We start from the raw sequence: 72089 nt of genomic DNA on the forward strand, positions 1-72089 counted from the left end.
ACATGTTTTTAAAATAAAACCATGATGACTATTTATATCAAAAGGTTATTTAATGATGAAACTGTGTACACATATCACATGTCTTTAAAATGCATAACAGCCTCTTCATTTTTATGCTTAATATATTCCTTTTTGCCACATGTTGGCATAAAACAGCTGTGAAGATTTAGGAACTCATGAATAATAATTGGCCTCAACCAAATAAATTTAACTAAAAGGCATCTTGTCATTTAATGATAAAAGTAATGCAACCATTTTTTTTCCAGTTAAACACCATATACGTTGTATTATAGCTCTACGGCACACAGTACCATTTATAACAGCAGGGTATAACTTGAAAACAACAGAAATCTAAGTAGCTGAAAGTAGCATAACTGATTTGTGAACATTCTTGCTGAGAAATTCTAACGTAAGGTTACAGAAGAATATGTCCACTATACACTGTAGATGTTTTTATGGTAGTGAATATTACACTTACAATATCTCTATTTTTCTTGATTTTATTTTTGTACCTGCTAGGTTTATCTTCAGAATTTGTTAACACCAACACCCATGGTCTTTCGAATCTATCAAACATCTGAAATGTCCTTGGGATGTTTTCAGTTTATTGCCTTAAAAGAAAGTATTCTGATATATGTTTTTTTTTTTTTTTTTTTTTAAACAAACAAGATTTAGGACATGGTTGTCAGCTGTGCCTAGGAAGAATTAGCAAGGCTATGCTGAATGAGAATGTGGTGCTATAAGGAGTGTGAAAGACTCCAGGTGGGTGTTCAATGACAACACAGCATCTGTGACTGCCCTTTTAAAGAGATATGTATATGCTGTTGTTATAAAAGCAGGATTGGCGACATTTCACTGAAATATGTACTGTTGTCATGCCAGCTTATTGATTTAATTTCTTGAGATTGTTTGTTCTAATAGAAGCTTAAATGCCTGCAGGCAGGGAGTTGCAATATCAGGTTACATTAGTTTAGAATGGACTAGCTTTATTACTTTACTGTGTTAAATGAGGAGTACAGTATATGCTCAGATCTACTATAATAAGTTGAAAAGTGAAAATGTGTTGATGCTTTAATTCATTAATGCTACATCACATTTAGTTATACATTATTAATAGAAGCTTGAAGACAGGTCAGTGTTGTATAGCCTATTCCTTTTTTTTTTTTTCCCATTCCTTATGTTGCACCCTCTGCCTCGTCACTTCCACCTCTCAGCTTCCCTCTTATCCTCACCTTTTGTTCTTCACAGGTCCTCTGCTCTGGAGATTGTGTTTCTAATTGGTGTCTGGCTGTGACAGTGCGTGTACCATGAGAGGTACTATAGCTGACCCAGAGGTGGAAGGTAAAAACCCTGCCTTTAAACTCATTACTGTGGCTGTGGGGATGGACCATGCTCCCACTTGTCTCACTAGTAAGGTTGGTGTAAGGCTAGATCTGGTAGGCTTGATATCTGCTTTACTGTAATGCTATTTGATCTCAACTGGTATGAGACCATGCTTACTTCTGAGGCTGTGATGCAGTGTCTTTGTTGTTCTAAGATTAATATTATGTGGTTTCACTTTTGTAGTTTGTCTTGTCTCTGCTGGAACATATCAATGAAATGTATCAAAATAAAAAGGCAAAACATTTAGTTTAGCTAAAAACTGCATTACAGATTAAATATGCATTGTATTGAACAGTTACAATACATTTATTTAGCTGGGGGAGACACAACAAACACAACCATAATTAACTCCTTGTGCCAGTTTTACTTAAAAGACACACACTCCTGGTTCCTGACTGGTCATTTCCAAAGCACCAGGGGTGACTATTCCCATTGATATCCCAGATCCTTAGGTGACAAATCAGCAAAAGCAGCCTAAGTATCCCAAAAGACAACAACACTAATGGCCCAAAACAGCATTGACAATCGTGTATTAATGTCCAGTTATTTTGTTTGAATGTATTCATCTTTGCATCCAAGCATATTTTATGCTTTTGTAATAAGTTACTGTAAAACAGTTTTGTCTTTTGTCAAGATACCAGTTTGATGAGTACGTAGCTGGTGGAAACACTGTTTATTTAATTTGTTTTGTTTTGCTTATTTCAAATAATTGTTCACTGCTACAATGTCAAATTATTAAAAAATAATTCAATTAACTCATTTTTTTCTCAAACCATGTTGAACTTCTATCTCTTAATTCATGTGAACTCTGACAAAAGCCAGACAATGTAAATCATACCCAGGGACAAATAAGCAGGGTCCCACAGATCCAGAGAATCTGGATTTAAATGTGGCCTGGCCCTCGTTGTGAGAAAGAAATATTAAACATTTCTTCATTCTACAGTTTCAGACATAAAAGGATATTAAACCCACATGGTTTAAAAGAAAAAAGGGCACATCTGTCTTATATTTTGTACAGTATCTGTGAAGCTGAAGTGAAATACAGTCTAATTTTGCATCTGTTAGTTAACCGCTGATGTTTCTAGAACTGGCCAAAAATATGACATATCTCACATAATTAGATGCAAAGTCATAAGGCTGCTAGGAGATAACATTCTTATGATGTAGAAAGAAAGTCCATATTGAGTCTATATAGAAAAACACAAGAATAATTAAATGATTCACATAAAGTTTGATCCTTTATTGTCACAGTCATTTTTTCTACTTGTGCAATTAATATTTTTCCTTAATCAATCTTTATTTTATATAGCGCCTTTCATAGTGGACCACCATCACAAAGCGCTTTACAAGATGTAATAACAACAAGGAAATTCACAATATTTAAAATACAAAAAAATGCATAATACTTGATATACAGTAAAAAACAATGCATAATACATTAAATACAGTGAAAAGTACATAATACATGATAGTATCATCATACGTGAAATAGTTGCAGCAGCTAATAGCAGATATCAGGCTTAAAGAGCACGGAAAGCAAGAGAGAACAGGTGGGTCTTGAGAGTTGATTTAAATCGACTGATGGTGGAAGCATCACGCACCAAAGCTGGGAGAGAGTTCCATAGAGTCAGAGCCATGAAGCTAAATGAGCGTTGTCCAAGTGTGGTGCACTTTTCCTTGGGGATAGCAAGCTGGCCAAAGTTGGAGGACCTCAGCTTGTGGGCTGAGACATAGAGAATCAGCAGGTTGAGGAGGTACTCGGGACCTGTGTGATGAAGGGCATTATAGGTGAGCAGGAGAGTTTGAACATAATCCTGAACTTTACAGGTAGCCAGTGCAGCTGGGCAAAACGGGAGGTGATGTGATCACGTTTTTTACATCTGGTAAGGATCCTGGCAGAAATATTCTGAACTAGTTGCAGTCGGTTTATAATGCGGGCAGGGATACCACCATATGGAAAGTTGCTGTAGTCGAGTCGAGAGGAGAAAAATGCGTGGCAAAGTTTCTCCGCATCTGGGAGGGAAAGGTAGGGATGGACTTTGGAGATGTTTTGAAGATGGTAGAAGGAAGATTTGACACGGAGGAGATGTGGGCATCAAAGGAGAGGTTGCTGTCAAGAAGAACATCGAGGCTTCGTACTGTGGGGGAAGGCAGCAGCAGACAGTTTCCGAGGTTCAGGGCAGCTACATTGAGATTCTTAAGTTGAGTGTTAGATCCTACTAGAAGGAGTTCAGATTTGTTAGTGTTCAGCTGAAGAAAATTGGCAGACATCCAGGCCTTGATGTCTTGAATGGAAGCAGAGAGCCGGACCATTGCAGGGTGTCGTCAGCATTGGAGTGAAACATGAGGCTGTTTTGGCGGATGAGGTGACCCAAGGGAAGCATGTAGATATTGAAGAGACGGGGCCCAAGAACAGATCCTTGGGGGACACCACACGTGACTAGGTTTGCAACACTACTGCGTCCAGCATATATTTTGTCATGTTTTTATATCTAGGTAGACAACTGTAGACAATTCCACTTACAAGCTTAATAATTTACCATATAGCTATCTAATTTGCACTTTAGCAAACAGTTTTCTATGTAAAATCCCATAAACTGAATATTGTGTGCAACTCCTATATAACTACATTTAGATAAATATAGATGCCAGGCTAAAATTGGGCTCAAACACAAAATGTTTTTTGTAAGAATATTACATTCTCATAATACACATCACTCAACCCCCCTCAATGAATTCAGGGCCCCTACAGAACACCAGAGTCACACATAACCCTCTGTGGAAGGTAGCATGACACAATACCATCTGGAGAAATAGGAAGGTCACTGTAAACTTGCATGCTTCTATTGAATATTTTAGTAGCAAATACACAAAAACACCCAGTAAAGGTTTCTGTTAATTCAGCTTAAACAAAAGTAAATAATGTTTTCAACACGGCGCTTTAACAGACTAAAGCATTTACAAATAAAGGCTATTTTCTGAATATGCTGTACAGAGTCATTATTATTATTATTATTATTATTATTATTATTATTATTATTATTATTATTATTATTATTATTATTATTATAACAACAGGACAGACTATTTCAGAAGGCCTTGGAAAAATATCCCCTGTGATGGTAAGGTCAAGTTTTACTGAAGATGGACAACATCTAAACTACAGGGCTAATACTAAAATATGAAGATTGAAATTCTAAAAGGTTTAACTTTTTGGCAAATGTTACCCTACATAGCTTGAGATATGTATATGCCCTATTGAAATACTCCTCAACCATGTTAATGCTGGAATGTCTTCTTACATTGGTGACCTTGGGACATTTGCGAGTATTTTTGTGTCTTGTTCTTCCTTAACGACTTTTACAACAATCAGGGAAGTCTGCTCACTTCAAATTGTTGTTCATTTTAAACAATGTTTCTTGTTTCGTGAAAAACAAATATCTTAAAACATCTGGACAATTTTGGAGCTGGGCCATGCCTTCTACCATTGGCAAGTTCAGGCAGTGAATTGTCAGTTTGTTCATTTTGCAGATGATCAGAACTGTATGCTGTGGAGGATGGTTTTTGGAGGCAGTTTTATAGAATTAAAAGTTATAATGCATTCCAGTTATTTTGTTCAACAGCCATACAATGTCTGCTTTGACAAAGCTTGTTTTATCTTCATATTTTGAAGTTCAGAAATTACAACTATTCTCAAGATCTACAGTATCTATCTATGTGGACTTCTGTCTCTTAATACGCAACATGGCAGAAGAAAGAAAACAAAGCTGAGAAATTCAGATGCACTCAAGTATATATATATATACACACACACACACACATATATATATATATATATATATATATATATATATATATATATATATATATATATATATATATATATATATATATATATATGTATATATATATATATATATATATACAGTGCCTTGCAAAAGTATTCAGACCCTCTCAAAGTTTTCACATTTTGTTGATTTAAAGCTTGCAGTCATGACACTTTGAAGTAGGAATTAATATGTGTTATATACGCAACCTACTCCATACATTCAAAGCAAAAACAAAAAGAAAGAAGTACATAGATGAATAATATGAAATAAAAATGGAAAAGTCATGATTGCATAAGTATTCAAACCCTTTGCTGTGACAAACCTAAATTAATTCAGGTGCACAAAATGACCCTAACAGTTCTCATGATTTCAGAATAAACACACCTGTCTCTGTGAATTTCCTTGGTCAGGTAGTGAATTTCAAGCAAAGACTCAACAATGAAGACCAAGCAGCTTTCCAAGTTAGTCAGGGATAAAGTCATTGAAAAACACAGATCAGGAGAAGGGTACAAAAAATATCAAAGTCTCCATCCCTCTGAGCACAGTCTACTCAATCATCAAGAAATGGAAGGTGCATGGTACCAACCAGACACTGCCTAGATCAGGCCATCCCTCCAAATTGGAATTTTTTGGTGTAAATGCCAAGCGTTACTTTTGGCGCAGACCCAACACAGCACATCTCCCAGTCGACATCACCCCTTCAATCAAACATGGTGGCGGCAGCATCATGTAATGGGGATGCTTCTCCTCAGCGGGGACTGGAAAGCTTGTTAGGATTGAAGGAAAAATGGATGGAGCGAAGTACAGGCAAATACTAGAGGAAAACCTGTTTGTCTGCTAAAGACTTAAAATTGGGGCGAAAATTCACCTTTCAGCAGGACAATGATCCAAAGTACAAGGCTAAAACTACATTAGAGTGGCTTAAGAAAAAGAACGTGAATGTCCTTGAGTGGCCCAGTCAAAGTCCTGACTTGAATCCTATTGAGAATCTGTGGAAAGACTTGAAAACGACTGTCCATAAGCAAACCCAAGCAACTTGAGAGAGCTGGAGCAAATCTGCCAAGAAGAATGGGCACAAATTGCACCAAGCCGATTTGCACAGTTGGTAGAGACTTACCCAAAAAATTGCTGCCAAAGGTGCTTCCACCAAATATTAAGTTGACGGGTCTGAATACTTATGCAAGCAACATATTTCAGTTTCTCTCTCTCTCTCTCTCTCTCTCTCTCTCTCTCCTTATATATATATATATATATATAAAATACTAGTGATGAATATCTTTAATGATGATAAGCTGATAATTAATAAAATGGTGCTGAACTGGGATTTAAGGCTAACATCCCTAGTGTCCACTGTCTGTCTGCTATGTAGCACCTCTGCTCCTGTCAAATTCTGAAAGGTTGACCATAAAACAACCTACTAAACCACTCTATCAAATGAAAAAAAGTGAAATATTTATGTTGGAAATATGGAAAGGGTAATGTTACAGCAATATTTATGCTTCCACGTTTTTCATATGTTTTTACTCATGACCTTCTTTCACTGCTACCATTCTGTCAGCCCTGTCTTCTCTCACATACACTCTAGCAGGTGATCCAAATTGCATATGACTAATACTTGTTTGTCAGTCCCCTAACTGTCTATGAAACACAAATGAAAACCACAGTTATGACAACTCACCAGACTTTAAAGGACTTTTAACAAACAGACAGCATTTTGAAATTAACATATATTCAACTGCATAAATAAACATGATTATTCTTGTTTTGTTGTAGTTATTTTAGTTTCTAAAAAAAAAAAAAGAAATGAAAATGTAGTACTGAAAAATCTCAAATGTATTTCAATATGTGTGATTTGCCTTATGTATGTTTCTTTTTAATAATTTTGGTGGTGAAAATGAAAGATGCTGGATTTGGAGAAATGAAGGACAATATGTAACTAGTAAAGAGCTGATAACTAGGGGTCTATGAAACCCTATGCACATTTACCAACATTTCACTTGTCTTTTGAATTTGATCTGCCAGGTACCAGAAGATGAAACAATGGCAAATGGAAAATGCCTCAAACCTTTTTCATCATTATTTAAATTAATAAATGACACATGCTGCACGAAAGGCATTTAAAGAAAGTCTAGCTCAATCCATCATGTCAAATATCACACTGGTTATCATATACTTCCAACTCTATATTGTGTTGTGAGTTTCCTCTCCAGTATTATTTAGCACTGTATTATTGTTGTACAACCTGTCAACAGCTTCTGTATCAGTCTGTGTATTACTGGAACCGATTCACTTACCCTGGGGCCATAAAGCAGACATGATGATAAAAGTTTGTTCATTTTTGTTTTGTTACCATCAACGTCCTAACTCCTGCTTGTTTTCCATGTGCACTAGTTTTTGCAGTTCATGCTGTTGGCTTGTTAATTGTTATTCTACCATTGTAGCAGTTGCCAGATGCCTCTCCACCATTGGCTCTTACAGTGTCGCCTCGGCTTTTCAACCTCCGTGCCTCCTGTTAAGCACACATGGCTTGTTAACTTGCGTCCTTTGTTGTCATGGCAACTACAGATATTGCACAGCCATTGGTCCTACAAGCACTGCTGCTCCGGATGGCCAGCATTTCAAGCTCCATTCCCTGTTGTATTTAAAAAGTCAATTCACTTTGTTCAGACAGCGACCATGTTATATTTAAAAATGAGGCTTGGTGTGCAAGCTTCTGTCATGGCCGCTGCAGCCACAGATACTCTTATAAAGCAGGAAGAACTCGATAACTGGGCGAATAATGATGTGCAAATTCCTAAAAACACTCATCAGAAAAGGTACAGCAACTGGATCAAGGGTTACAGTCATGAAATTGAAGATAATTTAGGAATCGTCTTATCTGGCGATCGGAAAATGAATAGTGTACTGTGCTGTGTTAATGTATATCCTCAAAGTGTTTATCTGTCAGTTTTAGTTTGAGAACGTTTAACTTAAGTAATATATACTGTGTTGATATTAAGGACTGTTTGTGTATGGTTTCTATGTGTATCGGTATTAAATCACGTGTTTTTACATGGTTTCCTAAATACATTTAAGAGGCAGGAGAATGGATGTAGCATTAGGGCTAAAGGCCTGCACACACCAGACGCGATACAATTTTTACTGGGGCGACACGACAAATTCCCTGCGAAAACACAGTGCACACCAGAAGTGATCATAGAAATGAAGCGACAGCTGGAAAACTTCTTTCAGAAAGTATGATTATTAACAAACGCAATAGAAAATGGCTTATTATTACACTATGTAACACAATTTTTGTTCCTGGGTAGTAAGTGTTATTTCCTAATAATTGCTTATGCCGCAAAAATATAAAAAATGGATATTATTCCCCACAAACTTTGCTTTTGTGACCAGGACAGTGATATTTTGAAATTTACCTATTTCCAATGAGAAAACAGGTGAATTTGTGTCTTTTCGTTCACATAAAGTCAGAAAAAAACAACATATGAATCCAAATTAACATGTATTTATACTAAAGTAATACAAAAACAACTACGAAAGATTTAGAAGTGAGTAGTTTTTCGAGATTTACGATTATACTGCAAATACAGTATAATCGTAAATCTCACAAAACAAAGTTGTGGGGAATAAAAGCCATTTTCTATACTTTTGAGGCATAAGCAATTAGGAAATAACACTTACTACCCAGGAACAAAAAAAAAAAAATAATAATTTGTTTGTGACAGGGTCTTCCTCGGGTCACACGTGTGGGTCGCCGCTGTTCAAGCATACAGAGAGACATAGGTGGTGTTGAAACGCCGGCACAGGCGCGCAGGATTTATTAACAACAAACAGAAAACGAAAGTAAAATAAAGGCGGTCATGTGACGTTACCAGCGATGGTAACGCACAGAGGACAAATACAGCAAACTGTACAAAAAGTGCAAAATAAAACATAATGCCCCAAACTATAACTCAAAAGGCGCCGTGAAAACGGCAGGCCTTGCAGCAGCCCGCAGATGTTTTTAAACTGACGGACACTCGGTCGAGACCAGCCCATGTGCTGATTGAGGACCAGCACAGCCAATCACTTGCTGCCCTTCCCTCAACCAAGCATAGCAGGCAGCAAGTCTCAATCGAGCGCCCGTCTGTAAACAATAATACAATCAAACTAATCAAGTCCCAAAACGACATAAAATAAACCCATTCCCACATATAAACCACACCAACACTAATTTACCACTGTGCAGGGCAATCGCACTGCCACAGTTACACAGGGAAATTAGGTACTGGAAATATGGGAGTTGTCCACCTGTATAAAAGGGCACTCTAGCCAAAGTGAAACAAACACTAACAATTCTAAAGTATATTTTAGCAATTGTTTCTCTATTAATTTAGACTCATGTCTCTCCTCTGACACTCTTCTCCTGGAGCACAGAAAGCTGCAGGTGTGTATACAGATGACCATCTTTGTTCACTGGTCACCTTTTGGACAAGTATTTTAAATAAATAAACAAAACACAAACGCACGGCTTTTCGCCGTCATCTTAAATAATAAATAATCATGTTGGACGGCCTTCATCCATCTGCACATAAACACAATAGATTATTATTATTATTATTATTATTATTATTATTATTATTATTATTATTATTATTATTATTAATTATTATTAATAACTATTAATGAATATCCACATAAAAAAATAAAATACACCCAAGGGGTGGGCACCCTGTCACTAAGTGAAAAAAGGCTTGATTTCAAACCACATGACATGAAGCTGTTCTCTGATTGGTCAGTTGTGTATTTGTCGCTTGAAGAATTTGCAGTAATAGGATCAGTTTCTATTTTTTTTCATCACTCGCGTTGGAATTTGTGTCGCGGTGATGACACTTGTATTGTCTTTGGTGTGAAGGGTGCTATTAAAAAGCATAGGTTTTATTGATTTTCTCTTGTTGCTTTGTCGTGTCATTCATCGCGTTGTGTCTGGTGTGTAAGGGCCTTAAGGCATTCCGGTCAATGAGAAAGAATGAGTCTCCTTGCAGGGTTCAGGTAGCACCATCTCTGAAACCTAAAAGCTTGGTTTGTTCCTCCAAGTTCATGTTCAGTTTTATTCTATTGCATATGTAATACACAGCTGTCAAATATACATTTTTAATTGATAATCCATTTATTGTTACATCAGTGGATGCACCATATATGTTGAGCACATTTATTTTTCCAATAACTTGTGTAATTTACAAAATATAATTGTATAATTTACTGTATATACATTATGTATTTAGATTTATTTATAAAACATTACGCATTTATAAAAAAATGTGTTAAACTACATAGCGTCCTGCCCCTATTGGAGCTCCTATCTGGGTCTCGACCATAACTCAGGATGTGGGTTGACACACTTTGACCTGGGTCGAGCGTGACAAAATGCATAATGGGCATTCGGAAGTGGACTAAGTAACAAACAGCCATGTCTGCGTGAAGGTTTCACTTCTGCAATTAACTTCCAAGACATTTCTGTTTAGCCATATTTCTGTTGAACCAGATTGTTGCAGGGATTGAATGGAGCGATGGTTTGCTCAAATCTACATTTTCTTGTAGGCCCTCTTGTACCTCAGAGGCACTACACACATTTAATACAATTTGTACGATTTTGAAAAAAGAGAATATTGATTTTATTTCTTTATTTGAGCATTACACTATCCATATCTGTGCAGAAACAGCACTGCAGAACTGATGACACCAATGACTTTTTTTTTGTTAGAACTAAATATTGTAGTAAATTAGGTAGTTCCGTCTGTGCAGTTTGGAATAACAGTGCAACTAAGGGCATATTCTCTAAGTCACAAAAGCCATTAGCAATGCACATGCATATACGTTGAGCATCCCTTAAGCATTACACATTGAGATTCAGGTATGCAAGGCTCCATGAAACAAAGAACTAAAGGGGAGAGATATCCCAGTTATAAACTTTCCCCAGAGCCTTCTCTAGTAAAGGAACTGCCCTGTAGAGTTCAGGGTGTGTCTTGAGTTGGGAGGTTATTCCAGTTCTGTGTGAGTTGCTGATCTTGGCTGGGGCCTATATGGAGTGCTACATTGGACATTCAAGAAGGTGTGGGTGGGGGAGGGTGTGACTGGGGTTGGTTCTCCTCATCACTCCACAGTCATCCTTAAAGATCCAGTATTAATTAATGGGATTCATCAGCACCTCTCAGGTTACTTCTTTCTAAACTAATGTTCTGCTCATTTGTAATAATCTCATCATCTCTCTGGCAAATAACAAATTAAAATGACAAATTAAAGTTAACTTTGTAGCACACAAATACGCAAGCCTTATTTTTAACCCAATACCCAAGAAAACACAAAGTCTGAATGCTCTGAACTAAAAACACCAGTTTGTCAGCATGGCTTCTAAGAAGCTTGAATTAGAACATGTTGACAGGTCAGTAAACAAAGAGGTCCCTTCTGTCATAGCCCTGTCTTGAATATGACCTTTATACAAATGTTGGAAAGGCAGCAAAAATTATGTGATATTTTGATTTCTAGTATATCAGTCCCAGACCTGTCATGCATTTTAAATCTATACTGTCACACACGGTTTCAGGGCTTCTCATAATGTCATAGATTGATTAGTATCATCTTATTTATAGTTGGCATTTACATTCTGCACATGTTTTTGGAATGCAACAAAAAGTATGCAGTATCTCTATGGATTATATTTCAGAAATAAATACCTATGAAACAGATTAAAGTATATTTGTACTCAAAGTTAAATGTAGAACTGAGGAATTAGTTGAAGACTTACTGTAACATCTTCTCTAACTTTGTTTCTAGTGAAAGTCCATATTGCTGAAAGGCCTGATATCAGCATCTTTACATTTATTGCCGCCTGTATTTGTCTACATAGATCCATTTAATATGGGCAATATAAATGAGATTTCATTGCCTTTTTAGTTTTTACTTTTAAAATGTTCTTAATTTCCTGATTGTGAATACTTAATTTACATCTCTAGTCTATATGAATCCTAAACATCAGTATGCATGATATACAATTATGTAACCTGTACTGTATGTGGTGTGTAAAAAAATAAATAAAAGAATAACAATTTCAGTGTTAACTGTAGGAACACGTTTTGGTAATTGCGGTGTTTACAGTTTTTTTTTTTTTTTTTTTTTTTTTTCACAGCTCAGAAGTACTTCAAAATATGTTATTTTCAATAACGAGCATGTTTCCAGTATGTGCAAACAGCCATCTAATGGGTTATTTAACACAAAACACAACATTGTTCTTTGTTGAACTAATCAACTTGAACTAATGATAAGGGAGGCTGTGAAAATCTTTTTGAAATCTTTAGCAACACAAGTTCAACTTGGCAATTAATGCCCATTAATATGACACATTAGAAGTATTGGTATAATTAAGAAGTAGGTCACCATGACCTTCACCCACAGCATGTAGAACATATCTCAGTAAATGCCTATGCAAAGTTTAATCAAATTCATGCAAGCAATTCCGATGTATAGCCTTCAATAGCTCTGCCTATCAAATGTCAAAGCTGAAAAGGTTTAGCACTGTGAGCTACATTCAAAGTATGTGGAATATATTGCTATAATAAAAGTGAATGCAAAGTTTATTCACATTGGTGTAAGCTGTTCCCAAAATACAGGTTTCAATATCTCAGCCAATCATGTGTCAGTAGTGTGAAAAAGTATGTCAGCATGAGCTACACTCATACAGTGCACGTAGTAACTTCTTTAACAAGTGTCCATGCAAAGCTGAATTTGATTTGGGCAAATGGTTCTGTAGCCTTTATTAATGAATGGCCACGCCAAATATCATCGCAAGCGAGTGATCGGTTCGCTATAGTTAAAACAAGCATATGAGTGACTCCCCCGTATCCCTGTTGCCCTAGAAAAATGTAAATGTTACTAAAGGTAATAAGTAATAATGCATTTTACTTACATGGGATGTCTAGTTTTCCTAACTATTACATTAGATGGGGGGTGGCGGGGCTGGGGAGAAGATGGACATGCTAGACAATAAACTGGCAGATGCCAATGATTTCAGGTAAAATGGAAGTTAATATTTGTTAGTTTAAAATGCATAATGTTGAAAGCAATTTACATATACATTGATATTACTTAAACTTTAAAGAGTGAATCAGGATAATGTTGTATATTTAAGTACAGAAAGAAACAACTTGTTCTAAAAATTGTGGCCTATAGTGTTTCACGAGTCACAAGCAATAAGCATTATGCCAGGTAGCTTGTACTGTGGAATTTCTACCTGAGGCTGTAAGCTAGTGTGATGGGCCCAACAGTTTCACCAGTCTGCTGTCTTAGCTGCCTGCTTGGCTTTTGTGCCCCACTAGTGGCCTGTCTGCTCACTGTGCCAGCGGGTTCATTTCTCTGCCTATCTATTTAATGTCTCAGCCTGCAGTCTACTTGGTGATCTGCTGCTGGGCGAGCTTGTCTTTCTGTCTCTATGGCTTAACATCCCTTCTTTCTTCTCTTGCTTGCCTATGACTTTAGTGTTTTTTGTTTGTTTGATTAGAACGTAAAACAGGAAACACTAGCTATGTTTTTCATGAAAAGTTTTACTCATTGGTAAAATAAAAACGGATACACAAGTGTAAATTACTTCCTGACAGAAATAATTGTTTTGTTTTTGTTTTTGATTTTCATCTAGGGGATTGCATCTTTATTTTCAAGGCAGGATTGAAGGGGAAAAACCCCAGTAACAGCCTTTGTCACTCATATCTCTTTTTAATATCTGGCCTTTACATTTTAATGGCATCACTCAAAATTAGAGACACAAATTAGGTTGAACCTTTGATCCCTGCAGCACTATTGTATAAAGGTGTCGCAGACAATGAATTGAAAATAGTCTACCAGAAATGGGGAAAGGCAAAAGTCTAACAGCATTTGAAAAGGAATGATAGAAGGTGCATGTTGAGCAGGTACCACAACAGTCATGTTGGTAGACATAGAGGTCTTTTTTCAGTCTTTGTGCTTGATTGTCCTGGCCAAATGTATTGAATGTTTGAATGGGCATTTATGAACCGTGCTTTGGTTGTAATACAAACACTTGTAATTTCTTATGGGCATTTATGCTTGGTGGTGTACACATATACCTTGTTATTGCACAATTCAACTTGTATAGGTATTAAAATACATACATGTCATTGTTAATGTATTGTTTCTAGGGTTTCAATAGATTTTTTTTTTTTTTAAACAATAGTAATATGTAAAAATTGAAAGAATCCAAAAGTACTGGCAAAGCACATCACACCCCAGCATTGGCCAGCTTCACCCAGTAACAACAATAATAGCAGTAAGAATCATTTGCGTTGTTGCTATTAAGAATCTTTGCGTTTGTTTTATTTTGCACCTAGCGTACTTCAAATTAGTACATTGTTTCCCAAGCTGCAGTCCTGCTGTAGATAATTGCTCAGGGTTTCATGATCATCCCTCACACTCTCCCTGTGACAGACAGCTCATTTAATCAATTACATTCAAACTTATCTCCAAGGCTGAAATACTGTTTAAAATGTGGAACTGTGACAGTCCGAGTGACAAGCGGGTTATGTAAGGTGGGAGATTTAAGATTCAAGAGAAATGCTATTGCCTGCCTAGTTTAAGGGTATGCAAAGGAAGCTTAACTGTAAAGACACTTTCAAGCTTTTAAAAAGAAGGCACTGACCTACCAACACTGGCATTTAAAGATTAAAGGGACATAAGTACTGGGACATGAAAAGCAAGGTATAGTGTTTTCTGTCATAATGAAACAGCATGACTCACTCTATGTATTATTCATATTTAATTAAATGTTTGGAGTACAAGGGATTTGTTAGAATAGAAGCAGGAAACAACACAAATCAAACTAGTAATGAAGAAACTACAATATGTAGACTGAATATCCCTAGACTTAATGGATGCAATAATTGTGAACACTGCAGTGGATGTGTAAGTACTGGAGTAGATGTACCTTGCAAGATATTGATAAAATCCATGAGACAAACATTATTTATACTAGTAATATTACAGCAAGCTTGAGGGGTGGGGTATGAATGTAAGAGGAGGTTACCCAGCATTAAAAGAAACTAAACAGCTTCGGTTTGGATGTGCTAGTCCCTGTTTTAGTCACTCATTTGCAGTTAAGGGTAAACTGCCTGTACAGCTGTCATTCACTGTCATACAGATCATTGTGCCTATGCCTCAGGTGCACAGCACTGGCTAGCGGGCAAGGTTTGTATTTTTTTTTTTTTTTTTTTTTTTTTATAGATGTACATAGTACATAGAATGCCCAGCTGTGACGGGTCCGACTTTTTCACTCACATTTTTCTAGTTTAAAAGCAAAATATCTTATTTGGAAGCAGTCTGTTACTGTTTGCAACCATGATGCGTGGTATGTGCTGTTAACACACCATACATAAAAAAAATTAAAAAAAACTTGTATTTTTTGTTTTTTTAACCCGTCATAAATGTCAGTCTTTTTATATATTATATATATATATATATATAGTATATATATATATATATATATATAATATATATATATATATATATATATATATAGTTTGTAATGACAAACACTACTGTATTTTGACTCTCTTGGAATTTAATTTCATTAGACCTAACATTTAGTAAAAGTTATTTTTTTACAATATACCATTATTGATATTCAGGACAAACTCCCTTCAGTCACAACATGAAGGGGACAGTGCAATCCAACGTAAACAAAAAGCACTTTGCCCTTGTGTTTGTGTTTCTTCAAAATCAAGCTCTGTATATCTTAGACCAGCTGTGTAGAGCAAATTGCATCCCTCTTTTCTATACTTGAGTAAATGAAGAGTGGATTGTGTGGATGGTTTGCTATGAAAAACAAAAATATTCCTGTAATTTCTACTGTAATTTATATCAATTGAGTGCTTTCTCTTTAAGCAGCATCCCTCAGTCTTTGAGTATTTTTTGTGAAATAAATACCTGTTAAACTGTAGCAACATAGTGCAATTACTTAGTTCCACTGCTCTCCATAATTTACCAAGCTGTGCATGTTTCTTTAAGTACAATATCCCTTTAGAGTGCATTGTAAGATTAACATGATTGTATGAAAATACATTGTATGTAAAAATGTGCCAAAAACTATATGGATTGAAAATTAAAGCAAATACCTTTTTAAAATTATTTTTCTTTCTTTTTTGTTACACAAGGTTATTTTTTTCATTACATGTAAACAGTTTACTAATGCAAATATTTAAGTATATTATTGGTGTAGCAGCATACTTAAATTATCATTGATATAACAAACTTAACAAGATATAAATGTTTTCAGAGGCATAGATACAACGTGGTTCCCAGAATGCACACCTGGAAGAGGGGCACGACATGACAAAGTTCTATTTTGATATAAAAATAGTTTTGTTAGAAACACACTCAGTCTAGAAATCTCGCCACTCTATTCATAATGGGTATGGTTGTTGTTCATTATTATTTATTTATTAATGTATTTATTTATCATAATTGGTGTATTGCGACACATTAAGAAGCGTCTGTGAGTATAAGCAACCTTTTTTTTTCTGTCACCAAGTTATTGTAATTGATAACTATAATGCAAGAGGAACCAAAAATGTATAATATATATGATATGAAAAGAATGTTTATACATGTTAAAGAGTAATTAGCGGGGTTCTGAATACGTCCTCCTGTTTCAAAGCTCTTTTAACAATGTCTGCTCTAGTGCACTGGGGTTTAAAATCTGTCCTCTAAATTACTGCAGGAAGAGCTATTTAAAAAGACAAAAAAAAAAAAAACCAAAACATAATAACAAGTTCTCTCGCTCTTCTTTTCTGTACAACATCATGGATCGTTATTGCTGTGTTACCTGTTTGACAATGTATGCAATGATCTTTACACTATCAGTGCACTAGAGCGGACATTTTGAAAAGAGCTTTGAAACAGACTAACGTTATAAGTGTAAAAAGTTGACAGGTACTTAATAATGAAAAGAAAAAATACAGGTAAGTTATGAAAACTGTTGTAGCAACACGTGGGGACCCCACTACTTACTCTTTAAAACTGATTTAAACTGAGCATTGTAAATCTTAGGTGTAGATTCTGTCTACAGTTTTTATACACAATGCCTTTTTATTCCCAAAGTTGTGCTTGTATTCACTGAACTCGACTGATTAATAAGCTACTGCTCTGTACCTTCACAACAGGGAGCAAGTCCAGTACTTAGCAGCACATTAAAGAAATCATTTGCTTACACACTTCTATTAAACTGGGGCCCTGCTCTGTAATTTTATTTATTTATTTATTTATTTATTTATTTATTTATTTTGACGTGGCTGGTAGCCATCTTGACTCAGTTGTGGAGGAAAATCCTGGAGCCAAGATGGCCACCTTTGCACAGCCACATGGTTTTAATTGGGTTACTTGGAAGTGTGGAATGTGGCCAGGTGGCAATTGATGTATTGATTGTTTATTAACCTCTGGCCTCTCCATGTTTGTTTGCAGCGGTGAGTTTGATGAGGGAAGTGAAGCCTGAGAGCAGCAGGTTGTGCTGGATAAGGCACCAACATAACTGTAGCTTGGCTGCTGTTTTGAAGTGTTTTTGTTTAAATGATTTACAACCATTTATTTGTTTGGAAAATACAAGTGTATGGAAGTGCTGAAGTGCTGAATTGCAGTTTTGCGTCTGGGTTGCTAGCTTGCCTCTGACCAGCCAAGCCCTTGGGACTATATATAATATGATTGAGTGTATGTTCCAAATGTTAAAAGGGGGCTATAGGACCCTGAAGTTAAGGAACATATACTCCATATGCTGCGCGCACCTTGGTGCTACAAGGAAACAGTGTGCTCTCTGCATGTCTCCTTCCAGGTCAGCCTGAAACAGTTGGCAGATGATTGTTTGTCTGTAAAGGCAAAACTGCTGCATACATTGTGTGTCAGACAGGCTCAGAAAAGACTTTTAAATATTTGGGGACATCTCCTCCACTCTTTGTCTGGCTACGTAGAAATTATTATTATTATTTATTTTTTAGCAGATGCCTTTATCCAGGATGACTTACAACTGTTACAAAATCACAGTACAAAGCATCCCATTATACAATATCACATTAATCCAGTGCACACTCCATATTTATTTTATTTATCTTTTTTCTCTCTTCATTTAGACCTGGTTTTCACACACTGTTGATGATTTGCTAAATCTCTACATTTGTATTTAAAAGAGGTCACTCCCCAAGTTCAGCCCATGTCAAGCACTGACACTAACTTGCAGAGTGGGCACAAAAACAAGTGTTGCTAAATTACATCGGTGGGCAAAGTCTGTTTGCCCACATGTGCACCTGATTCTGGTGCACTAACTGTCTACAAAAGTGCTTGGCGATTGCCTTAGGGGTTTGAGAACGTTGCTAAATAGGGCGCAATGTATTTAAGGGAAGATGATAATATATATTTCAAATCACATGATTTTGGTCTGTCCCTTTTTTCCCTTAGACCAGAAAATGAGTCAACAGAATAAAAAAGGATCAAAGCCTGAGGCAAAGAGGAATTATAGTAGAGGACAAAATGTTATGATTCAGTAAGCTATACAATTTGCAATAGTCAATCTTTCACATAACGAACTCACAAAGAATTGTTATGTGTGTTATACCTAGACAATTACTGACTGAATAAATGAGAAGCAACAACTAAAAAAAAAAACTTTGCTCGACTAAAGAGATTTAAATATTCTGCAGAAATATATTTCTGAATAACAGTGGTATTCTAAGGTGACTTTAAAGTCATTTAACCTCCACAATGTATTGCACTTAGACTGGTGTAACACGTTTATTCTGTCCTAGTTTTTCTGCTTGAGTAGTGTGCATTATTAACTAACCAAAATTAAGTGCAGCAATGTGAGTGTAAAGCTTAGATGTGTTGATCCAAAAAGTGGTGGCAGGATAAATGAACTACACCAGATTCAAGCAAAATTATCCCCGAAACTGTAAAGATATAAAGCAAACTGAAAGGAGTCTTGAAAATGTATAGAATAGTAAAATGTTTTAGTAAACACTTTATAATGCAGAACTTGGCATATGGAATATAATGTATATGTTATGGACCATTGACAAAATCTGACAGTTGCCGTAATGCCCGGCCAGTTGGCAAAGTGCCCAGCTGCAGCGGGCAGATGCCGAATTAGCTTCAAATTTTATGTAATTTTGGCAACTGCCCACAGCTACCCGGGCTGATGGTGAAGAAAGACTTTAGTGTGATCTGTTGCTAATGGAAAGTAACACAGTAGTGTTCATCCTCTGAGTATCTACTGCAGTTCTCAATAATAGTTTGTCAGTCAAATAACTTTATTTAATCATTAGACCAACTGAATTGTTTAAATGTATTTGTATTTATTTTAATGAAATGTTGAGGCAAATGTCTAATTATCTAACTAATGTTAGACATGAAATAATATTGTTTGAATGTGTAAAAGATTATTTTATTTCTTCTACAGAACTAAAACTCAACTTTTTATAAGAAAACGTTTTCTTCTGAGCCAAATTGTTGTTCATGTTTCTAAAAAAACGTGCATTGATATTTTGTATAGTTCCATTGCTATAGCGTTGTCAGAAAGTATTTAAGTTATTTAAATAAACATTGCAATGGGTGGCTTGGTGGTGGTTCGCTTTTGCACTTAAAGGCAACAAAGGTAATTCATTTTCTATTTGTATTATGCTGCGTCTGTGTGGCAATGTTGCCCCGCCCGTGTGTATTTCGGTGTTGTATGTTACGTGTAGTGTGTTAATGTTGGTGTATAGTCATTGGTACACAGGATATAAATTGGTCTATGTTACAAGGGGAATTGCACTTTATTAATTCACGTGCAGTTGTACTGAGACTCCAGTGATGATTAGAAATCGAGTGAATGATTAGCAATCGAGTCTTGGCACAGCTGCATAAAAGCTGCATGTTTTCACTCACTTTGGGTTGTGTGTTTTGGAGAATGTGATCAGAGACGGAGGTAACAATAATAAGAATAGTTAAAATATCAGCTCATTGAGTTTGTCTGTGTAGTCCGTTTTTGTTTGACTCTTTATTTTGGCTAAAGTGCTGTGTCCTGTGTTTTTTGTTTGTCTTTACAACCTTTTATTTTCTGTATGTTCAATTATTAAATGCTGAGTGAAAACAATCGCTCAGCTTCACCAAACTCCACCTCTCTGTTGTTTACTTGTTGGTTCCTGGTCCTGGTCTGATATCACCCACTACAGCCGTCTTTGTGACAATCTGTTAAAAATCTTTCTTCGCCATCAGCCCAGGTGGCTGTGGGCAGTTGATGAACTGCCCTGCCAGATGCCGAAATGACATAAAATTCGAATCTAATTCGGCATCTGCCCACTGCAGCTGGGCACTTTGCCAACTGCCCGATTTCAGCAACAGTCCATAACATATATACTCATTTAAGTTTTCCCTCAGATTTTGCATGGGTCCAGTTATACCACAGGTCTAGTTCAGACTGTAATTGTATACGTATATTTTCACATGTCAAGTGCACATTCTCTAAAAATGAACAATACACATGTCTTAGTGCTATCTTTGTGTTTATGTGGAACTTGTATTCACTGAAGGCCAAAATATGGCCATACTCTTTCATAACTCCTCCCAACAAAATTGTTTAGACAGCTTTAGCATGGTTAATACTACTTTGTTTAATTAGATGAAGAGACAGATAGAAACATTTGGAGATAATGTATGGACAGCTAAAGCAATTTCTCAAGGCTTAGAGTGATGATTCATCAATTTTTTTTTTTTTTAAAGCATATCTGCATATATTGTCAGTTTTGTTTAGCTCTTATGCAAAAATGGATTTTACTTTTTTTTTTCTCAGAAATTATAGCCACCTGCATATTAAATTAACAAACACCCTTCTTTAAACTGGTCAGAAGCTGTTCATTTTTACAAGTGATTAGATTTGACCAGGGAGTGGACAACAATGAAAATCGAGAGGCCGCAAGTATTGTGTGTGAAAAAGTGACTTTATTTTTATTTTGATTTTATTGACAGCTTGACATATTGTGTTTTTATTTCTGTAGCCCCTTGTGTGTTGGACCACTGATTTCATTAAGATATGCGTTGTAATGATTGATAACGAATATTTTCTAAAATCAGTTTGAATTATAATCCTCAGTTATTTTCCCCACCTGTGCTTAAAATATTTAATAGTACTGGTATAAGGGAAAGTAAAGATAATGTTGTAGCTTTAACAAATTATATTGTGTATTGATTAGCTGTATCTCCAATTTAAAACAGAGATAATCAGTTTTAAATTTGCCATGAAAAGTAGACACAGTTCTAAACAAACATGCCTATGAAATGAACATTCTTTATGAATATCATGTTATCTAAGACATGTATAAGAAATATCATGTTAAACCTACCATACTTTAACGTGATATTTTCACATTAGTTAAGTTAATATGCATTTTGTGAAGCTAAACAACATTTGCCATTTAGGAAACTAAATTTGACATATGTATATTTTTGTTTACATTTCATTACCTCTGAAACACTTAACTGCTCATGCTCTCAAGCTAGTGGATGAACTCTGCCATCCTGATTCAATGAATGGATTTTGACTGCTGCCAGAAATATTAGTACTTGGTTGGTTAATAATGATAAATCCCCCCTTAGCATACCTTATCAAACCATGAAAAGGTCACAATCACAGAAACTACTTAACTTCCGGGCACTTGAAACTACTTGACACAGGAGAACTGCGACTCATTTTAAGATCCCTTCCAGCAAAAACAAATATAACCATCTTAAAAAGCTTGAACAAGACAGCTAAGCCAGTGCTGTTACTGTCTCGGTGATAAACGGCTGTAGGTGCATAATGGAAAGGACAGAAAATAATTAACATGTAACATCACAATGTTTTTTTTTAATGTTTTATTTTTCATTTTTAACCAATAGGGGTTTTAATTTACCATGGCAACACAGCAAGTGTCAGGCAGATATCAACATATGCAGTGACCCAACTTTGTGCCAGGCCCCAAAATACATCTTTTACAGTTACCAGCTAATCTGCTCCAGAACCACATTCCATATGTTATGTTGAGAGTGTAACATTTGATAAGATGCTTTTGTAAGGATTTTTAGTCATAATAAGTAACCTTGCATTGTGTGTATAAGTTGATTAAAAAAAAAAAAAAATGGTTTAAAGTTCTGTTTCAGTTTACTTATTATATTTAAGAAAGGAGAGAGAGAAAGTAGAAAGAAGTTGTGCCAGGATAGGAGCAATAAAAAATAGACTAAAAGTGGGTGTTAAAAAACTTCTATTCATGGAGGATTTGCTTCATATACCAGACCCAATCATTGTGACATCCCTGCCTCTGACAGCTGGCATTTGAAAAAACAAAAAAATGTAATGCACCTTGAGACCCTCTGATAATACCACAGTAGTCACTGTGGATGCATTTCTACTGTGATACAAGATCAATATCATCTCTTAAAAAACATGGATGAATAACCGCCAATGTAAGAATGACGTGCTTTAAAAATACCTGTAAAAGAGTAATGCAAATCATTGAGAAAGTCTTTCAAAACACGTAGATGAGTGGAGACAACTAAAATGATAACTGGAATTAAAAAAAAAAAAAAATCACCCAAGCAACAGCTAGAACACATGAGAAATCTTATAATCGTATTATCTTGAGTACAGTAAATTAATACTATTAAAATGATATTCAACCTATTTAAGCATAACAATTAGCAGACTGCACTGAAACATAGGGCTCCAAGTTCACCCACATTGAAAATGTATATTTCCTAAGAACTAAATTTGTATCAGTGATATACAGTATGCCCCCATCTTTCTGAATATTGATTGCGAAAATACTTCTTAAGGGGGTCCCCAGTGACTCATCTCCAAAAAGCTCTGTCATGGTGGAGTGTGTTGGATTTGCTGGTTCAAATCCTGGTGGTGACGGGTTGATGGACTTGCCTTGGGACGCTCAGTAGTGCTGCATCAGCCTATATGCTCTAACATGCTAGGGAGGAACATCACCTGGGATTGGTTTGCCTCAATGAGTCACAGTGACCCCTACAGAAATAGCCAGTTGGAAACTTTGCCTTATTTCATAAAACATGGCAGATATGGAACACAAAATGTATCAGATAAAAAAGATAACAATATTGTTATTACTATTCTAGAAGGGACGCTTGCCCCAATAGCTCAAATATTAGGACTGTTCATCTATTTCACTGTGTTGTTTCCTTGACCCTTCACCCTTTCATTTCCCTTTCAGGTTGATTGGATTTTTAAGGCTGAAAATTGAGATCTGTTATAAATAAATGATTCCAATACTGGTACTATAATGCCTGTGCCTTATGTGCTTTTTTATGTTCACTGTTTGTATTATTAATGGGAATTTGATTTGTTTTGGAGAAACTGTTCTGTCACATCATGGTTTTCATTCATCTACTCTGCATTTATATCGACAGAGAGAGGAGGTGAGAGGCACAGCTGAATGGTTAAGTAGGGGCATTCTTAGCATATAAGCAGATTGTTTAGCTGAAAACAATTTATGCTAAACTCATTTAAAACAGGGTATTTTTTTCATTAAGTGTAAAAGCTGGATAGATGAGAAATGTTCCAGCTGTACCTAACCCTGTATGTAACTTTCTTTTTTTTCCCATACAATAAGCATTGCAAAGAAGTTGAAAAGTGTGAGTTCCATACAATTGGCAAAACATACAGCATGCAAGAGAAGCTTTTTTTTTGAGTTGAGGCAATATAAATATTGAATATCAAAATAAATTCTATAGCATTATACTTGTAAAGCAGTTGTCCTGAATTTAAATGCATTTATAGATGTAACTGAATATTTACCCCTGCTGCTCTAATATGATATTACTGTATTCATAAGTATATGAAGTGGAGTGTACTCATTGAACAGTACTCATCAGACACTATTTCCAAAACAGTTTGATAGTCAGTAAACTGGATTACACAAAGTAGGGGAACCTTGTTCCATGATCCTACTTAAAGGGAGATATCAACCTCCATCCTTCACATCGAATATCACCCATTACCCCTTTTCCCAAATTTTAAGATGATTCCACTAATTTTTAGTAAGGTTGGGCCACACAGTTGTCATTGTGTGCCTTATTCATGTTATCATTTCAATAAAGAATCTAATTAATTTTAACTGATGACTTTGTATTTAATGAATACATACCTAGATGTAAGATGTGTACATTTAATTAGGGTCAACTCCACAAATAACTTATTATAAAGTTTTAAACCCTAAGGACAACATTAAGGTCAGGTGCTCATTATTTTGAGTTGTCTTTCATTTGGTAATAATAGTCACAAATACACTAATGTACCCTTTCAAGTGGTTAATCATCCACATACAAACAACTTTTATGCTACTTCATTTAATGACTTCTCAACCACAACAGAATTCTAAATTTTTCATTTGATATTCTTTGCATTTGTTTATGTGTTTCATATCCCTCACCTGCATTCAGTTTAATAAAATTATATACCAGAAAATATTTAATTATTAAATATTGTTACTGCCTTCTGTTTGCTACATATTGTAGCAAATAAGGGGTGTTCATTTTGACGTTACTTTTAATTGACATCCTCAGAGAATGCGAACAACTATAACCTTGATGTTTAAAAGACATCTGTTTCAGTAAATGCTTCATAATTTTAAAATTGATTAAATAAGTTTAAAGAAAGTGCTGACTTAGTTTTTCTTTAATTTCTAAATATGTTATATGAATCAACAGTAATCAATTAAAGCTAACTTGTGTGATAGTAAAACACCCATTGGCACATGCATTTTTAAACAATTCTGTGATAAACATTGCATAGGAGTTTATTCCTGAAACAGTAGCAACATAGTTTAAAATGAGCTGACAACTAATGTTCATGGTATTTTTATATCAGAACATTTCATATTTTGTCTGTCTATTTTGAGTAACCCCTTCACAAATACTACATGATTTCATTAAATACCCAAATGTGTTATACAACACTAGAAAAAGAAGAAAAAAACAGCAAAACTGCTGACCTCGATTAATTAAAAACTGAGGGAACAGATCCCAGTTCTCTAATACCATAAACCTCTAATACCATGAATATATGAATTTCTGTTGCTTATTGTGATGGGAGTGGTGAGTGACTAATGTATTAACCGTGTTGGACCACATGAAGCAGATTACAATTATGGATGCTGTATTTAATATAATTAATTGTCTAGTTATTTGTGATTGTTTGGGTGTTTATTGTGATGGGGAAGTGTTTGTGTACAGTACACAGCAAGGTATGATGAGATCAGTTAGGTAAGATGAGATCTATTAGAGAAGACAACACATCTGCAAGAATTATCATTTGTTTCTGCTTGAGTGGTGATGCTAAGGGGCCTTTAGAAGTTATTGGAAAGCCATATTGCCAATGGATATAGCCATATTCACTTCCTGCGAATACCAGGTTTTTAAATTGCAGGAGCCAAGCACACATAACCTCACAGTGAATCAAGATATTACCACGGAATGAATGTTATTTTATTCTAGTGACACTGCTGCATTGTGAAATGTGTCAGTTACCACAGTACCAGTTAACGGAACAGTGTTAATACATTCAAAAGGTCATTATGCTGTCATTCCGAGATGATGTCTGCTGTCTTTCCAGCAAAACCCTGGCAAAAATAAAAGAGAAAAGTCTGCAGTTCTCTTGTCAAGCAGTTTTTTACTTAAATATTAGTGTTTACAGGTATGATAAGACCATAAATAGATGTATAATAGATCTGAGTATAAACCAGACAAATTAAACCAAATAGAACAGACAAGTAAAAATAGGGATGTGAAATAGTTGCAGTTAGAAACATACTAGATTAGCAATAAATGCAAAACAAAAGTTAGAGAGAGCAGCTGGACCCCCATCACTCAGAGCCCCAGGCAGTCTGAGTGTGGCTCGTAGCTGCAGGAGAATGGGTAACGGAATCCAATGCAGTGGTAATTACATTACAAGTGTTATTACAGATCTCTTTGTTGTGTTTACTTAGCTCATCTTCAAGCTCAAGACAAATCCAGATGGTTTGCTTATTAGGCTCCCAATGATGCCCTAATTGGATTTGTTTTGCACTTCAGGACTACTGTACCTGATTTCCCATCAGATATAAAAGTGAGATTATTTTATCCACGGAAGATGCATGGCTTCATGACTCCATCTGTCTCCCTTCTGTTTCTTTACACAATGCAGGTAACATATCAGCCACTGTCATAAAGGCAGCACCTGATTTGTGTCCTTTTAATAGAACACGTGTAGCAGCTCTTAACTCAGTGAGTTATGATAAATAAATCCCAGCATTCCAGTTCTGAAGATATCAGTACATTCCCTTACTAAAAGACCAAGGCATGGTAAGTCTAATAAACCATAGTTAAATCATGGTAATACAGATGTTTGGTTGAGCATACTAAACTACCAATGTACCAGGTTAATGTTCTATATTTGTTGCTGTTCTGTGAATGCTATTTACAGGCTAAAAGGGTTTTACGATGTGAACGGTATTTTTTTTAGTAGTGATGGGTTTAGTTGGTACGACCCTACATGAACCAAATTAAGCAAAGGTTCATTTGAACCATTATACGTGTGGCCTTTTAGGAATCCTTTGACATTTCATATATTGACAATAAAAAACTGTAATAAATGTACCTATGTCCAATTTGCTAGCACAGAGCTCTGTTTCAGTCAAGTCAAAAATAACAGTTTTTGCAATATTTGTATACACACAATTATAACGGAAGCCTGAAATGATGTCTCCCTCACAATCAATATTAATTTGACATGTACTTCTATTAGTAAACATTGCGTATCTTCCCATTTAGTAAAGGGGTAGATTGTAACCTGCTTTAGAAATAGTACCACTTTAAAGTGAGCAAATACGGTTCAGTTCCCTATTTATTATTGTGAAAACTATTTCTTAAGTTCATGTAGAGCAGAAAAACATTACAATTATAATATTTACCTCCAAACAAATACAAGAACCAAACGTGACATTGTAAAATCTAGGGTTCAGCCACAGTTTCAAAGAGAAATATTATTTTATTGGCAGGATCAAGTTTTCACCAAATCAAAAGATAGAATGAACAAACAAGTCTTCCTTACAGCTTGATGAGCTAGGCAAGGGAAACACACACAAACAAAATCAAACTCACTCACTCACCCACCTACCTCCTACATACTGTAATACCAGTCACTTCTGTGAAATACTTCCCCCTTTGCCTCTCTCACAGCTTTTATACCACGACCGAACAGTCCAGCTAGTTACACCCAAACAAGAAACTAGTGCTGTCTGTGCAAACTTACCAATCATTTAATCAAGTCCCCTGAAGACCTAATCCTTGTAATTTTAGCATGGAAGCTTTTTTTAAAGTGAATAATTATATATATATATATATATATATATATATATATATATATATATATATATATATATATATATATATATATATATATATATATATATATATATATTTTTTTTTTTTTTTTTTTTTAGTTATTTTCCCCCAATTTGGAACGTCGAATGATGTTTTCTTTGTTCTCACCGCAGCGGGTCCCCACACAGCACAGACGTTCTGAGGGCGTCTGAGCGTCGTCCGTTCTCACAAGCCTAAAGACACAATTGCTTTTATGCCGAGCAATCCAGAGCAGAGATGGGCGGGCTACCGATCCCGAAGAACAGAGTGTGCTCTGTGTCTGGCCAGTAGGGTTCACTGTTGCGCGATGAGGAGAAACAATCTCTGACGGTTTCCCATTCCTCACCCCAGCAAAGTTTGCACAGGCATGAAGACGTCCAAGCTGTATGACTCATCCTGTGCTTGCAGTGGCAGTGCTTTAACTGGATGAGCCACGCAGGGACTTAGCATGGACCTTAAAATTCTCATGGCAGGACTCCTGCATTAGGCCTCTGGGATTATTAAGCTAATTAAGCCCCAAAAGCGTGCAGAGGGACAAAGGGAAAAGCAACAGAAATTAGCACTATGCATACAAATAGTATTGGTATGGACCAGGTCAGGGGACAGGGTCCTTTTACCTTGTCACAGTACAAAACCAAACTTTTTCATTGTATCAAATTGACTGAATTAATTATCAGCATTCCAAACGTAGAGAAACATTCATCACAAATTATTCATCAGTAAATTCTCTGCATTTTTCAAAAATGCATTAAAAGCCATCAGGGTTAAAATAGAGACCTCAGTAAATAATAGGATAGAAACCTCAGTAGATGTGTCAGTCTAATTATAATTCATTAGATAAAAGATAAATCAGGATGAAAAGGTTTAAACTTATACATTGGGTACATTTTTAAACAGGGATACAAATACCATTTTAACCTTTGATATTCAGGTATCACAGACCCTAATTAGTATGTGGAAATACATTACCTTATGTAAGATGGCCTAAGATTTGTTCTGTCAGGGACTGGGAACCTAAATATTTCATTTTTGGTCTTATGTTAAACTTAACACCATTTACCAATTAATTTTTTGACATACCCATCCTGTATAACATACAATATAAAATAGCTTAAAAGAACAAGAACATTTTAAAATGTATCAAGGCTGGTAAATTAGATTAGCCACAGTTAAAAAAAAAAAAAAAAATTGGCTAATTTAATGTTTACATAAACTTTTATCTGTAGCTTTGTACATATGTGACAAAAGCTGTAATTGTATCAAGCCTCTGTTCAACTTTTACAATTGTACTCATTTATGTCTACATTAAAAACACACACGTGAGAAATCTTGGAAATGCAGGACAAAAAACTAAGTTTATTATTTTTCTTTTATGACCGACTAACAGCACTGTAAAACAGCATAAGCAAAGGAGGGCCTTTTACCAAAGACACTGCTCAGCTGAGCCATGAAGGAGAACAAAGATATGCTTGTGTTTTCAGACTGTGGAGCTAATTCTGAAAAGGATGCATGCATGCAAGCCCAAAGTGTTTCAATAAGCTAAGCTCTCCTCTAGGCATCACTGAAAATCAAGCCCAACTCAAGGCTTGAACACTGTTAGGCATCCACCAAAGAAGTCACATTTAGAAGTGACTTACCCACTCCGGTATCTCATGTACTGTGTCAAGGACGCTTTCATAACATCCTAGCAGTTAATAAATTAAGTGAAAAAAAAAAAAAACAAATAAAAGTATTTTGCACTCCCTTGTGAATCTGTATATTTCCTGGAAGGGTGTAACCGCCGAGAGCCTTAGAGAAACCGGGTAGCCAAAAAATGTGCACCCAGAGATATCGAATCTACTGGGGCATGGCATGCAGAGATAGCCGCTAAATACACCTTCAATGTGGAAGGTGACCTACCAGCATCAAGCAGTTAGTTCAAGATAACTGGCATTGGGCAAGAAACGGGGTCATGATCTCTAGTCAGACATCAATTCTGAAAATATTTCCATTTATAGACTTACACCGACCTAGTGGAGTCTGCCACAGCGCTCTGCAGAGTACCCACAACTGTGTCTGATAGCCCATAGGCTGTCCAGTGGTCCCGTTCAGGGGCCAGACCCTTAACTGGAACCTGCCCAGTTCCGGATGCCAGAGAGTGCCTCTCGTCTGACTGAGGTGATCCAGGCGAAGAGGGATCTCCCAGGGCTGGCCTTGTATGAGCTGGCATAGGGCCAAGAACCATATTCTCCTGGGCCACTGAGGAGCCACTAGGAGAACTGCCGCTTTCTCCAACTGGACCTTCTACAAGAAGGCCAGGAGTAACGGTACTGGCGGGAACAAGTAAAGGAGCGTCCTGGGTCACTCGAGGGCTAGATAGTCGACGCTGAGTGGACTGCCTAAGAGGTGGAGGGAATACCACAGGGGACAATGCGTTGTCCGTTGGCTTAGCCTCGCCAGATGCTGAGTCGCAATCGTTGTGTGGGCCACTGCTCAGTCTCGCAACTGAGCGCAAAATCAGCCAGTCATTGAGACAGTTGAGTACTCTGATCCTCTGCAACTGTAGGGGGGCCAGGATAGCGACCACGCACTTTGAAAACATAAGAGGGGCTAGGGAGAGGCCAAACAGCAGCATGGAGAACTCTTAAATGCATTTCTGAAAGGCGAAGCGGAGGTACTCTCTGTGCACAGGATGAATGGGAACGTGAAAATACGAGTCCCGTAAGTCCACGTGGTAAACCAGTCACCCAGCTGGACTGACTGAAGAATGTGACGGTGAGTCAGCATTTGAAGCCTCCTCTCTTTCAAAAACTTATTGAGGAATCTCAGGTCTAGGATGGGGCGAAAGCTGCTGTACCTCCTGGGTACCTGAAAATATCTCAAGTAGAAAGCAGCCACTTCCTTCTGGAGTATCGAGACCTGAAGAGGGTCCGACATGGTTGTGTGTGACTCCTCTGAAGGGGGGGGGTACCAAACGGAACTGCAGCGCATAATCATATGAGCACCCAGATGTCCGAGGTGCAAGCATGCCAGTATTGCAGCTGTTGTGTGGTGAAAGGATAGGTCTGAGGCCACAAGCCTTCAAGGACCCTGCTGGGGCTTCTGAGGTTGGGGTGGCTACCTAGGGCGATGACCCTGGAATTGCCTCCTGGAACGCTGTTGCGTTCACAACATGTCCTGCATTCCCTTTACTTTGTGGAGCGGCTCGGTTGCCCATCGCTGCTGTGGCCTGTAGGCAATGCCTCGGGTCACCCAGCAGGGCCGTAGGCACCAGGACTGTTCTTGTGACGATACGTACCTGGGGGTCCTGCCAATGGCTCAACCTACCCTGCACTGGATCACGGGGAGGGAGTAGTGCGACCACCTGTCAAGATGCTTCATGCTCTGATAGAGAGTGCTGTAAAATCTCCTCCACAGATGGCCTGAATGTATGTTCCAAGGGATATCGGCGCAACCAGCAATGCCACCTTATCCGTATCGGACAACCTTGCCTGCGACAGCCACAGCTGTCTGCGAGCCATCATCAGGCTTGCCAGACTCCGGCATGCCCTTGAACACCGGAGATCTGGAGCAGTGTACTTGAAATTAGACGAAGCTCAGTGGCCACTGGCTCTGGGAGCGGGGTTCCTGTGAGTGCACCATCCAAGTATCAGCCATGCGTGCGTGCAGGTTGCTGAGGAAAGATAGAAGAAAAAGGCTGAATCAGGAATCACTGATTCCGTAAAAGCGGCAAGCCAGCTTTAAGCCTAAAAAGCAAGGGAACTGAAGAAGACTCAAAGCTCTTTTTCAGAAAATGCTCAGATACCAACACAGAGAGTCTTACCTTACCATCTTGAGAGGCAAAAAGAGAAATGGCTTCTGTGGAATGATGGTTTTAACTCCTAGGTAGGTGGGACCTATCAGCAGCATAGTAGCAATACAGACCATCCTGCAATAAAACCTCTGAAACAACACCCTACATTGCTATACCTTATTCCCCCTAGCTGCTTGACCAAATTATTCAGTTGAATTGTATTCCGTGCATGTCTTGTTCAATCAGCATCACGATAACAATTAATGACTGGCGACAAATTGCTGGCAACAAGCCAAATAAACTGACATAGTAAATGTTCACATTTACACTGCCATTTCAACTGACTGTTTCTGTCAACTTGAGAGGGTACAATAAATTGTGGTTCTGTTAAAAGCGTGAGAAGAATTATACAATATGTTAATATTTAAAGTGATGTGTAACAGCTGCAAGGAGCCAGCTGGATAAGTCTTGCTCAGAGAGAGTGGAAATGTCTCATTATACTTTCTGCTTGAGGTGCACACTTCTGTTAACTTTCCATTTATAATTTTTTAGCTATTATGTTATATGTTGCTGACTGCCGAGTCTGAGCTAGAATTGTTCCAAAGTGAAAAGCTTGAATCATTGTTCTTTTCATGCTTATTCAGCTTGAATTTAGTTTTACTGCCAAGAAAATGTGCAATACTTGGAAGAAACATTGCTTACATATGGTAGACATATGTAACCAGCAAAAGACAAGAAAGAAAAACTACAATAATTAACAGCCTACTTAAAAGGTGAGAATTAAAATAGAGGTAGTCGAATATGTCAAATTATGGATAAGGCCAAGAGGAACTTTAGTCCAATAACTCAAATATAGCTCCTGTTTTCAAAGGTTGAGTGATACTGTGAGTGATTCAGCCTCTTTTTAAAGGAAGATGACCAAGGTTAATTGACTGTCAATTCTTCAATTGACACCTGGCCACTTGCTGCATATTCATTCATTCAGTTAGGCAGGGAGGAAAGTCTCACCCCCAAGCTCTGTCATATTTGTAAAATCAAAGCAAACCCCATATTTTACAGGGGCAGGCCTCAACAGTGCTACATATGTACACCTCTGTCTAGATGTTTGATCCATAGTTTGGTCTATTTGCAAAGAAAACTGTGAACAGGTCCATTGCATGCAATGTACCAGATGCCTGAATATATGCAACATATAATTCAAAATATCAAATCTTTGTGCCCACACTCTTTATTTGCTGTTTGATGAAATTGCTTTTCATTTGATACCTCACATGACCAATTTTGCAGAGGAATTACAAGGTACATCAACCCTAATATAGTATTTAAATATTGGTCCTGATTCCACTCACTGAGCCCTCAAAGTCCTTTACCTTTGACATCATGTTCCACCACCTGGGAACCTTAAGACTAGCTGATTCAAACAATACAAGAGGTACTCCTTTCAGAAATGGTATTCAGACACTTGGTCAGTTCCACTAATTAAATAACCCCTAGCTCTGGACTAAATTGTTCATGCCATTGTGGCGATCAAGAAATCCAAATTGCACACTGTGCACCGGCATAACAGGTCTTTAGTTTTACAGGAATAATATGTGGGGATATTTTATCGTATTTGTTTTTTTTTTCTCATGATCCATTTGAGATACAGGTTCCCAGATGGTGGAACATGATGTCAAATGGAGAATTTAAAAAGACTGCACAGAAAAAGCTTTCTTTAACATCAAAAGCAACTTGAGCTATATCTTACCTTTGTTAAGATAAAAAGCCCCCTCCTCTTTAAAAAGCAATAGGATACTGTTTTATGTATAATTAAACAGTAGGTTCTTTGAGTGCAAAAAAAAAAAAAAAAAATACACACACAAAATAAATGTTGACTACATCAGAGACATCTTACAACAAAGTACTATAGACACTGCAAGAAAAAAATGCCTATTTTTTAAAATATCCTACCTTAGGATAAAAGCACTCTCCCCTTACAGGAGGGACAATACATAATGCTTTGCTTTCAGCAAAATGCATTGAAAGCATGCAGTAATAGTAAGTATTTACCCCTTATCTAATCAAAGACAGAGAAATATTAATTCTATAATCCATGCAGTCCCCCAAAAAACACAAAATAATGAAATACAAAAACACCTTTAAAAGGAATATTCTAGTCACTTTTTGATAAATTAAAACAAAAGTAGTTTCACTGATGTGTTCACACGGACAGGAATACCTTTGAAAAAACCTAAAATCCCCAAATAAACCCAATATGGACTAAATAAACCTTTTAAAATAATGTAATAACACTATTTGCCTACTGATTTTTTTAATTTATTTTTTTTGGTACACAAGCTCCTCCCTTACAATAAATGCATAAAATTCCCAAATAACACTTATTTGTTTTATCTGATTGATCTCATCATACTTAACCAATATCACCGTACTTTACTATGTACTGTACAGAAGCAAATATAATAAAGGAATACTACAACTTAGAATATGTCAAAGCACATAATCCATGATACACATACCAAAGTCCATATACATTTGTTATAAAACATTAATCCTGTTGGAACTTTGAAATATGAATATTACAATAACTCTGTCTTGGAATGTCCCATTTCAGGCATGTCTCTGGAAATTTAAAAACAAAACTTTGAGCATTCGATGACGATGCTCCAATGGTAAAATGTCTTTGACCAAACAAAGGATAAAATATCTACAGTCCAGATCTGGACCGTGCTCTGCCAGTTGTGAAACCCAATTGCCAGCTTAGCAACCACTACCAAGGTGAATTTTCACTTGGAAATTGAACTCAAAACAATACCGTGCATTGAGTAGTATCTTTAGTGTAACTGCAGAAGTATAATCACACATAGCTTTAAAAAAAGCATTTTTCATTTCCATGTAGGACAAATGTTAAAACACCTACAACAATAAAGAAATACAGTTTGAGTAATACAACAATCCTCAAAATGTTAACCGTTTCAGTTTAATCACAGCTTTTTATGACCTTAAGTACAAAAATAATGATTTAATAAATTACTGATACAATGCAAATATCTAATAATACTGTAAAACTGCATTTGTATACTGCAAGATTCAGACTAACTGCTGAACTGCATTATAATCTGCCAGTTAGTTTAAAAATCCAATGGAATTATAGGTATACTGGCTTACTGTGATATGTTTCCTATTGTGAAATGTTCATTGATGCATTCTAAAGTCTATGTTGCACTTGCTCTGGAAAGTATATAATTGCCTTACTCTTCATACAGTAATAGCTCCCCTTAGTGGCCTGTTATCTCTCATATTTTACAATTTCTTAATAGCATAACTTAAAAGTTAATTTAATAGAAAGGTACAATAAAAATATACAGTACAAATAAATGTTAAGTTATGAAAGTGAAAAACAACCACGTACCATTGCTGGGTAATGAGTTAATATTTGGCTTGCCAGAAGAGCTCAGGCTTGACAATACTTGGTTAAAGCAATTGATAATGTGAATAGTACCTCTAATAGCAAATTAATGCTATATTAATGAATGTATTAATCTATATTAATTAATCACTCAATTATAATGTTCTCCCTTTCTCTCATTATATATATATATATGACGCTCCTCACCGTCAATAGTATTTTTTTACGAACTGCCTCAAATTACGTCATCACACTGAGCATCCTTCCTCTCTTCACACAACAAAACACAATGACAGACAAACCCACATCTCTACCTGATGGTCAGCAATTTTGTGATGTAACAGAAAATTAATTACAAAATATATTATAAAACAAAGATGAAGCAAATCCTCATTAAAAAGTTCCTTTCAGTGTTTTCTGACTTTCTAAAATTCAAAGAAATCCAACTCGACGATGTAAATAAATAAGATGTTCACAAACTCCTCTGAGTGAGAAAATCAGTCATTTCTATTCCAAAATTTTTTTTAAATAACTCTGCGCTATGGACTATAAAAACCATTGCTTTCATGACTGATTCATAAAACAAATAGGGTACCGTTAAAACAGACTGCAGGCCTTGGCTCATTGTGGGAAAAGCTCCCTCGGGCATTACAGATCCCTGTTGGTAATTATAGTTCTTCCCTTCAGGGCAATTCAGTCCCACTATTAGCCTTCTCTCCAGTTCATATTTATATATATATATATATATATATATATATAATATATATATATATATATATATATATATAGATTATTTATATCGTTATGATATGGTAGAAAAGCAATACTATACCATAAAGAAATCTACACATATAGTTCAGACGCAGTGGTATTTGATAAATAAGAGAGAATGTTTTAAGGATGCTTTTATTTATTATTTATTTCTTAGCAGACACCCTTACCCAGGGTGACTTACTGTCGTATACAAAATAAAATATATATCAAGAATTACAGTTGCATTAATAGCAAGAGACAAAATACAATGACTTCTAATAAAGAGTCCTAATAAGAGCAAATACAAATCGCAGTACAGTTTGATATTGGGGCGGTTCAAGAGCAGATAACAGTGTTGATAGTTACATCACGGTTAGATACGAGTGCAGGTGAAATACAAAATACTACAGATTGGATTACGCGCAGGATTAAATACAGTAAAATTGGGAGCAGAAAAGTGCAGGTTAAAGTGTATTAAAGTCAGAGTGCTATATTATGCAGAAGGGAAGGTGTTGTCTAAAGAGGTGTGTCTTGAGGAGGCTGTCGGAAGGTGAACAGGGACTGGGCAGTCCTGACATCTGTAGGAAGGTCATTCCATCACTGCAGGACAAAGGTGGAGAAGGAGCGAACATAGGGGGCAGGGCTACGTAGAGGATATATGGGCAGTCTTCTAGTGTAGGCGGGGTGGAGAGGTCAGGTGGGTGTGTAGGGAGAGATGAGGGTCTAGAGGTAGCTGGATGAAGTCTGGTCAAGGCATTGGAAGGCGAGTACAAGAGTCTTAAACTGGATGCGAGCGATTATCGGGAGCCAGTGGAGTGAGCGGAGCAGTGGAGTAGCGTGTGAGAAGCGAGCCAGAGAACACCAAGCGAGCAGCAGAGTTCTGGATGAGCTGAAGCGGACGGGTGCTGGATGGAGGGAGGCCAGCCATGAGAGAGTTGCAATAGTTTAATTATTTCTTCCTGAGATAGCAGAGTTCCTGCATATGCAGTACTGTAACATCATATAAAGTTGAATCTGAAAATAGTGAAGATATAGTTCCAGAATTGTTTCAAACAGAGTTACACTTTGTAGTTATGGTGACTTTCCTTTCTGTGTCCTGTACAATCTGTAACTCATTCATTGTCAGTAATAATGCCAAGAGTAAGAAATATTACTTCAAGAAGCAAATGTTTTAATTAATTTTGAGTGCCAGCAAAGGCATCAACTGCAATGCCAGTAGTGACAAATTTTAGATATGGGGTTTACAATTGACAGCAAGTCCCAGTGGACAGTGAAACACATTTGTAATACTTTAGCGTCAGGTCCCAAGTTACAGAGGAAAGAAAGACTCAGAGACAGAAGCGAGATGTCGGCTAAAGTTTAATAGACAAACTTAACAAAGAAAAAGGCACAAAGGCCAAAACAAAAGGTTAAACACAAAAACAATAAGATACAGGCTGGGCATTTGCCTTCACTGTAAAGTTCACTAAAAACAACACAGTTCTTCTCACCTCTTGCCTTAAATGAAAGCAGTTAAAATTAAGATTGAGATTAAGATTAAGATTTAAAAAAAAAATAGTATCTCAACATTTTCTATGCTTGTGACAGGGTTTTCCTTGAGTCACGCGTGTGGGTAGCTGCTGTTCAAGCATACAGAGAGACAGATGTGGTGTTGAAACGCCGGCACAGGCGCGCAGGATTTATTAACAAACAAATAACAAACGAAAGTAAAATAAAGGTGGTGATGTGACATTACCAGCGATGGTAACGCACAGAGGACTAGTACATCAAGGTGTACAAAAAGTGCAAAATAAAACACAGTAGAACAAAATGAAAACGGCAGGCCTTGCAGCAGCCCCGATCACAGAGATCGCCATGCTTTTATACTGACGCTCCGCTGAGACACGCCCACCCGCCTGCTGCTCCAGGCAGACGGGTAATTGTCCTCGGCGGAGCACCACAGCCCTTTAACACTTTTGCCTCAGTTATGCTAAAGTTATTTAAAACTGGATAGGAACTGGCTGACATGTGGGGCATGTTGTCCGTAGCCTCCTTTGTAAAACTTGTGAAAACTAATCATTTAATATATTTGCTATTTTTTTTCTTTGTCTATGATTTTGTCATTTGTATCTCTTAGACATTTAACCTCCTCTTTGAATGTTATCTTGCTGTTGTAATATTAGAAAAACATTTTGGAATTGGTTTTAGCCCCCTTAGCAAAGTTCATTTCTATTTCTCTCTTGGCCTTTCTAACTTCCTTTTTGACTTGCGTTTGCAAGAGCTCTTCCGATTAACAGATTAATCTCATATATATATATAATTATATATATATATATATATATATATTAATTAAATCAATATGTTAACAATTAACCCAAAAACATACAATAAACTACATATTTCCCCATGTGCAGGGCTTACACTTTGCCACAATGCTTCATTTGGGGAGAAAGACATTCAGATTTCTAGAATTTTCCAAGTCGTTTTATAAACAGTACCATTACGATGTTGTTAAATCTCCAGCTGTTTTTTGTATACATTTAAACCCAATTTCTTTAATTGGGAAATTCTTTATAGTTTTAGGAAAAACTGTTGTGCTTGTGGGACCCCACACACACTGCCTGGTCATTAAATTTTACAAAATACTGTATCCCTGATGGGCAGAAAAGAATGCATTCTTGTTTACCTTTGTTCTGTTAACAAAGGAAGTGCTCCATTGAAGCAAAAAAGTTAAGAAAGGTATGATGGACAGCGACCATATGCGAGCAGTAATAAGATAGGAACTTAAAAAAAAACATCTAAATCTGACACTAAGGACTGGATAATGTAACTTCCCAAATCTCAAAGGATCTTATGTCTTCAGGTCTTTTGACTTTTCTCCGGCTGAATCTATTGAATGATATTAAGTCTCTTTTCCCACATTATCTTTGCAATCAATCACTCATTCTTTAGTCTAAAAGAGAAAGTCTAGTAATAGGAGAGGAAAAACTCATTTTTAAAAAACACAAACCCAGTAATCCAGCCCAAGCCAAGGACTCTGAAAAAAGAAGATATAAATCCTTAGGGATAACATCTAGTCTTTGTAATGCTTACTCACCAGGGAATACTGTAGACAACAGACTAAAAGGTTTGCCATGTATAAAAAAAAAAAACAAGGCACTGTTTCAAAGCACTTGTTGACTAGAACCCTGAAGGCCTGCCAAGATTCCCAAGATGCTGCACAGTCCACTAACCACTTTGATTTAACTGTAGCACAGCTAAAGAAAGTATGATATATGTGACACTCACCTTCCACTGTTAACACCACACACTATAGGAAAGTGTAGCACAAAAAAGAATTTCATAACCTCTTGACCGAATGAATTCCACTTTTATTATGCTGTAAATAAGTGCTTATAATGATCTAAACTATGCACTTGTTATGCCATGATTGCCTTGACATGTGTTTTTGCTGTTGAATAAAACCCCAGAACATATGGTAGCATTCTTCATCACCCACAATTAAAATGGCATATACAGCAACAACAACAAAAAGAGTATTACATAAAAAAAAAGATAAAGGAACAAAGTCACTTTATACAACTAGGCCTGCGGATGATATTTCTCTGGCCAAATGAACACTACAACATGATTATGGGATGAGCACAGCTTTATAATCAATGCACATGCTTTTCTAAACTGCTGATTGCATTGGGTGATATCCTGACATCATAGCTGTCGACGTAACTTTCAGAAAAAGCACGGCTGGGGATTAAGGAGTTTCCTTGGCTCTTGCATTATTGTGTGATACACATTTTAGATTACAGGATGTATATTTAATCTCAGTAAAAGGATCAATCTTTGACTTGTACCTTGAAATGGACACTTTTTTAAGTAAACCAAAATGACCTTAGCTTACCCCCTCCATGTGTACCATTTCCAAGTCAAGAGAAATATATAATGATGATGGTACTGAAAGTTTAAACCATGGACCCAGGGGACTTACTATAATAGCATTCTTGCCTATCCAATGCTGTAAAATATTAATTGACTGTAAAATAAGGTTTCAATATAGTAAGTTACATCAGTCATGGGCCATTATAAACTAACTAAATAAATAACTGTCAGAGCAGATTGCTTACACTCTTAAAATACTTTACCCAATGTATGAATTATCAGCAAAAATAAGTTAAAAACAAACCATCATGGGAAAGATAATATGGTAATAACACATCCTGCATAAATGCATGGTAATTGTTAGACAGACAGGCATGCTGTGAGCACCTTAGAACGGTAAGCCAAATGATTGTTTCAAGAGATTTCAAATTGCATTTTTAACAAACCTTGAAATATTTAGAGGTACCTTTAAATGAATATGAGATATCTGTAAATAAACCAGTTTGAAGATATCTTCATTTCATTTTGAGATATCTAAAAATGAAATAGCGATATCTCAAATTCATTTATAGATATCCTTAAATACTGTTATGCTAGCATGCTACACCAAACTGTCATTTAGAGAGTTCTCTAAATAACTTCCTGTTCATTTAGAGATATCACTCAAGGATTTAGAGACATCTAAAAAAGAACAGGAAGTTATTTCAAGATATCTCTAAATGACTTCCTGTGAAAATGCTTTGTTTTGAATGGACTCTCTCTCCATTTAGAGATATCTTTAAATATCTGGTTATCTTAAAATATTTTTAGATATCTGGAAATGATTTAGAGATATCTTAAAATATTTAGATATCCACACAATAATTAAGTTATCCCTAAATGATAACTTGACTTGCCATACCTTAGTGACTGCTGCATTTGGAAGTCTGTGAAAAATGACTAGATAATATGCTAATTACAGAGGTGTTGACATATGGCAGTGATGTTTGTGGATTCCTAGCTTTTCACCTGTTACAGTATCTGGTAATGCAATGAACCACTAAAGGTGTTATCAGTACTGTATGTGTTTAATTCATGCAGATGTCATCTCATTTAACACTATAACCGCTGAGATTTCAGACTACGTACAACCATCGCACCCACAAAATGTTTGGCTCCGTTTTAAAACAGCTTTGATATGAAAATAAAAAACAAATCAGATTCAACTTAATATTTTTTTTTTTATTTATGAACATCATACATAACATTTTCAGAGCAGAAACACTGTATTTACATTGAAAATGAAACTTGTTTCTTATTTTTTTCAAACTTTATAAACTTTATGCAGTAAATTTCTGTGTAAACAGGTGTATAAAGCTGTATGTACAAATAACATTATAAAACATAAATAACTAGTTATAAAAATAGCATAAAACAAAAATATTACATAACTTATGCAACGTGAAAGTGCTTTGAGTGAAACAGAGCTCAAAGGCTCTGTTTGTCTCTTCAGAGTTCTATCAGCTTCATAAATACACTCTATGCAGAAAACACACTTTTCAACTGTACAGTGCATTTGCCATAGACTGCCTTTTCACAATGGGCACAAACATCACAAGTTCTGTTTTTATCAGATAGGCTTACTGGTCTGTAGTTAACTTGTTCAGTTTTGCTTCCCTTTTTGTGGATTGGTATTATTTTTGCAATTTTCCAGTCTGTTGGTACAACCCCTGTGACAAGAGACTGTTGCATGATCTTGGTTAGCAGTTTGTAAATAACTTCTCTCATTTCTTTGGGTACTATTGGGAGGATCTCATCTGGCTCAGGGGATATGTTTATTTTAAGAGCTCCTACTCCCTTTAACACTTCTGCCTCAGTTATGGTAAAGTTATTTAAAACTGGATAGGAACAGGTTGACATGTGGGGCAGGTTGTCCGTATCCCCCTTTGTAAAACTTGTGAAAAGTAATAATTTAATATATTTGCTATTTTTTTTTCTTTGTCTATGATTTTGCCATTTGTTTCTATTAGACATTTAACCTCCTCTTTGAATGTTCTCTTGTTGTTATAATATTAGAAAAACATTTTGGAATTGGTTTTAGCCCCCTTAGCAATGTTCATTCCTATTTCTCTCTTGGCCTTTCTAACTTCCTTTTTGACTTGCATTTGCAAGAGCTCTTCCGATTAACAGATTACACACACACTGAGTATCACTTATATTTGTGCATCAAAAGAAACATATCACTTATATTTGGATAAAATTCACTAGATGTGATCGAAAAAATACAAACTCCTTTTTAGAGCAGGTGCAGTGACTTTTTATTGTGCTGATTAACAATTGACATCATGAAAATGCTGCAAAATGATCTGTTGATCTTGGGTAGGTGTTGTGACTCCTGGTCTCCCAGTTCATGGCCTGTTATTTACAGTGTGCCTGGTTACATTGTCTCGCCAGGTTTGAAATTGCTGGCTGTAAGCAGCCAAGATGGCAAGCCACAGTACGCTGCCCAGCCTCCAATTATTTTAGGCATACAGGATATGCTATTTTTATGTTAAATTTCAAAAACATAGCTGATCTATCTTTTTAATGTCATTTTATTGTTTATCTTATTATTTGGTTTGCAACAATTTTGCAAATCCATACCTAAAGAATTTCTGCTAAATGTTAAAGATATTTTTTCATCTGGGTATTTATTTCCCCATTTCAAAATCCTGTTATCTTTCAAACTCCTGTTATCTTAATATAGTTTTCTACCATTCAATTCAGGAACTGCTGTGAGGCTGGAGGATACCTTGTCTCTAAATCCCCTTGTAATCCTGTGCATGTTTAGAGAACATGACAGGGGACTGTAAAGCTGCCCGATATCTAATGCACAAGAATACATGGGACTGTATTTTAAATATATACTGTACGAAAACACAGAATGTACTTAACTAAAATAAATAAATAAATAAACAAATAAATAAATAATATATAACAAGGATTGTGATCTGTTATTTTTAAACATTAATAAACCTAAGCAAACATTCAAATACAAACCTGCAAAAGAAACTCTTTCAAGTCATGTGGAACATACTTTTCTCCTGATGCAAGTGGGAAATTCCAGAAGAGTGTTAATGGTACTATTGAGCGACATTCAACTGAAAACCCTTAATGCTATACAAGCAGGTTTTTTTTTTTTTTTTAATGCTTAAGCATTTTCTAAAATCTTTATAGCAACAACCTGATGAAACTTAATGAGAATTTACCCATGTGACATTATTTTTATTGCCTTTAATTCTTGTTTTCCAAATTATATATCTCATTTATTGTATAGAATGATGGAAAAGAGATTATCTTATTAAGGTCTTGTAATAATCCTGATAATATCTGTTGTGGCAAAGTGGGGATTGCTTTGCCACATTCATGATCTCATAGAAATGTAGCCACATGAGTGATATATAAATATAAATATCTTACCAAAGGATTTCTGCTTGGCCAGCAACAACCACTGCAGTTTCCTTACTACCAGACACATATATTGTTATGTATGTATGTATGCATGCATGTATGTTTTCTTTATTTTTTAAAAATCTATCTCACTTATCTCTTGGGGAAACATTGGAATGCAGTGACATACATCCTCATATTTTCTGTATTTACTAGTCCTTATAAAGCTTGATAAGAAAAAAACACAAGAAGATATATAATTATGTATTTCTGTGTGATTTACAAATAAAATAAATAATTAATGCAAAAGTATAAATAGGCCAAAATTACATTTCAGGCAAGAAGGCAGAACTGCATTTCAAATATATTCCTGTATTATTACAAAATCACTAAAACTACCATCTAAATCATATTATAGTGTTCTTAGTTAAAATACAATCGCAAGAAACACCTTTGTTAATATTGCATTACACAATCAAAGGCTACGTGACTATACAGCACCTGCCATAAACAGGTAGATGACCATAAATATTGCCATGTTAGATTGCTGTTCTGAAGCAGAATCACCACTGGATGGCAATGTTGAATCACAGAACAGTGTACCATATTGAAAAACTCCAGAAAGTAGAGAACATATTAATAAACAATTTTACGCTTTAGCTCATAAATACACTTAAAAGACCACAGATCCACTGCAACAGCTGTCATCATCAAGAATATCTATTAGCTGTGGATGTCTCATTAGCTGACAGTGTGTGTTGCCCTTTCCTTTAGGTAAATTTGTCAGAATGAAAGCTTGAAGTTCTGGAATGCCTTACGAGCTAACTTTAAAAATAGAGTATGTGGCTTGTTCATCTTAATGACCTGCAGGGGTGGTTGAGGACAGATTATCTGACCGTTTAAGGATGACAAAAAAATCATTGATGTTATTTTAAATGTATCTATTTCAAAATATATCTATTTGTTTCTTTTTTGTTGTTGTTTTAGATTCCCTATAGTGTCATCTTACATGCTTTAATATGTGTGGGACCAGTGCATAAAATGAACTTGCTACAGTAAAAACATTTCAATGCTAACATGTACCCAACCATGTCCATGGGTCATTATCTACCAGTTGATGACATCCATATCTGTAATTAATGTTTAAATATACAAAAAAGGTCCAAATATATTTTCCAGAACATTTATGTGTTTCCAAGGTTCTATGGTTGCTTAGCAGTGTAAAAAATAAACTAACATCATAACTAAGTTGGTGATCTGGGGAGGTATTTAAAAGGAAGTATAGTCATTTGAAATACTTCTAAGTAAACAACATGTTTGATAAGGGAACCCACTTGTGTAGCTACCACAGAATCACCTAACAGGTTTATGCTAGGTGTGTTCCTTTTTTTAGGATTAGGTAATCACTTCCGTAGGGATGTCATGTGTGGCACAAGGGGTCCTAAACCATTTTAATGCATTCCTATCTCAGTTCAGATACCAGGTCAGAATCCACGACAAATCATCATCAAGTAAGCTAAGACAAGAAAAAGACAAATGTACATCTAAAACATACTGCTTCTGTTGCTCACGTTCTAATCTTTGATTTTGCATTTTGGAACACTTATAACTCTGCATAATGTATATACATGATAAGGAACTCTGGGAAAGGGTGTGTATGCCCTTGTCAAACTACAGCAGCTTGAGAGTAATCGATTATTGAATGTAATTGATTTGTTTTTTCAGTAATCGAACTGCCGTTCAAAGATAGCTGTGATCCTTCAAATCAATAGACAACAATTCAGTGGACTTTTTTTTTTGTTTGTTTCATTTGCATCCTGTGGGTGTGTGTGTGTGTGTGTGTGTGTGTGTGTGTGTGTGTGTGTGAGAGAGAGAGAGAAGAGAGAGAGAAAGAGCAGTGCTTGACATCAATCATTATTTACTGATTTACTGATCTTGAGAGTTTTCAGAGACAGATGACAAGTTGTCTGACTGCAGTCATGTACATGGATTTCTACACTCGTAAATAAGTGTCCCGTATTATTTTTATTATGGTCTGGTTAAGGGAACAATGTTGGTATCAGTGTAGAGTACAAATAACGGTAATCATATTAATTCAGCTGCTTAAATGGCGCTTGGATATGATGTGTTGATGAGTGGGCGGACTCTCTGAGTTATTTGGTTCCATCTAACTATTACAAGAGTGATATTTTTCATTACAGGAAATTAAAGTAAATACTAAGGCTGCACTGCATAAGAATATGTTCTCATTTTCTTAAACCAAATTCACATGTATAAATCCAATTTTCCTAAAACACCACTACAATTAATGAAGCTACGTTATAGGATAAACAACACTTTTATCAATCCTCATTATTTAATTCACACACAAAACAAAAGCATTTGTTTATAGGACCAAAGATGGGTCATGAGAGTTGATTTAAAGCGAGCAACAGTGGGAGAATCATGTACCAAAGCTGGGAGAGAGTTCCAAAGAGTCGGAGCCATGAAGCTAAACAAGCGTTCTTCAAGTGTGGTGCCTTTTTGCTTGGGGATAACAAGCAGGCCAGAGTCGGAGGACCTCAGCTTGCGGGCAGGGACATAGCGGGTCAACGATTTGAGGAGGTACTCAGAACCTGTGTGATGAAGAGCATTGTAGGTGAGAGGAGAGTTTTGAAAGTAATCCTGAACTTTACAGGTAGCCAGTGCAGCTGGGCAAGAAGGGGGGTGATGTGATCATCTGGTAAGGATCCTGGTAGCAGCATTTTGAACTAGTTGGAGTTGGTTTACAGTGCATGCCAGGAGACCACCATATAGAGAGTTGCAGTAGTTGAGTCAAGAGGAGACAAATGCATGACAAAGTAAGGACAGACTTTGGAGATATTTTGAAGTTGGTAGAAGGAAGATTTGTCAAGAGGTACACCAAGCCTTCGTACTGCGGGGGAAGGCAGCACCAGACAGTTTCCCAGGTTCAGGGCAGCTATATTGAGATTCTTAAGTTGAGTTTTAGATCCACTAGAATGAATTCAGATTTTCCAGTGTTCAGCTGAAGAAAATTGGCAGACATCCAGGCCTTCGATGTCATGAATGCAAGCCGAGAGCTGGACCATGGCAGAAGGACTTCCAGGGTCGTTTTAAGTAGAGCTGGGTGTCGTCAGCATAGGAGTGAAACATGAGGCTGTGTTGGCGGATGAGGTGATCCAAGGAAAGCATGTAGATATTGAAGAGAAGGGTCCCAAGAACAGATCCTTGGGGGACACCACAACTGACTGGGTTTGTGACACTACTGCATCCAGCACAGAAAACATCCGGACAGGTAAGAGGAAATATAGGAGAGACAGGTTCCAGAGAGTCCAGAATACTTCTGAAGGTGGTCAAGAAGAATGCCATGAGCTATAGTGTCAAAAGCGACTGTTAGGTCAAGGAGGACAAGCACAGTGGGAGAGTCAGTATCAGCATTAAGCAGGAGATCATTCACAATCCAGAGCAGAGCAGTTTCAGTACTGTGAATCCAGACTGTAAAGATTCAAACAGAATGTTATCCGTGAGATGTTTTATCAGCTGAATGGCTACAGCCCTTTCGAGTGTTGTGGAGAGAAAAGGGAGATTGGAGATAGAACGGAAATTAAGTAAGTCAGCCGGGTCGAGGGAGGGTTTTTTGAGTACGGTGTAACTTGGGCAAGCTTAAAGTTAGCAGGAACATAGCCAGATTCCAGGGATAGGTTGAGAGTGTGCATAATGGAAGGAGCAAGATCAGAAGCACAGAGACGGACAAGGTTAATTGGCCAGGGGTCCAGGGGGCATGTGGCAGTAGTTGATTTCAACAGTAAGCTGGAACCATCAGCAATGGAGAGAGGAGAGAAGGAGGAGAGGACAGGAGGGGCAACTGGAGGAACGTCAAGTATTAAACTGTGTTTGTGGTAGGAGAGTGCAGAATTGATGAATCAAAACCTTTATTTTAAAGAGTTGTAACAGGGGAGACCTGTGCTTACTCTTCTGGTTTATTCATAGTGCTGCAGGAAGAGGGCAGCAGCCTTACAGTATCCGCCTGTCGGTCATAGCAGTGACACAAAGAGGTGGGAGAGAGGGTGTGTTGCTCACCCTCTCACTGAATGGCCGAGAGTCAGGCCTTAGGGGATTGCTGGCCCTATAAATGTTACGCTCTGTGTTCCCTCGGGCTGCCCCCTCTAAGACAAAATGAGCCAGCTGGTGTAAGCTGGGCTGCCGGACCAAGCATGGCTGGTGAAACAAAAACAAGCGAATTAAATAATAATTTGAATAGAGAAAGATTGTAGAGAGTGGGGAATCCTTGAGCAGACCCGGGTCATGCGGATAGCAGCTGTTGGGGTAACGCTGCCAAGTGCAGCACCTTTTATTTGTAGTTTTGATTACTGTGTTTTCTTTTCCTTTTTTTTGTCGCCTTTAGTTTTTGATTATTGTTTTGAGCACCTGTAATTGTGTCCACACTTGAACTGTACTGCCTTTGGTATTCCTGTGGTTTGTTTTTACCATCACTGGTAGGCAGACCATGGTCAACAGAGCCCTCTTCGGGCTAAAAAGTGAAAGCCCTATGTCTATAAAACTGGGCACCTGTGTGGTGTTTTCAAGTACACCTGTCTATCTCCCGTGTCAGTGAATTACCCACCACCCTTCCACAAGAGTGTATAAAAGATCACATAGAAGTCATTATTTAAATGGCTGTGTTAGACATAGTGAGTGTCTGTTTTGACACAAAGACTTACATTGCCAATTCATATACCATATTGTCTCTTAAAATAACTAAAAATAGAACAAAGACAGACTGCAACTGCTAGTTTACTTAAAGCTAGTGTTCAAGCACTTGATTAGTTAATTACATAGGAGAAGCTAGCAACATAGAATGTCTGTAAATTAGAAAACAGTGAAATAGTTTTATCTTGGCGATGGCATAATAATACAGTTCACTGATAGAACAATTCATGACATTCACAGGGTGCACACACATATTTTAAGCATATAATCAGTGTATGATTTCACCTATTGTCATCATGTTACAATTGCAGGTTCAAGCCTACAACATGTGCAGAAACATAAATTATTTATATAAATGCTAAGTCATGAAACAGTTTTCCAGTCCAACTATTTTACAATGTGACTAAGCAGACAGCCTTCACATATCCGTTTGTATTAACGGTATTTCCTCACAAAGATACAAAAATACTACATTGCTTTAATTGGAGTCATGCGGATATAGTATTGGTGGATAGGATAGAACACTCAAGTCATAGCCAGGATGTATAGTTAAATCCCTTATTTCTTTTCCAGCTTTATTTAAGCCAGGGATAATTGCATTATTGTACAGCAAAGCATAGGTACTTCTCCTTTGCTGTGAGTTGCAGAGAATGTGTTATCAGTTCTCCACAGAACTCTTTTCCACAGCAGAGCAATGCCTCACTAACCCTCCACACTGTTCCCCATATTTACATGACCTGGCTGATGTCAGAGCACCAGCTGTTCACTTGACATACAGAGGAGGCACATTGTAAGGGAGTTGGGTTTTTATATACACAGCGTTGTAATCCAAAATGTATATAACCCAATGGAAATTTATAATTTCTAGAAATTTCTCGAAAACAAAGAATTTTAGGAAAAATCTTTTGCAGCAAAACTTTTGCTTTTGTGGATGAGGAAACACCCAAGCCCATCCTAGCCTTGTATTTAATGCATTGTGCATTGTTTTTTTCACTGTATTTAACGTATTATGTTGTTTTTTTTTTACTGTATCATGTAAATCGCATTTTGATGGTAGTCCACTATGAAAGGCATTACATAAAATAAAGATTGATTGAATGATTAAATATATGAACATCTCTACGCCAATCCATGGAGGCACAGAGGGCTACAACATCAGAGATCCATCTGCTAAGATAGGATATGATGCAGCAATCCCAGGCTCAAGAGGAGCAGTGGGGTGGTCACCTCCAGGGCCAGAATAAGCGGATTCGTACGCTCTTACAGTAGGTGCAACAGCAGAATCAGCTCATTCAGGCCATGAGTCAGGCTTTGAATGCTGATGCTGTTGAGACCAACCAGCAATTGATGGGAAGATTGTGTGATATAAGAACACAAACCTTAACCTGGCTGGAGCCTCAGCACTCCAAAAGTGATGTGGCAGTGGGTACAGAGGACTTACCTGTTCCCTGTGAGTCAGACTGCAGACACCCCTGTGGAAGCTGGATCTCATACTGCCCATAGCTGCTGCAATGGTGTCACGAGCTCCCCCATGGGATGACACAGCACAGTAGCTCCCTGCCAGCCCTACATGGCACCAGAGGTCCCGGAAAACTTCCTGTCAAGAAAAAATGAATAAATAAATACACACACACACACATATATATATATATATATATAATGCACACATGCTTTTGATTTTTATTAATCCATGTTTGATTTCTTGTTATTATTAAACATTAAAAATAACTGTTTTTGTTATTCTGGCCTCTGGAAAAAAAAAAAATATATATTAAGGACAATAAAAATTATTTACTAACACGATTACTTTTATTTCTCTTTATTTAAAATGAGTTATTAATTGTGCCCTTATTCCCATGGTGTCCCTGCAGATTCACTCCTCAGATGTCTGTACATGTGGGGGAGGAAGGTTTGCCCCTCCTTCTCCTCATTAGAACCTAAATCAGGAGGGCACAGTATCCCACGGTTTATGGCAATGTTGTGTAGGATATAACATGCCAGGATTAGCTTGCATCCTTTCTGTGGCTTCTACTGCAGTGAGCCCCCGATCTGTCCAGACATCTGAAGCGCATTTTTAACAAGCCAAAAGTTTGCTCAGTAACTGAATGTGTAACTCTGTAGGAGAGGAAGGAGCCGCCTGTAATCTCCTGTTCAGCAAATATACTGCATAAATCAGACTGTTGTCATATAAAGGAGTCATGACAGGACCCTAGGAATCTGGCAAACACAATAGTTATCTTGCACTTTGCACTGCACACCACCTGCATGTTAAGGGAATGGAAAACTCTGTGATTGATAAAGACATCCTTGTCCCTTCCAGGTGATGCTTTGATTGCGAGCAGTCAGCTGCTCCCAGGACCGAAGGGAATCTGGAATCTGCTCTGATGAGGTGGGGAAACTGATATATTGATCAGCTCTCCTGTTTAGTGGAACAAGAAACTGGCTAAGAATACGACACATAGGGCCGGCATAACCACATAGGTAGAACAGGCGGTAGTCTAGGGTGGCAAATTGAAGGGAGCGGCTAAAATGCTACATAATTACAATTCATACTTCACATTTCTTCAGTCGTAAAAAATGTTCAACATCTTAGATCTCTGTTTCTTGTTCTGCAAAATTTGCTGATGTTACGGAACCATATCAAGAGCAGAATCAAAGCAATGTTCAAGAAAATTGAAAATTGTCTCTAAATCTTGATTCCTCAATGTAGCCACCCTTTGCCTTAACAGCAGCCTCACAAACACGAGGCATTCGGTTAACAAGTTTCAACAGGAAATCACCCGACATATCTTCCCAGCTCTTCTGCAGCAATTCCCAGAGATGTAGGGCACTTGCGGGTAGCTTTGGTTTGACTCTTCTGTCCAGTTTGTCCCATACAAGTTCTATGGGATTGAGGTCTGGAGTCTGGGCAGGCCAGGTAGATTAAGTTGTCCTTCACTTTCCTTCTTCGCCAGATAGTTCTTGCAGAACTTTGAGGTGTGTTTCGGGTCATTATCTTGCTGAAGAATGAAGGACCGCCCAACTAGCCATAATCCTGATGGAACAGCATGCCTTTGAAGTATGCTATGATAGCCATGCTGGCTGAGCTTGCCATGGACTTGGTAAAGATCACCAACTTCGTCACCAGCAAAGCAACCCGAGGCCATGACACTGCCTCCTCCATGCTTGACAGTGGGAACCACACATGCAGAACTCATGCGCTCACCCTCTCTGCGTCTTACAAATACTTGGCGGTTGGACCCAAATATTTCAAATTTTGACTCATCGGTCCATAAAACCGACCTTCACTCCTCAAACGTCCAGTTTCTGTGTTTTTTGGCCCAGGCAAGTCTCTGCCTCTTATTCTGCACTCTTAACAATGGTTTTCACAGACTTGTGACTCGAATTAACTTGTTCTCTGTTTCTGAAGTCAACCTTGGCCTGCCTGACCTTGTTCGGTCCTCATGAGTGCCAGTTTCTTCAAATCGTTTGATGGTCTTGGCCACAGCAGTTACAGACACTTGCAAAGTTCTTGTGATTTGTCTTAAAGATTGTCCTTCATTTCTTAAAGTAATTACAGACTTTTTTCTTTGCTTAATTGAGCGTATTTTGCCATTTTCTGCTCCCTTACATTCAGGAATGACAAACTTGTGCCTATGCTACCTATATTTATAGTAATGATGGACTCTCTCACCTGCTAACAATAATTGGTGACAAAAGCTTAACTAGGTAACATGCTAGAAAACTAACAAAGACACTTTTATACTTAGGCCAGTGTTCTAACACCGTGTTATACACATTTCAGACTTTTAACTGACTTGGGCTTCAGACTGAAATCCCCTTGCTTTGGGTGACCATTTCATTGAAATTGACAAGATTTACATTTTTATATAAAAATTAAATCTTTGAATGCAATTCCCTTATGATTATCAGCCTATATAAGTACACGTATCATATAATGAAATATTAAGTGTTTATAGACAAGTTTACACAGTTAAAAGCATAGATAATAATGAAAAACCTGGTTTCAAGCAGGTGTACTCAAACTTTTGACTGTGTGTGTGTGTGTATGTATATGTATATATATATATATATATATATATATATATATATATATATATATATATATATATATATATATATATATATATATATATATATATATATATATATATATATATATAGCAATGACCCTGGCGATGGCATCGTTCTGGCCATTGTGTTTGTCTTGTGTGTCTTGTTTGTTGTGTCTCGTTTAGTGTTCTGTGTATTGTACAGGTACAGGGCATGCCGTTAGTGTATGTATGTGTGTGTACGTGTTGTGGGCGGGACTCTCCCTCCCTGAGGCTATAAGTGTGTGTAGGGGTGGGGAGCCGCAAGTGAAGTAATGCGTGTAGATTCATCTGGAGTGAGGCTGTGACAGACAGAGCTAAAGGCTGAAAGCGGGTGCCTGTTTGTGAAGCGGTGAAAGAACCCTGATGGCACATGCCTGACTGCGTAATACCAGTGGTGTTTTGAATACAGGAAGTTTGCACCTAAATTTTGGATCGGGCACGAATTAAGCGCTTAATTAAAGGTAATCACATATGTGCCTAAGTGCATTAATGTGCACACTTTGTCTAAATATAGCAATTTACAATTGCATACCTAATTCTTCTAGTTAGACTGTCAGCGCCTGTTTTAAGTGTGTTCTTAAATATTGGATCCTTTCTTTAAAACATACCACAGGTGTTTGTGTATTCCTTAATTTACAACTATCTCATCACACAGTTGCATAAAATGCATTATTCTATAATCTATGTAATGAATTATTGTTCAGTAAAAGAATATATATATTATATATATATATATATTAATTTTTGTATCTTCAAGTTCTAAGGACTTTATGTCTCTTTATATCTTAGTTCTTTTTTTTTTTTTAAACCCATGCTCTTGACAGAGACATCTCACAACAAAAACAATTACAGACAATGCAAGACAAAGACCTATTTTTATACAGCAAGAAACAAATTTAAGATAAAAGCATTATCCTCTTTCAGGATGGACAAGATATATTATTGCTTTGTTTTTAAGTAAAATTTATTAAAAGCATGAAGTAGCCTGCTGAGACAGACATAGTAAATCTATAACCCACAGTCCCTAAAAATCACAGCAAACGACTGAAATACCAACACAATATATACACACATATATATATATATATATATATATATATATATATATATATATATATATATATATAATGTATGTGCTATTCACTTTTTCTTTGATAAATGTAAACAAAAAGAACTACACAGACAAAATGAATAACCTTGAAAAAAGGCAAAAAAAATCCTAAATAAACTTAATATGAAAACATGTTTTAAATCATGTGTTTTTGGAAAGCATATCCTTATGAAATCCCTTTTTCAAAGTGAATACATGTAGGAATTGTCTGTGTAATGGAGGACTAGATGTAGTGTAGCTCCAAGTCTGCTATGCTAATGATCCCTTCTCTCCCCAGATTGGTTCTCTAAACTCTAGATTTGAGATTAATAGTCTCCACTGCCCTATTGGAACCAGGAGATGATTTAATCCTTTTTTTTTTTTTTCTCTGAATAACAGCAGCAAAATTACTTGGGTTTTACCAAATTACCATATGTGTTATTAATATTTGTTTGTACTGATTGCTCGGCGCAGCCCTTATTATTATTATTATTATTATTATTATTATTATTATTATTATTATTATTATTATAGGTGTTTGGTGGCTGCACTGCCTCTAATGAGTTTTTGCTCACTTTCTTTGTCCATTGGGGTTAATAGACATGGCTTTCATTGCCCCCATTTGCCCTTATTTCTTGCTCACATATGTGTGTGCCTTAAACAGGTTTTGATAAATGTGTTGGATCAATCAAATTTTTTTATATTTCTTTGTCAGGTAAGTATTTAAGAGAATACACTTTCTAAACAAACATTCTTCCACCAGGAAAGTGAGGGTAATTAGATTTGTCGGAAATACCCGCTGGGAAAGTCACGATGTCTGATAAAGCACGGGCAACAAAAAAAGAATGACAGACCCATGTAACATGGATAATTGCTTTCACAATTGTGTTGTACTTGTCAGACTGTACCAATTTTTAAATAAACTGGAGGTTCACAGGAAAGCCGCAGCAAGTGAAGACCCAAGCATCCCACAGCAGATGTCCCTAATGATGAAACTGTCCTGAGATGAAAAACAATGACTGAATAAAATACAATACAGAACATGAATCAAGAAACACAAAACAACATCATATGGGATAAGTGTGTGTGTGTGTGTGTGTGTGTGTGTGTGTTTTAATACTACGTGCACCCTTTTACAAATTTTAGAAGCATTGTGGCCTATTATTTATAAGACATGTATATACTAAATGAAGTTTACATGTTTATCATAAGCCACAGCATATATAAATAGGAACACATTTTTATGTCAGTCAGCTGGAGCTGAATAACACTCAAGCCTTTATTTTTGTGTGAGGAAAAAAAAAACACAACTAAAACATAAGATTTTATAATTGAATGCCCTTACTTTATAACAAGAGTACAGTTTACGGTATGCTTAACCCTTTGCGGTCCATTTATTCAGCTCCTGTCAGGCTCGTCAGGTCCAATTTATTTTCACACACGCGGTTTAAAAGTAATTTTATTCATAGTAAAATAGGTTTAAAAGGCACTGAATACACTATGTAACACAATTTTTGTTGCTGGGTAGTAAGTGTTATTTCCTAATTGCTTATGCCTCAAAAGTATAGAAAATGGCTATTATTCCCCACAAACTTTGCTTTTGTAACCAGGACAGTGATATTTTGAAATTTACCTATTTCCAATGAGAAAACGGGCGAATTTGTGTCTTTTCGTTCACATAAAGTCAGAAAAAAACAACATATGAATCCAAATTAACATGTATTTATACTAAAGTAATACAAAAATGACTACAAAAGATTTAGAAGTGAGTAGTTTTTAGAGATTTACGATTATACTGTAAATCACTTTCACGAATCAGCCCCCAAATGTAGTCTCCCATCATGTTCTTGTTATACTGTCCTTGGTAGCGGCATTCAAAGTCCAGTATATCCTGGTGGAAGCGCTCGCCTTGCTCCTCCGAGTATGCTCCCATGTTCTCCTTGAATTTATCATGATGAGCATCAAGGATATGGACTTTGAGGGACATCCTGCAGCCCATTGTGCCGTAGTTCTTCACCAGAGTCTCAACCAGCTCCACATAGTTTTCGGCCTTGTGATTGCCCAGGAAGCCCCGAACCACTGCGACACAGCTGTTCCAAGCCGCTTTCTCCTTACTAGTGAGCTTCTTGGGGAATTCATTGCACTCCAGGATCTTCTTTATCTGTGGTCCGACGAAGACACCGGCTTTGACCTTTGCCTCAGACAGCTTAGGGAAGAAGTCTTGAAGGTACTTGAAGGCTGCCGACTCCTTATCTAGAGCTCTGACAAATTGTTTCATAAGGCCCAATTTGATGTGCAGTGGTGGCATCAGCACCTTCCGGGGGTCCACCAGTGGCTCCCACTTGAAGTTGTTCCTCCCCACAGAGAATTCGGTTCTCTGTGGCCAGTCCCGCCTGTGGTAGTGCGCCTTGGTGTCCCTGCTGTCCCAAAGGCAAAGATAGCAGGGAAACTTGGTAAAACCGCCTTGAAGACCCATCAGGAATACCACCATTTTGAAGTCTCCTATGACCTCCCAGCCATACTCATCATACTTCAAGGCGTCCAGCAAGGTCTTGATGCTGTTGTAATCCTCTTTGAGGTGCACCGAGTGAGCCAGGGGAAGAGATGGGTACTTGTTACCATTATGGAGCAGCACGGCTTTGAGGCTCCTGGATGAGCTGTCAATGAAGAGGCGCCACTCATTCTGGTTACAGATGATTCCGATTGCCTCGAACAGACTGGTCACATTGTGGCAGAAGCAGAGCCCATCTTGACGGGTGAAGAAGCTGGAAAAAGGTTGGTGACGCTTCCTCTGATCTGCAACTTGCACACTTTCATCCAACAAGTTCCACTGCTTGAGCCTAGACGTCAAAAGCTCGGTGAGACCAAGATCTCTAATCAAGTCGTTGAGGTCTTTTTGGTTGGTGTAGTGTGGGTTTCTCTCCTCAGCTCCACCTCTGAAATTGTCATCTGGATCTACAACGTCTTCCTCGCTCTCTGACTTGCTGCTCTCTTATAAAGACTGCTGCTCTCTCTCCGGAGGAGTGGGTACGGGGAGCTCATGGCAGTGTGGCACCGGGGCGATGGATGAAGGAAGGTCCGGATACGTGATAGCAGGTGCATTCTTGCCAGTCCGACGTTTGGAAGGGTCCACCATGCAGAAGTAGCAGTTGCTTGAGTGGTCAGTGGGTTCCCGCCAAATTCTTGGGATAGCGAACTTCATGGCTCTCTTTTCCCCCCTGTACCATCCTACAAAAATACATTTATTTCACCCATGACTAATGTGTAAGAGAATCTCACAACATTTTTCATATATGATATATTTTTTCAATAACATTGAAAATTGTAAAACATTTTAAAATTAACAACTTTTACAATTTTAAAAATGTTAACAAATTTTATAACATAAAATTCCGAGCAACAATTGTCCATCTTACCTTCCAGAGTTTTTTTGCAGTGCTCGCAGGTGAAATGAGGTGCCCAGTGTTTGTCTTGATCCCTGACAGGCATGCCGAAATATGCCTTGTAGGCCTCACGCATCTTAGCAGATGCTTCCATGGAGTACTTTTTCGCTTTTGTCTTGATAAATTGGCTGCAGACATAGCAAAATGCATCTGCCGGATGCTTGCAGCCTCTTGATGCCATCTCAGAAAAATGCAGATATGTATCCACTTAGGCAGCTGGAACTAAACTGAACTGGTGGGCTTAAGGCCCCTGTATTTATACTACTATTTATATTACTGGAAAGTTCTAGAAAGTTTAGAAGTTACTCCAAGTTTACTCAGCACTGAATCTATCTGGAATGTTCTGGAAAATAGGTTAATTTCAAAATATCACTGTCCTGGTCACAAAAGCAAAGTTTGTGGGGAATAATAGCCATTTTCTATACTTTTGAGGCATAACCAATTAGGAAATAACACTTACCCAGGAACAACACAATGATAGCAACAGGACACTCATTATTACATCTCCAGCCCTGCCCCACTCCTTGTTCGCTGTATTTATCACATATCTCCTCATAGTACTGATAAATCATCTGATCATTCGTTTTATCACCAAACTCCTCAATAATACTATCCAAGACATTATTTTATTACTATAACATCTCAAAAAGCTCTGCAAATGTCTGTGATATTCTTTGAGCGCTGGATGCGGAAGCAGCTATCTTGTTTGTTTATGTCCTTATTATATCTGTGGTGAAGGGACTATGCGTATTGCTCAGATCCACCTCCTTTTTTTCGGCTACTGTTGTTAATGTTCATAAACCTTTTTTTTTTTTTTTTTTTTGCTGACCTGACAGCTTTCTGTCATGAGATTGGGAATTGGGACCAAAAGTAAGTTAGCCTGTATATTGATTTTCTCTTGTAGTTAAGATTAGAAAAGTGATACAATGGCCCTGGAAAAGACAGACCAGAGAGGATTCAATATTGTGATGTATCCTTTTGGTAACAGGAAGGTTTTCCCTAGAATCAGGATTTGGACTGAATAGAAAAATAATAAATGAGCTGCTTCAGTTTAGTGATTTAAGTCGCACTAGTCAGTCTTGTGCACTCAACAGGACGTCAATAAAAATTGCTGTGAGCAGTGTGTTAGCTAATAGCATTCAAGAATGATTCACAGTCTCACTGCATCAGTACTCCCTACAGTTTTTCTCAGATAATCTACCATAGCTGCAATTAGCACTCACAATTATAATGGTGTTATTTCTTTTCACACACACACACACACACACATATAGGTTGATTAGAAAGTAAGTTTACCACATCTCTCTTGTTACAGACAACACTGGCTTGAAAAGCCTCTTTTATATCCTTGCTAAAGTTGTTTAATTAGGAACAGGTGTAGCAGCTTCAGATACTCACTGACAGGCAGCAATTGGGCTCGCTGCAGCATGCTGGGAAATGTAGTTATTCCTAGTCCTTTAAGTCAAACCACAGCATTATATTTCAAGGGGGTAGGCTGTGTAATATGGGGATCTATATATCTCCCCTCCACGACTATGTACTGGCACTGTGGTCCAGTGGTTAAAGTCCAGAGTTTGTAACCAGAAGGTCATTGTTTCAATTCCTGCCACTGACTGACTCACTGTGTGACCCTGAGCAAGTCACTTAACCTCTTTGTGCTCCATTCTGTGGATGAGATGTTAAATCATCTTCCTATTGTAAGTGACTCTGCATGTAATGCAGTTCACAGCCTACCTCTGTAAAGCACTTTGTGATGGTGGTCCACTATGCTATATAAAGATAGGAAGCAGAGACGTAATTCTGCCCCTTTATCAAAGTTAAATACGCTTGTTTGTTTCTAAATAATTTAAGTATATTTTATCTGATTTGCCCCTCTCGCATCATCCATTTTACATCCCTAATTGAGTGTTTTAGTGTCTTGATTTGTTTACCATGTTTAAAGAAACTTGACCCTTCAAATGACCCTTGCTACTCAGATGTTTTGTTTTGTTTTTTTTGTTTAGTATTATTGTCAATACATCAGCCCAACAGAACAAAAGACACTAAGAAGAGATGTCATTGGAGCCATTTTTAAAGATGGATCCTATTTTGCATCATACCCGACCACTTAAAACATGTTACAAGGAAATTACTTTGTTTTTCAGAGTGTCTTCACTCCCCTGGTTGCAGAGGCTTTGAGTTTACACTTAATTTTTGTAAAGCTGCATTAAACTGTGACATATGATTGACATCCAGCTTGCATTCTGTTACGTTGGGTAGACTGGTGTCGGTGAGGATCGCAAGCTGGAGGCAAGTAAATGGATTCAGGTACAAACAGCAAATTTATTAGGCAGCTGTACGATTCAGACCATACATAGCCAGATCCCATGACTCGTTTCCCATAACATGCATATTCAGGGTCAGACGCTTTACCAATAAACCCATATTATCCTGGATTATCCCCGAGGTATATCCACATTGCTCAAAGCTCTCCCTGCTTCTCCCATGCACTCACTAGTTAGCTGTGCAAATGAGTATTAGGGAGTTTTAGCGCTAATGGTGCAGCTTAAAAAAGGCTTACAAATCCTTAAACAGGACCTTTACTATTAATTTAGCATTGTATCTCACAAGCAGTGTTTTCAAGTTTTGTATTTTCCATTTTGCCACCAAATTCCAAGTCTTGGATGTCCTGATAAATTAGGTACCAGAAGATTTGTTTTGCAGTGATGGTAAACAAACTTAAGGAAGATGTATCAGCTTACATTAATACACTTGTGGAAGCATGGCAGGGGGAAAGCTTGTGGGTGTATATGTGGGGAGTACTGGGTGGCAGGGAAAGAGTTAAATTACTCCCTGCAAACACACATGGTAATGTGGTTGCAGCCATCAGTTGAATAAATGTTTAAATGATTAATCAATCAAGAGGTGTATAAATAGGGTGAGCACAGGCGTTAGAATTGTGTTGGTGAAGGAACGATGCGGTGGACGGTGTTCGGTTTGTTGTTTTTGTATTTGTGAAATGTAAATAAATATGCAGGTGTGAGCACTTCATTACAGCCGTTGATGGCCTAGGAGTCCCCTTGGTATATTTAAGAAACAGTGCTTAAATATAATCCCTTTGTTGTTAAATAAAGGCAGTGTGGCATTTACAAAACAGCAACCCCATGCAACAATAGAGATGTCTGCCAATGCAATACTTTTCCTATATACGTAGTTTCTGTAAAATTGTGTTATATCATCTAAAAGCCACTTTAGGACTGTCCTTGAAACATAGTTATTTTCTCTGTACGTTTTGACAGTTTTAGAACAGTGTATTTTAGTTAAACATTTGACCAAGGTGCAAACACAATAGTCAGAGGTTAGGCCTGGTGTATCTTTGGACAGAAATATACACCAGAATTGTTAAAATACTGTATACAAAGTAATGTCCATATGCTTCATGATCTATATATATATATATATATATATATATATATATATATATATATATATATATATACACACACACACACACACACACATTATACATTTTATTATGTACAATAACCAAAACAAAACCAATAAACACAGCTCTTCTCAGAGTCCTAAACTGTACACCATATGATCCATCTCGTCCATGAGTTTCCCTGACTAATAATAGACAAGCTATGCTTGTTTACTCAAAACCACTGTTCTTTAATCTGTTTTTACCTTCACCTCTCCATACACTCGATCTCACTCCTGCCCTCATCACAGACCAGACCAACTGTGGCCTTTTAATTCCCTCCACCTGATCAGTCGCAGGTGATTACATATATTCAATTACCCTCATTGTTCCACACTAACAATCCCCGGCTTCATTTTGCCCTTTTAAAAGATGGAGTGCATCAACCCTATTCCCCAGGGTCCTAAATCCCTCCGAGACATACACTCCATCACAATATACATGTCAAAGTTATACAACTCAAAGTTTGGACATCACTACATTACTTTTCACAGTTACAGAAAAACTTGGGACCAAAACTGGAGGTGCAAAATATGTTGACATTCCAGGAAAAAAAAAAAAAAACAACATTAATGGTAATTAGGGATCCAATTCAACTACGATCGGTTGGTTCGGTTTATTTTCCAACAAGATGCTTGGATATATATATATAGTGAAACGTGTTGAATTTAAATCAAGGGAAGTAATGTTAAAACTGTACATTGCACTACTATTGAATTTATTCATTCTTGAACAAAGACGACTGTGTGGTGACCTAATTCAAGCATTCCAAATTCTAAAAGGTTTTGACAATGTCGACCCAAGGGACTTTTTCGACCTGAAAAAAGAAACAAGGACCAGGGGTCACAAATGGCGATTAGATAAAGGGGCATTCAGAACAGAAAATAGGAAGCACTTTTTTACAGAGAATTGAGAGGGTATGGAACCAACTTCCCAGTTGAAGCTGACATCCTGGGATACTTCAAGAAGCTGCTTGATGAGATTCTGTGATCAATAAACTACTAACAACCAAACAAGCAAGTTGAGCCGAATGGCCTCCTCTCGTTTGCAAACTTTCTTCTGTTCTTAACTCTCTCAGCTGTGTTTTTAGTAAAACTTAAATGAACAAAAGACATATTGATGTTTGGGATGTGACTATTTTAGTTAAGCTGTATGCATTGATTAAATAAGAAAAATCTAAATCAAATCCATATTTTGTTGACCACCTTTTGTCTTCAAAACAGCATCAATTCTTCTTGGTACACTTGCACAAAGTCAGGGATTTTGTAGGCATATAGTCAGGTGTATGATTAAACAATTATACCAAACAGGTGCTAATGATCATCAATTCAATATGTAGGTTGAAACACAATCATTAACTGAAACAGAAACAGCTGTGTAGGAGGAATAAAACTGGGTGAGGAAAAGCCAAACTCAGCTAACAAGGTGAGGTTGCTGAAGACAGTTTACTGTCAAAAGTCATACACCATGGCAAGACTGAGCACAGCAACAAGACACAAGGTAGTTATACTGCATCAGCAAGGTCTCTCCCAGGCAGAAATGTCAAGGCAGACATGGGTTTCCAGATGTGCTGTCCAAGCTCTTTTGAAGAAGCACAAAGAAACGAGCAACGTTGAGGACCGTAGACACAGTGGTCGGCCAAGGAAACTTACTGCAGCAGATGAAAGACACATCATGCTTAATTCCCTTCGCAATTGGAAGATGTCCAGTAGTGCCATCAGCTCAGAATTGGCAGAAAACGGTCGGACCCTGGTACACTCATCTACTGTCCAGAAGTGGCCTTCATGGAAGAGTTGCGGCCAAAAAGCAATACCTCCGACGTGGAAACAAGACCAAGCGACTCAACTATGCACGAAAACACAGGAACTGGGGTGCATAAAAATGGCAGCTGGTGCTCTGGACTGATGAGTCAAAATTTGAAATATTTGGTTGTAGCAGAAGGCAGTTTGTTCGCCGAAGGGCTGGAGAGCGGTACACAAATGAGTGTCTGCAGGCAACAGTGAAGCATGGTGGAGGTTCCTTGCAAGTTATGGGCTGCATTTCTGCAAATGGAGTTGGGGATTTGGTCAGAATTAATGGTCTCCTCAATGCTGAGAAGTACAGGCAGATACTTATCCATCATGCAATACCATCAGGGAGGCATCTGATTGACCCAAATTTATTCTGCAGCATGACAACGACCCCAAACATACAGCGAAAGTCATTAAGAACTATCTTCAGGGTAAAGAAAAACAAGGAGTCCTGGAAGTGATGGTATGGCCCCCACAGAGCCCTGATCTCAACATCATCGAGTCTGTCTGGGATTACATGAAGAGAGAGAAGCAACTGAGGCTGCCTAAATCCACAGAACTGTGGATAGTTCTCCAAGATGTTCGGGCCAACCTACCTGCCGAGTTCCTTCAAAAACTGTGTGCAAGTGTACCTAGAAGAATTGATGCTGTTTTGAAGGCAAAGGGTGGTCACACCAAATATTGATTAGATGTAGATTTTTCTTCTGTTCACTCACTTTGCATTTTGTTAATTGATAATTATAAAAGCATTCTTACTTTACAGCATTTTTTCACACCTGCCTAAAACTTTTGCACAGTACTCTGTGTGTGTGTGTGTGTGTGTGTGTGTGTGTGTGTGTGTGGTGTGTGTGTGTGTGTGTATATATATATATATATATATATATATATATATATATATAATAAATAATTAAGAAATTGTATAACGTGGCAATGTTGTCTAGAGTGCTGAACTGTAACCAAGTGAAATAAGGTGTATATTCTTGTAAGATAAATTTAAACAAGCCAATTTGATATTTCTAGTAAGCCAGTGTTAACCTTACACACTACATTTCAAAAATCACCTGTAATATTATTACAAAAGCAAAAAAAAAAAAAAAAAAAAAAAAAAAAAAAACTGTCTCAATATCAAAAACGTTGTTTTCCTACCATCAAACAGCGAAGGAATCTTTCGAATTCGCCGTTTTACCGCTGAGATATTCCATTGGCAATGTGTCTAGTACCTAACGGTTCAAAAACAACTCAGATCGACTAGCTGTGCGTTTCGCTGCTCTGGCCTTACACGCATCTGTTGATGGTGAAATCTCGGTGATCAGGTTGTAGGGGAGTTCACAAGCTTTCCATTCATTCCTTGACTTTGTTTGTAGCCTAATCCATTGAAGAGTAATCGATGTGCGTACGTAAACAGAACACATATTTGCTAGCGAGTGTGTAGGGTTACGCACGTAGGATCAAGGTTTCTTACCGTTTTCTGATCATTTTTCAATTTATAAAATTTATAAAATCGAACGAAATGGCGAGCAGTGTTCCAAAGCATCCCAAAAGAAGTCGATTCAGTCTTTTTGAAGTTTTGGAGGAGATGGATAATAGTGAAAGTGACGGAGAAAATGACTTTCAGGGTTGGAGAGCGCTGATTCAGTGTCTGTGAAGCAGCATTTGAAGACGAATTGGAGCCTCTTCAGGATTTGTAAGTATAATGGATCAACAATACTATTATTATTATTATTATTATTATTATTATTATTATTATTATTAGTAGTAGTAGTAGTAGTAGTAGTAGTAGTAGTAGTAGTAATTTTCAATATGCATTTTTACTGTAAATGTTATTAGAAAATGCAACCATTTGACTCTCAACGGGCACATGAAAATAATATATTTTAAAATAATTTTTATTGCGTAGTAAAGAGCAACACCATGTCTCATATGTGCTGTGCTGCTGTATACGGTCCCTGATCTTTACGATGCAATACAAGTTGCAAGAAGTAATTGTTGCTTCCCGGCCGGCTTTATTATTTTCTCATTGATGTTCACTGATTTAGATTATTTCATGGGGGTGTTTAGCAAACCTTTTTATATTTCACCTAGAGACAGTGTAGGTTTCTTAGCCTTTCAAGATAAACTGTCTGCCTGCTCCAACAATCACTCACTCAGTTCCTATGTTTGCCACATGTCAATCAAAGTAAAGATGAAAGGAACTGAGGTGTTTTCAGTCTGGCAGCCTGATTTAGAGCAGCAGAGGTGTCTGCAATCTCATTATTATTATTATATTATTATTATTATTATTATTATTATTATTATTATTATTGTAGATATTTATCAGATGCCTTTATCCAATAATCAACATATGTTCACGTGTCAGCAGTGTTTGAATGAGTGTAACCACTTTATTTTGGAAAAAAAATACCTCATTATTTTGCTTCTTGACATTTACTTACTTTCAAGCAAGTGAGTAACGAAAATACAGTCAGGTACTGAAAATCCAGAGCTACAAAAAAAAATCTCAGTAGCAACATTCTTCTGCACAAACACACAGTTATGTGAGAGCAATGTGCCTGACAGTTGTGGCATATGAACTGAGAGTATTGTCATGCATACTCATCATGGATACATTTCGGGCACCGCAAAGCTCTCCAAAAAGGCCATCTTTTGAAGAAATATTGGACAAATAAGTAAAAAAGAAGATTACAAAATATAATTCATGAGGCATGTGCCAGAAGGTAACCTCCCTTTTAGATCTTGCTCAAGAAACTAGTGTATGACTGGCCATAAAGATTTACACAATATTCATTTTTGGAGAGGTTTGAAGAGGTTTGGGGACCCTTGGGCCTAGCTTTGTAAAAACTCATGTAGAATTTGATCCCTTTATTCAATCAGTTTTCAATTTTTATCCAGTGTAGTAGACATGCTGGGGAAAAAAAAAAATCTATCTCTTTTCATCTCTACAAGGTGAAAAAATGACAATAGAATATAAACAAATGAAAAGCGTTTCTTGTTTTTTATGTTTTTTTTCTGGACATCTCCTTCCAATGTGGTACTGAGTAAGACTTATATCAAATCTGAGGTTTTATTCCTAATGGCCAGGGGGTTACCTTGAATTCAAGCCCTGAACCATGCCTGTGCTTTTACTTTGGAAGATAATTTGATTTATTTAAGGCTATAGCCCTCCAGGTGGAATTGCCTGTGGGAGACTGGGGGTTTAAGAGGTTAAAACCAAAATACATGCTGCACAGGGGGGAAAAATAGAGGGTACCAATATACAGTGTGAGCAGCACTTTATGTATTTTGGTTACTCTAGAAAAGACAAAGACATATTTGCAATGATGTAGTGTCCATTGGAGGTGCTCTTTGATTTAAGTGCATTGCATACAGCTGCTTAATCATGGCAATCAATAGACTTTTCTGACACTACCCATCAATAGATGTCCCTGCAGCCAATAAAAGAGGAGATACAGTCTGAAACTGGTTAGCATATACCGTTATCTTCTTGCCTCAGAACCTGTTGACTAGACTGCACTGGGGGAATATGAGCTTTTGGCTATATAACTTCCTGACCTTCCGAGCCGCATACCAACGTTTTCATGTGTCCGAGTGCCGCAAGACACATGCTGTAAAGTATGAGATGTTTGCAAGCGATACATTTTATATGCTAACATTGTTTTAAACTTTTTTTTTTAATTCTCTCAAACAATATGATGGTATCTTGCACCTACTCTGTGCAGTACAGTAGCAGTTATCTCTTGATGCCAAAAAAATACAAAAGAACAAGGGAGAACATTGCAGAGCCTTACAGTCTCTGTGTAACTTGCATTACTACAGTGTATTATGTAATACTGGTGTTTTTCCATTATTTATTTTTATACTTTATGTATTATACCCTTTAAATAACATATATTCTGTTATTATGAAGCAAAATAAGATAACTGCCCTGATTTCACCAAAAACACCAAATAAAAAGACACATTTTTGTAAGGATTAATTTTTGACAAGCTCTTCCACTGAAAATCTCAATGCTCATTTTTTTGAAAAAAAAAAGTGTTTTTTGTTGCATGTATTAAATACTTTGGAAAGCTTTGTGGAGGACAAATGCACTGTATTTATTTTGAAAGTGATTACAGTACCTCCTCATGACGAGACATAAGATACGCAAATACATTCATTTTAGACCTGCAATATAACATTTAAACATGCATTCTCCAGTCTTCGTAAACACTGCAATTTAATAAAAATGATTCATTCATCTGAATAAGGACATTTGGCACAAGCAATATTCCATGCCATACAAAACTTGCTTGAGTCGTTACATCATCTTCTTTACTGAGTGCTGAAACGAGCATCAGCTGACTGCTTTTGAAGAGGCTAGCTTGTGTCTCCTCAACTCTGATCCAGGAGGGTATTCAGATGAAAATTTGTTGTGATTTGTTTCATAATGATGTTTGAGGTTGCTCACCTTGTACAGACTAGAGTGTGTAAGTGATTTGTTGCAGATGAGGTTGTCACGAGTGACCCTGAAACCCACCTTCCCTTCTATAAGGTGCAAGCTTTTGCGTGAAAGGTGTATGCAGCAGAGATGGATGCCTGTTTGATAGAAACAGTTTAATTTATTTGAAGTCTTCCCACTAATGATGGGAATGTAGAGATTGGAGTCCAGCTAACAAGATTAAAATGTTTGCAGGTATCGGGCTTTTAAAGACTGTCACCTACACCTGTGGTGGTTTTGACAGACTCACTGAGCAGAAACTGAGCCAAGGCTGTCACAGCTACTGGAAGCAGGCTGATCTTTGGGATACAAATTGAACATTTGTGTAACTGCAACAAAGATTGTAATGACTGAAATGTATTGTATAGAATATAAAGTCAGCAGAAATATTAAACACATTGTTAAAACACACTATTCAGATTATTATTATTTTTTTTAATAATGTACTAATATTAATTAAAAAATGTCTATACATGAGACATAATAAAGTTCGTTTTAGCTATCCATAGGTATCCCTTTTTATCTAGTACAGTGCACCTCAAAGTAATTTTGGCACGTGCAAAAATTGATCTTATTTGGACTTTGCGGGCACGCTAACTTTTGCATTGGTTCTTATCTTACAATATCAGTGTTTTTATATATATATATATATATATATATATATATATATATATATATATATTATGATAATATATATATATATATATATAAGAGGTTTAGTGGGGTTATTCTTGGCTCACTCTAATAAAGTCTCAGGTAGTAATTGTGTGTGCTGCGCTTATTATTTAAATAATTTACATAAAATATGCAATGAAAATATTTTTAAATAGCATGTTTACACCATGTAAAGATAACCATGTAAATAATAAAGTGTAGATAGCGTCTCGCTTTGTTTCAATTTGACAAATTTGTCAACACTACTCTGTTTTAAAGATCGCTCCTCTCCAGCACAATTATTCAGAGAAAGTGGATTCTTAACGAAATGTACTACAATGTTTCCCTTGTCTGGTGAAATAAAAAATAGAGATAGCAAATTAAATTCTAAATACTGAAATGTATTATTTTTCTCAATAACAGTCGGCGAAATTCAGAGCTTACCAGGCATATTAACACCTGCCTCAACTCACGAATGATTGGACAGCTGTGAGATCATTCACATTCCCATTGGCTACTTACTCGCCTTCAATTTTCATGCAGAATACCGTGAACGGCCTCTGCTTGCTTATGATCGGACAGCTGCCATAAAACCTGGCAGATATTTGACTCTCCTATTGGTTAAACAGTCGGTACCTGCACATGAAACAGACACAGTTTATGTCCCACCCAGCTAACTTATGATTGGGCTACCGCAGAGACAATGCAGCTATTCATTTGGTTGATTGCATCACAAAAGCTATTCCGGAAAAAGAAAAACATTGCGTAGTTACAAGCACAGCATAAGCGAGCAGCACTGTCAACAGACTGCTGTGGCACTTTTGTTGGAAAATGTGTTTAACGCTTTCTTTATTTTCCCACGCTACATCCCGCCAGAAATGTGTTCAAGACCCATAATTTAAGAACAGCTGCCGTGGACACGACTTTGCGGACCACTGTTCCAGTATAACAGTAGAAACATATTAGTGAATGTGTAAGGTCAGGCCGACCTGTTCCAAACCTCCCTGTCACAAAGACGGTTGCAGTAGGTGACGTCAGACCAGAGGCAGGAAGAGACACACTGCTGCAGTGTTGCCAGGTCCGCGGTTTTCCCGCGGAATTGGGCTACTTTAAAAAGACAGCCGCGGGAAATATTTAGGAGTTGCTGGTTGCTACTTTTTGGGCTACTTTCAAGAGGTCTCATGGTTTTTTGGGCTAGTTATATATATATATATATATATATATATATATATATATATATATATATATATATATATATATATATATATATATATATATAAAACTTTATATAAACTTTATTTTTAAACTTTTGCAGCCTACCCGCTGCAGTGCACTTAACCAAAGTAAAACTGTAAAATAACATGTTGTGCATGACCACAACCACCACTGCGCATGACCATGCGCGTGGACAGGAGAGACGAACAATTGTGGTAATTGACAGTGAAAAAGCAGCCATTTTAAGAAACGGTAGAAATATCGAAACTGCTAAAAAGCAGGAAAAGTAAAGATGTTTAAGAACCAGAGATGCCACTGGGTAAGTGGACTAAATACGGAAAAAAATACTGCAAAGACTGGGAGAAAGAAAAAGGGTTAAAAGATTGGATTAGCAGTGTACCTGGCGATGACTCAAGAACAGCGTGTAGGTACTGTAAATGTGAAGTCCGAGCACATCACAGCGATCTGTTAGCTCACTGTAAGACAGAGAAACACAGTAGATACGCGGCTCCATTTTCAAATGCAAGAAGCTTATTTAACACGGGATTTAAGAAAAAAAGTTGACAATTCCATTAAAATATGAGTTGAAGCTGGCAGCCCATATTGCTTGCCATTCCAGCATCCTCACAGTAGATCATTTGGGATGCATAGTCAGGGAAGTTGCACAGAAGGATATTAGTCTTAATAGAACAAAATGCTCAGCACTTATAAAATCTGTCATCGAGCCCATTGTTCATCATGAGATGCCTGAAGACATCGGCAAAGAGCCGGACTCTCTAATTGTAGACGAAAGCACAAAGATCAGTGCAAACAAGCAACTCTGTGTGGTGTTAAGGTACTTCAGCAGAAAACTTGGGAACGTATCGTGACATCGTTTGCCGGGATTGTTAGCTTGCCATCCGATGATTCTCACAGCATTGCAACAGCCTTATTCAAATTTTTAAAGGAAAACCAGTTGGAAGTGGAAAGATGCATTGGTCTGGCAACAGATGGTTGTAGTACAATGTGTGGGAAAAATAATTCGGTACTAACAAAGTTAAGGGAGGTGAATCCAAAAATAGTGTACATTAAGTGTGTTTGTCATTCACTGCAGCTGTGTGCATCTAAAACAATGGACATACTTCCTCAAAGCATTGAGTACATTGTATCACAGACATACTTGTGGTTTTCCCACAGCACTCGGCGTCAAAATAAGTACCACGATCTCTATGCCACTATTAATGTTAGAGAAGCCCCGCTGAAGATTTTGCAGCTTTCTGACAAAAGATGGCTCGCAATTAGCCATTGTGTTGATCGAGTGATTTCTCAGTACAAAGAGCTGAAGTTGCACTTCCAGCTTTTAAAGGACACTGAAAGGAACTACAATGCTGAACTACTGTACCAGATGTATTTAGACCGCGTAAACTGAATGTATCTGTTTTTTCTTCAGCCCGTTGTCAGTGAGGTCAACAGAATAAACAAGCTGTTTCAGCTTGGCAGCGCCAATCCAGCAAAACTTCTTGCTGATTTAATGACATTTTACCGCAGTTTGATCCAACAAATCATGAAACCTCATGATTTTCCAACAAGATCATCTGTAATGGATTTTGACATTACGTCCGACAGAAACAGCTTGCCACTTTCAGCAGTGGACGGGATCAAGTTCCATTTAGATCTGTCAGAATCAAAGATCGAACCTCAGAAAGCAGAGGATGTCAAACGCAGATGCAGAGATTACATGTTCGAGTTTATGAAAGAGATAAAACAAAGATTGCTTCTCAATATCCAGCAACTTGAGTCACTTACCGTTCTCAGCCCAACTGTTGTACTCAGTTCCAAAAAGCCTCAGCTGGCAAATTTATTATTTTTGCCACTATAGAATGGAGATCTTGGCAAACTCAGGCAGCAATAGCGAGATTTAAACAGCGTACACTGGGTGCACACTGACGAAGACAGCCAAATTGAAGAGTTCTGGGTTGAAGTGGCGAAACACACCAATGCAGCTGGTGATAAAGATTTCACTGAACTTGAACTTTTGGCCTTATCTCTTTTAGTCCTACCATTTAGCAATGCATCAGTGGAACAAGCTTTTTTTCACAAATGGCCCTAATCAAAACCAAACTACGAAACCGAATGCAAGAGAAATTGTTGGAAAACATTCTTAGGGTCAGAGCATATATGCAGTGTAATAAGATGTGCTGCAACCAATTTCAGCCATCCAAAGCAATGCTGTCACTGTTTATAGGCGACATCTATGAAGCAAATAATGCAGAAGATGGTGCCGACTCAGAGGAGCTTTTTTGAAACTAAAACAAATATAAGAAAAAAAAAACAACAAAGTAAAAATGTTTTATTTTGTACATACTTTTTTTCTTTGTACATATTTAAAATGGGCTTGAGATACGCCTGTATGGTGATAACAGCTGGCCCTTGCACGAGGAGATGGAAGGTAAGAAGTTAAAAATGTTTTTTATGTGTTATACTTCAATGCATGGGGCATACTTTCAATTAACTGTTAACTTTTTTCTGTTTATTTAAAAAAAAAGGCAAGCTGTTGACTCTATTTTTGCAATTTGTTAAGGTCATTTAATTGACGTGGATGTTTAATTGATGTAATTGATGTGATCATCTAATTAGATTGGTGGTATAACCTTAAAAGATTGAAGTGTTTTCTTCTTTGGGAAACAGTAGCAGCATTATAGGAATCACACTGTAATCTGGTTGCTGGTATGAATGTTGATTGTGCCTTCAGAGTTTCGTATGATTTGTTTTATTTTTTAATGACGTGTGGATGAGCTGTGCTGGGGCCTGTCGTTTTTATCATATCTATACTAAATATATTTTCTTATGAAAACTTTAGATTTTTTTATGCACAGGGCTACATGTTGATAGCAATAAGCTTGGTTTCAGTAAGAAAAAAAATGGGCTAGTTTTGAAGTGACTTTGGGCTATAAACACTGTAGAAATCTGGCAACTCTGCACTGCAGGTATGGTGCAAAACAGCGCTAACTTACGCAGGTTTATTGTAAAATAAAGGATTGACTGAACAAACAAAAAGCGCGTTGGCCAAAGTAAATAGACAGACAAACAAAGTGGACGAACCAAACAAGTATCGTGTGAGTTCTCTTACACGAGTAGCATTTGTTATGTATTTTATTTTGTTTAAATCTCTCCTCTCCACTTACAAACACACAACCCTGAGTGAGTGAAAACATGCTGCTTTAGTTTTATGCAGCTGAACCGAGACTCGATTGCTAATCAATTATTCAACTGGAGTCCCGGTACAACTGCAGATGAATTAATTTAGTGCAATTTCCCGTGCTCACATGTTTTATATATATTTATCACATCTTTTATATAAGTATTTAAATAGAAGACTGAGATTAAAAAAAAAAGAAACAATATAATAACTTTAAAAAATGCATGATGTTAGTCTGTATCAAAATATAGCAGTCCTAAGTCTTAATTCAAGGTTGAATTTACTGCCAAGCAGGTGCCTAATTAAAAATTAACCACTTGCCTCCTGTGTATATCAATGGAGTAAAGTAAAATTACAATTTATAAGACAGACTGCTATATTGAAGTATCTGAATTAGAAATTCATGTTATAAAATAATTTAAAGTTAAACTGTTATACAAATAAATTATTGTAGAAAGAACATATTACAGTTAAAAATGAGAGAAGTTCAGTACTAACTGGCACTGTGAGAACATTGTAATTATTGTACTATGTTTTAAAGAATATAAAATCAGCATAAATAATATTGCAGTAAATTATGAACACGTTACAAGGGTTTGAACTAAGAAAACTGAACAAGTTTTAATTATGTTAAACCTGTAAATGCACTGATATCAACCAGATTGCCTATTAGCAGGGATCCAAAGTGGCTTGCAAGCACTCAATCCATTATTAAGCATTTAAGAAACAAAAGGAGCACTATTACTGTTCTGATTCATTACAACTTCAAATTGAATGAGTCTGTGTTATTTTGTTGACTATTAAAAGTTGTCTGGATAGATTGCAAGCCAAGTACACGAACAATCCACTACAGGAGTCCAAAACATCTCTGTCCTCCTTAAACGTCTCCCCTGAGTTTAAGAGTGTGCCCCGAGCAATAAAAGAAGTACGTGCAAAATCTGACAAGGCCTAGAGATTTACCATTTTTTAGTGAAAGCAAACTCTTCCTCTCCGGCTTAAAGCCTCCTACTTTCATTCATTACGTGGGTGGTTTGCTCAATGCCCTTCACATCCGGCTTTCACTTGATGTGATCGAAATACGCATGAGCCAGCATGCGGTGTCGAAGGTCATCAAGT

Source organism: Polyodon spathula, chromosome 9, assembly GCF_017654505.1.
Source record: "Polyodon spathula isolate WHYD16114869_AA chromosome 9, ASM1765450v1, whole genome shotgun sequence".
Taxonomy (NCBI): domain Eukaryota; kingdom Metazoa; phylum Chordata; class Actinopteri; order Acipenseriformes; family Polyodontidae; genus Polyodon; species Polyodon spathula.